The following is a 72089-nucleotide window of genomic DNA, read 5'->3' as shown; positions in this document are numbered from 1 at the left end:
CTAAATACTTACCTGTAAAATAAACCCTAATATAGCTACAATATAAATTATAATTACATTGTAGCTATTTTAGGATTAATATTTATTTTACAGGCAACTTTGTAATTATTTTAACCAGGTACAATAGCTATTAAATAGTTAAGAACTATTTAATAGTTACCTAGTTAAAATAATTACAAAATTACCTGTAAAATAAATCCTAACCTAAGTTACAATTAAACCTAACACTATACTATCATTAAATTAATTAAATAAAATACCTACAATTACCTACAATTAAACCTAACACTACACTATCAATACATTAATTAAATACAATATCTACAAATAACTACAATGAAATAAACTATCTAAAGTACAAAAAATAAAAAAGAACTAAGTTACAAAAAATAAAAAAATATCTACAAACATAAGAAAAATATTACAACAATTTTAAACTAATTACACCTACTCTAAGCCCCCTAATAAAACAACAAAGCCCCCCAAAATAAAAAATGCCCTACCCTATTCTAAATTACTAAAGTTAAAAGCTCTTTTACCTTACCAGCCCTGAACAGGGCCCTTTGCGGGGCATGCCCCAAGAAGTTCAGCTCTTTTGCCTGTAAAAAAAACATACAATAACCCCCCCCCCAAACATTACAACCCACCACCCACATACCCCTAATCTAACCCAAACCCCCCTTAAATAAACCTAACACTAAGCCCCTGAAGATCATCCTACCTTGTCTTCACCTCACCAGGTATCACCGATCCGTCCTGGCTCCAAAATCTTCATCCAACCCAAGCGGGGGTTGGCGATCCATCATCCGGTGGCTGAAGAGGTCCAGAAGAGGCTCCAAAGTCTTCATCCTATCCGGGAAGAAGAGGCGATCCGGACCGGCAACCATCTTGATCCAAGCGGCATCTTCTATCTTCATCCGATGACGACCAGCTCCATCCTGAAGACCTCCACCGCGGACCCATCTTCTTCCGGCGACGTCCAACTGAAGAATGACGGTTCCTTTAAGGGACGTCATCCAAGATGGCGTCCCTCGAATTCCGATTGGCTGATAGGATTCTATCAGCCAATCGGAATTAAGGTAGGAATATTCTGATTGGCTGATGGAATCAGCCAATCAGAATCAAGTTCAATCCGATTGACTGATCCAATCAGCCAATCAGATTGAGCTCGCATTCTATTGGCTGTTCCAACGTTGGAGGCGACGTTGAGGGGGGCAGATTAGGGGTTAATAAATATAATACAGGGGTCGGCGGTGTTAGGGGGAGCAGATTAGGGGTACATAAGGATAACGTAGGTGGCGGTCGGCAGATTAGAAAAAAATTTATTCGAGTGTCGGCGATGTGGGGGGACCTCGGTTTAGGGGTGCATAGGTAGTGTATGGGTGTTAGTGTACTTTAGAGCACAGTAGTTAAGAGCTTTATAAACCGGCATTAGCCCAGAAAGCTCTTAACTACTGACTTTTTTCCTGCGGCTGGAGTTTTGTCGTTAGATGTCTAACGCCCACTTCAGAAACGACTCTAAATACCGGAGTTAGAAAGATCCCATTGAAAAGATAGGATACGCAATTTACGTAAGGGGATCTGCGGTATGGAAAAGTCATGGATGAAAAGTGAGCGTTAGACCCTATTTTGAGTGACTCCAAATACCGGCGGTAGCCTAAAACCAGCGTTAGGAGCCTCTAACGCTGGTTTTCACGGCTAACGCCAAACTCCAAATCTAGGTCTAAATTACGAAAAATAACAAACAAAATTATCGAAAATAAAAGCAATTACACCTAATCTAATAGCCCTATAAAAATAAAAAAGCCCTCCAAAATACAAAAACCTAACCTACAATAAACTACCAATAGCCCTTAAAAGGGCCTTTTGTAGGGCATTGCCCTAAAGAAATCAGCTTTTTTAGCTGTAAAAAAATACACAGACCCTCCAACAGTAAACCCCCCCACCTAAGCAACCCCCCAAAATAAAAAAAACATAACTCTAACAAAAACCTAAGCTACCCATTGCCCTGAAAAGGGCATTTGTATGGGCATTGCCCTTAAAAGGGCATTCAGCTCTTTTAAAAAAAAAGCCCATACCCTAATCTAAAAAAAAAAAAAAAAACACCCAAAAAAAGTTTAAAAAAACCTAACACTAACCCCCGACGATCCACTTACAGTTTCTGAAGTCCGGACATCCAAGACAGCAAGGTCTTCATCCATCCAGGCAGCATCTTCTAGCTTCATCCAGACGGCATCTTCTATCTCACAAACTTTTCCACTCAACTGAATCCTCTGCTCTCCGACATTTCATCCCTCTCTTGCCCAAACCTTGTGGCTTTACAGTATAATTCGGCATTAAAATCAACACTTGACAAAGCTGCACCCTCCACTGTTCCCCATACATCAATCACTCTATGGCAACCGTGGCACACCAAACAGACCAGATATCTTCAGCGATGTTCACAGGCTGCTGAACGGCAGTGGAGGAAATCACACACCTGTGCTGATTTCTGGCATTATAAATTCATCCTTAAGTCCTACAACTCTGCGCTCAGCCTAGCCAAACAAGTCTATTTCTCCTCCCTTGTGTCATCTCATGCATCCAACCACAGAAAGCTGTTGTGTCAACCTTTAACTCCCTTATACGTCTGCCTGCACCCCTGCCCACTACAAACCTAACTGCTCATATTATTGCTGATCACTTCAAAAATAAAATTGACACCATTAGAAAAGATATCTGCACCTCACATCCCTCAAACCCAGCAATCCTACCCACCCCTTCTATTAACAAAACTCTATGCTACTTCCCTCCTGTAACAGAGGAAGAAGTCTCTGTACTCCTATCCTTGGCTCATCTCACAACCTGCCCACTTGACCCTATTCCTTCACGACTTCTTCCCTCTCTCTCTGCTTTACTAATCCCTTCCCTAACTCATCTCTTTAACCAATCTCTCACCGCTGGCACATTTCCTGATACATTCAAGCATGCTTCAATCATTCTAATCCTAAAAAAGCCCTCACTTGACCCCTCCATGCCTTCTAACTATAGACCGTTCTTCTTACTTCCCTTTGCTTCAAAATTATTGGAACAACTGGTCTATAATCAGCTAACTCAATTTCTCACAACTAACTGCATTCTTGATCCACTACAATCTGGTTTCTGCCCTAAACACTCAACAGAAACCGCTCTTGCTAAAGTAACAAATGACCTGTTATCAGCTAAAGCAAAAGGCCACTACTCCTTACTAATTCTTCTTGACCTATCTGCTGCTTTTGACACAGTTGACCATCCTCTCCTCCTAAAAATACTACATTCATTTGGCATCCAAGACACAGCCCTCTCCTGGTTTGCCTCATATGTCTCAAACCGCTCGTTTTCAGTTTCCTTTAACAACATATCTTGTGACCCTATGCCTCTCTCAGTTGGAGTACCGCAATGCTCTGTCTTGGGCCCCTGCTTTTCTCTCTCTATACATCCTCCCTTGGAAAACTTATAGCCTCCTTTGGATTCCAGTACCACCTATATGCTGATGATACCCACATTTTTCCTCTCCTGATATCTCTCCCTCTTTACTCAACCAGATTCCCAACTGCCTCTATGCAATTTACTCTTGGATGTCTACACACTACCTCCAACTCCAAAACTGAGTTGCTTCTTATTCCCCCCTCTTCGAGACATCCAACACCTGAAATTTCTCTGATGGTTGGAGACTCTATTCTTAACACCTAACCCCAGGTCTGCTGTCTTGGGGTCACACTAGACTCAGAACTCACATTCAACCCACATATACAAGCACTTACCAAATCCTGCCGTTCACACCTATGCAACATTTCCAGAATTCGTCCTTTCCTTACTCAAAAAACTACAAAAATACTTATTTATTCCCTCATTTTGTCACGCATTGATTATTGCAATCTACTCCTAAATGGCCTTCCAAAACACTGCCTCCAATCTATTATGAATGCTTCTGCTAGACTCATCCACCTAAGTCGCTGATCTACATCAGCTACTCCACTCTGCCAATCTCTACACTGGCTCCCCATACACTCCAGAATACAATTTAAAGTATTAACCCTAACCCTAACTTACAAAGCACTCAACAGTCTAACTCGCAACTATATTTCCTCTCTCATCATGAAATACTACGCATCCCGTCCTCTTCGATCAACCTCTGACCTACGTCTCTCCACTCCTGTTATCTCTACGTCCCACTCCCGCCTCCAAGACTTTGTGCTGCTCCTGTCCTCTGGAACTCTCTACCCAGCTCCATAAAACTGTCTCCAACCTTGTATAGCTTCAGACGCTCCTTGAAAACCCACCTATTCAGAGAGGCAGATAGTAAGCCTCCTTTATCCCTCATCCAAACTAAACTAATACATGAACTGCCTGACTCACTGCTGCAACTACAACCGATGTGACAAGCTACCCCAGCCTTATGTCTCTGCACCCTAAACCTGTAGACTGTGAGCTCTCCGGAGCAGGGCCCTCTTCCTCCTGTACTAGATTTGTTTAGTTTTGTTATGTTATGTATTTTATCACAAATCCTTGTCATTGTATACCCCTATCATTGTACCCAGCGCTACGGAATTTGGCAGCGCTATACAAATAAATTATAATAATAATAATAATACCCAATTGATTAAGGACCTGAACAAAGCTACAGTAAAATAGTAAGAGTCATCTGTACCATATTTCTCCACATTTGTAAGGTATATAAGTATGTGTAGGTATGGGAAATGTATGGGGTGCAGAAGGGGTGGTGAAGAGAGGCCTCTCTACTTATATCATCAATACTCGGCATGGGAATCTGTGGCACAACAAACAAAAAGCATGGGAATGTTAAATGCAAACATTTTAATTTACCACTAAGAGTACTGATACCATTAATAAGATAATTGATACCATCAATAGAGTCTAAACCAGTGCATCAGAAGAGCCGTGCAAAATGCTTTGCTTTTAATGGGGTTTTCAGAACTGAACCTATTTAAAAAAAAAAAAAAAAGTTTCAACTCTAATACTTTTCATGGAGAAAATCCAATAGCAGAATTCAAATCCATCAAATAAACAAAAACTTTTAAGCATATCTCACTAGTTTTTTTTGCCTTTTCTATTTCTTGACATCTTCAAAATACATTTTGGCTTTCTTCAAATTAAACATCTTTGCTTACTCAGTACACGTTATTAAAACCGCGATTGTGGGTATTTATGTTTTTCCATTTTTTTTTATTTTCAAGCATGGGCAATTCTATTTGTAAGAAACATTGTTCTTTTCATTACGCTCTTTTATCTTAAAACGTATTTCAAGGGTCACTAAACTCCTGGGCACACATACAGTAGCTCACTACTCATTATTCTACTCACTTCTGTCCTTAGCTCTCTTCAAAGTAGTTCTATTTTAACACCTTATAGTGAAGCTCCGCCTCTTTGTACTGGGTGCTGCCATCTTGGAGCACAGATATTCTCACACCCTGTGTCAGAAGCAGTGGGCATTTATAGATCAGTAAGGTTGCCGACATTTTGGCAACTATATTCTCTGCCTCAGGTTAGAGTGTACAATCATAATCTAAATCTAAAATAGTCTAAATGCATTTATTTTTTTCGCTATGTATAACTGAAGATTTATTGGTTTCAGGTCCAATTTGCAATTAGGGTTAATTGTGGATTGAGTGTCGCAGTTATGGTTAAAGGGACATAAAAAAATAAATTTCTTTCATAATTCAAATATATGAATTTACAATTTTAAACAACCTACCAATTTACTTTTATTACCTGCTTTGTTCTTTTGGTATGTTTTGTTGATTGAGCAGCAGTGCACTGAACACATTTATGACAACAGGTAAATATGTGTAACCATCAATCAGCAACTAGATTTCAGCAGTGTATTGCTGCTGCTGAACCTACCTAAGTATGCTTTTCATAAAGACTATACAGAAAATTAGACAAATTAGATAAGAGAAGTAAATTGGAAAGTTATTTAACCCCTAATGAATTTCAGAAGAAAACTTGCCCAAAAGACCGAAAAATTATTAGCATTTTTGCTATCACTCCATTTAAACAGAAATAGAGCCTCAGTTTTTTTTTATTTACCTAGCAAAACTATATATTTTCGTTTAGAAGACAACCCACAGTATTTATCTAGGCCCATATTGGTATATCTCAGGCCATAGTTTTTTCGCCAAATGTGACAAAATATTAAAAAAATTGTTACGTTTTTTTACAAACTTTTAGGTTCTTACTGAAATTATTTACATACCACTTTTGCAGTCATAACATAAATGGTTGTAAAAGCTTGCATCTGTGATCTGCTATTTATGGTAAGGCTGTCAGCTCTCCTATTCTATGGCTGTGGTCTTAGATGTCAGAGCTGACAGCTGGGACCGTAGCATGAGGGAGAAGGTTGGACATAGCTGCTACATCAACAGGGTACGCTGGGCAAAGTAACTTGTAACATAGTAGCTACGTCAATGGAGCTTAAGGGGTTTAAATGACATCCTTTTTCTGAATCAGAAAAGTTTAATTGTGACTTTACTGTCTCTTTGAGTGCAGACAGGATGCATGGGGTTGAAGACAAGTTAACTGTGGTACAGGGGTTATGATTTCGGTATATTTTGTTTAGGGTCACATTTCATACAGGACAATAACATGCACAGTATAGGTGTGATACCAGTGTTATTGCAACAGCAGTCTGAAGCGTTTTGCCAAGCTTATCATTGCAATATTATTTTATGACTGAAATAATCATCTGTCAATAAATAATATGGACTTGATTATAGTCCTATTGCTGAAATGGCTGACACAGATTTTTATTCCTATAGCAGACTGTAATAGATAGTTATCACTATAGCTCAGGCTTATGGAGACTCTGGAGGATGCAATAATATTCAGGTAATTGCCACTAAACCGGTTCTCTAACCAATTGATCTTTAGCTACCTTAGGCCTAGTTATCATTGAGGTGGTAAAGTTTGGAAACTGGTGGTAACAGAATAAAATCTCCCTAGACTTTAATGGAGATAAAGGGTTTCAATTACAAGTTTCCAAACTTTACCACCTCAATGGAAACAAGCCCTTATATGCTCTCGTTCCAATCCATTTGAATTTCTGTGTAAAAACTTTGTATTAAAGCTCAGGTGATTTTTTTCTAAACTATCCCAATAAATTAGAAAAGCTATCTTTTAAATTAGAGTTTAACGAAAGCAGAAGATACTCAGCCAAAGCTAAAGTAAAACAGGACGGCTAATTGATTCAGTAGTGATAATAACTGCCTAATGTGTTTAAAATCATTTTCCCCTTAGCCAATAATATCAATTAATGGTGTGTGCAAATAGCAATTTCCTATCATATTTAGTAATTTTATCATTAACTGTGCAATAATTAATTAACTGAATTTTTATCATTTAAAAGTGGGATTTCAGCAATATTCTTTTCCATTTTTATAATTTGATTATTTTTTATTAAAATGGGAACATAAAAAACATGCAAACAGCCCAAACTGTAAGCTAAATGTGTTTACAATAAATGAAGGATGTTTTAAAGGGGTATAATAGCTCAAAAAGAAAATACTCTTATGCTTGTGTCTTACTATAGGGTCACTCATAATCCTGTAGAAAAACTCATCAAATTATATCTACAAAATCTCTGTAGACTTAAATGGTGAATTTTGTAGAAAAATCATTAGATAAAGGTATGCAATCTACCCCTTTATATTTAACCCTTGCAAAGGGAACATATAGTTAAAGAGAGATGAAACCCACATTTCAGATAGAACATAAAATTTAAAACAACTTTCCAATTTACTTCTACTATCAATTTTCTTGTGCTTGGTATTCTTTATTGAAGAATCAGCAATGCACTACTGGGAGCTAGCTGAATACATTGGTAAGCCAGTGACAAGAGGCATATATGTGCAGCCACCAATCAACAACTTGCTCCCAGCTCCTAACCCTACCTAGATATGCTTTTCAACAAAGGATTCCAAGAGAACAAAGCAAATTAGATAATAGCCGTAATTGAAAAGTTGTTTAAAATTGCATGCTCTATTTGAATCATGAGAAAATGTGGGGTTTTATGTCCCTTTAAAGTCAGCTCTAGGAGAGGCGGTGCCTGGCCGAGCTCTAAGATGGAGGTGTAGGTTAAGAGCTATGTGCAGCCATAAGCAAAAAGGTGGCATATTAAGCGCACAGATGTGGATAATTAACAACAATTAGGGGAAATAAGAACACTACCCTAGAGACATACTTTTATAAACCGGGTTGATTCCGGTGGGTGCAATACAATACGGATTGTGAGCGTCTGGCCGCAGCTTAATGGAGTGACGCACATAACAATCCCGTGGCACTTGAGATTAAGTGAATCCTTCTGACAAGCGATCGCGGGGATCTCTTTCTGCTCACCTCCGGACATCCTTGAAGATCGACTATGAAGAAGGAAAGGAGGTTAGAAGCCAACACTCTGTGAAATATTACAAAGAGGTCCCCGCCCCGACATCGCTCCGCCATCAACACGTGAGTAGGCCGCAACTAAGTAAGATGCTGGGCCTGGGCTCCTGTACTTAGAGGATCATCATGGGGTTACAGGAGGCTGCAGAAACCAAGGGGAATGTGTAATACACCCTAACCATATTTAACTTGAATTCGGTATAAAACGGATCACACCAATGCAATACGCAGAAACTACCTACTATAGGCACAGCAGAGGAAGTTTTCTGGCTATCTGGCACGCCTTGGGGGAATCTAGAGATAAACGGCACATATTTCTAATTCTTAGACTATAAATCTCGACATCCAAAGTGCAGGGTCCGCAAACTAACAAGGTTGGGTAGCTATATTTTGACACCTGACTTTCCATTAAACTGCAAATTTACAAAGGGGGGCCCCTTTTATGCCAATTCTGCACAATAATAATCAAAAGAACCCAACAATAAAATAAACAAAAAGTATATGGGTAAGATATACTGATTGTAGTATATAAGGTCTGGTCTGTAGCTCAATTTCTGGCGTAAAACAGATTCACAACATATAACATAAATATGTCCACAAGAAAAGCAAATAAAGCAGACAAGCTTTCTAAAACCGTTCCCATGGACTCTTTCTTCCAATCATCGAAAGTAAATAAACCTCCAGAAAACATGGAGACAGATAACGAAGAAGACACGAACATGGATTCCAATATAACAACTCCGGCAGACCAAATCCCTGCAACAAAAGCTGATCTGCAGCTTCTGGTCTCCAATCAGGACATAGATGCGAACTTTGAAAAACTCTGGAGCAAGATAGATAACCTCCATTCCAGAGTGACCGCCAGTTTAAAAGAAATAAAAAATGACATTACTGAAATAGGCAATCGAGTGGACACTCTGGAAACCAGCCAGGAAGAGATATCAGAAGACATCTCCACACTATCCCAATCTATCTCCTCCCAACAGCAAGAGATCCTGGAACTCCAGGAAAAGATGGAAGACATAGAAAAAAGGTCTAGAAGGTGCAACCTGAAACTCAAAGGAGTCCCAGAGTCAATTTTAAACAAAGATCTAAATTCATATCTCCAACAACTGTTGCATACAATCACAGGAGACTCGACAGATTATTCTTACCTGATAGAGAGAGCCCACAGGGCCCTTAGAGCTAGACCCAGAGATGACTTACCACCCAGAGATGTCATTGTTCGTCTGCTATGATTCCCCGAGAAAGAAAAAATTCTACAAGCAGCACGTCAAAACCCCACATTTAAATTTCAGGGAAATGTGGTCCAATTTTACCAAGATCTCTGCATACGCACCTTACAATGCTGTAATATACTCACAACTCTACTACGAAAACACCAAATGCCATATCGTTGGAGTTTCCCCTTAGCCCTGATTATTATGAAAGATGGAAATACAACGGTCATCAAATCACTAGAGGACGTCCCCATGGCATGTAAATCCCTGGGTTTGGAGTTGCCAGATTTCCCGGCTACTACGGCATTTACGAAGGAGACAGACTTCAGAAATAAGAATCTTATCCTCAAAAAGTAAATGGTCAAGGATTACAAGGGGGAAAAAGGCTAAAACATGAAGTGACAGCTTATCCACATAACCCAGGCTGCGTAGCCAATTTCAGATTGTACATCATCTGCTCTATGTGGACCTCAGCAGAGGAGACACCTTGGAATTACAGGGACTTTCACAGCACCCACTCACGAAGTGTATGGACACATTGAGTGTATCTATGGACATTTCCATGCATATCCTTTTTCTTATTACCTATAAGTCCATGTACTCCTAGAAAATAAATGATAGAATTGTCTCTCTATCCACTCTCTGGATGCTACTGTCCACCGTATCTAGCCGATCTTCGGTTTTTATCTAGTATGTTCAACTGCACACTCTACCCTATCTCTCTTCTTTACCTTTTACCTCTGAATCAACCCATCTCCCTTCCTTTACTCCCTTATCTTCCTTTCTTTCTAATCTTATTACCCTAATTCTCTTGGTGTCTTATCCAAGATCCTTAATATCAATTGATAATGTTTAAAATTGTTTATATGTTTTTGTTTAGGTATATTAGTTTGTTAATAAGTCACTATGTATACCTCAAAGTACATCTAATCATGAGTCACGTAACATTGGTAATTAAGATACTTTCCCGTCTCTGGGACTTAAGTGACTCCCACTGTATATATGCTACAGTTTACACAACATGTAGACCCTCCATCGCTCCCCTGCTGTGGTCTTTTTAGTGCAGAGGAACCAATTAGCACCCATATCATGTCATAGAGTAGATCCTTACAAACCTATTACAAGATGACCCTTCCCACTGTCAACTTACTCTCACATAATGTGAGAGGCCTACACTCTGCTATCAAGAGACGCACAGCCTTAACTCAATACAGAGATTTGCATGCCAACATAATATTTCTCCAGGAGACGCACTTTGTTAGTTCCTCCATTCCCAAATATTGGACACGAGATTATACACAACACTATCATGCCACATCAAATTCAAAGAAACAGGGAGTATCAATTCTGATACACCACTCCCTGTTGTTTGTACACGGGAAACAATAGCTGATAAAGAGGGAAGGTATATTCTAGTCCAGGGCCAGCTGCAGGGAGTGGATGTGGTGCTATGTAATATTTATGCTCCAAACGAGAAACAGAATAGCTTCTTTAAACACATCTCACATCTACTAACCAACTGGTCCAAAATGCGTGTTATCTTGGCAGGAGATTTTAATTTAGACATCCAAAACCTTATTTATAAATCTCCCAACACACTTTCTAAAAAAGTTATGAGACTCAGATCCATGGCTAAAACCACTACAGACCTCCTAAGCCCACATTCCCTTATTGATACTTAGAAAACATTGTACGGCATAACCTCAGAAACCACTTTTTATTCTACAGCCCATAAATCATACTCCAAATTAGATTATATATTTATTAGTCAGATATTACAACCGGTTCTTAGGTCAGCCAACATCCACACATGCGTATGGTCGAACCATTCCATAACTCAGGTGCAATTAGGGGAACTGCGGGATCCAAATAGATTACAAACATGGACCTATGATCCTTCTTGTTTAAAAAACCTGCAAGCTAAAAATAATCTACTCAGGACATTAGGAGAATACTGGAACATTAACCTAGACACAACCTCTAATCCCATATCAGTCTGGGCTGCACATAAATCAGTAGTTCGGGGCCTACTCATCAAAGAAAAATCCATATATAAAAAGAAAATCAAGACACATGTATCACAGTTGTACACTGAGATAGAGGAATTAGAGCGTTCACACAAATTGACTCTCTCCAACACAACTCTTCACTCACTACAACTTAAAAGACAAACACTAGCAAAGTATCTAAACGAGAACTCTATTAAGACGATACATAGACTGAAAACAAATTATTTTCTTTACTCGAATAAACCAGACAAATACTTGGCCAAAAAATTAGAGACTCCCAACCAGCTTCTTCAATCCCTCTCTTACAGAACATGATGGGCCATTTAACCTCCCATACGCAGGAGATTGTAGATACGTTTGCAAACTACTATGGAAGTCTCTATGATGGCAATAAAGTAAGCTATGGAAACTCCACCCAACAAATGCAACAAAACTTCCTACAAACTGCTAAATTAGGTAAAATTACAGAAAGAGACTGAGAGATATTAAATGCAAAAGTAACCCAGGGATAAATTATAGCAGTTCTTAGAGATCTCAAGCTGGGAAAGGCACCGGGACCAGATGGGTTTCCTGGTGAGTACTATAAACTGTTTAAATCAGCTTTAGTCCCCCATTTGGTTAAATTTGCTAACCATATCATGGACGGCCATGAAATCCCAATAGAATTACTCCAAGCCAAGATAGTTGTACTACCAAAACCAGGGAAGAACCCCAAATACTGCCCCAGTTACAGACCCATATCCCTTATAAATCAGGATGTAAAAATAGTGACAAAAATATTGGCCAACAGACTCAAACAAATAATCCCGAAGATAGTGCACCCGGACCAAGTGGGCTTTATTACAGGGAGGGAGGCTCCTGACAACGTACAGAGAATGACAGCGGTGGTGGACCATCTGACAGACAATGGAGTGCCTTCTCTGCTTCTGTCACTGGATGCAGAGAAGGCATTCGACAGAGTGGACTGGCAATATATGTGGACGGTACTGGAGAAAATAGGGTTCCATGGACCCTTTCTCACAGCAATTCGAAATGTTTACTCCAACCCCACAGCACGAATTAGAGCAATTGGACACCAATCCAAAACAATCCAAATTTGAAACAGAACCAGACAGGGGTGTCCCCTCTCACCACTCCTGTTTGCATTATGCATTGAACCGCTAGCAGCTACTATTAGGAACAACCCAGACATTACAGGACTGCAGGTTGGGAGGTTCACACATAATATAACCCTGTTTGCAGACAATGTCTTACTGACAACAACTAAACCACTCCTGACTCTTCCTAACCTGTATAACACCATCCATGAATTCTCCTCTATCTCAGGGTATAAAATTAATCTATACAAGTGTGAGGCCCTCCCTATTGGGCTCCCAAAACACACAATTAAACTTATTGAAGCCAACTTTGAGTTTAGATGGGCTAACAACAGTATAAAATACCTAGGAATAAATATAACACCCCACTCCACCAACCTATACAAACACAACTATATCCTGCTATTTAAGAAAATTCGCTCAGATCTTAATAGATGGCAGACATATAACTTCTCCTGGTATGGAAGACTAACCTCCATTAAAATGAATGTTCTGCCAAGGCTGCTATATTTATTCAGAGTTCTACCAATCAAGGTCAACAAACAGGGCCGTGAATCACTTCAATCGGCAATGCACAGCTTTCTTAGGGATAGGAAACAGGCTAGGATCCCTTCCCAGGTTCTAACATGACACAGACAGTTGGGAGGGGTTGGGTTACCCAATTTAATTGACTACTACCGGGCTTCTAGGCTAGCTCAAATCTCCCTATGTGGCAGGAGAGACAGAAACATTCTCTGGCCGGTTCTAGAGTCTGAGATGGGGAAATTCAGCTCCCGAGAGGACATCATATGGAATTTTGAGTTTAGGGGGGAAGGGACAACAAGATACTCCCCAACTACTAGACTATCAATACAGGAATGGCACTCTGCTCTTAGGACCCCCAATATCTTCTCTGCAAATTCTCTGAAAAAAACATTAAAATATTTGATAGCCACGGATTATAGACTGCTAATAAGCAAATGGGAAAATAAGGGACTCTATAGGGTTGCGGATCTTGTTAAAAATGAGTCACATCTCATATTCACAATTGAGCCAAAAAATAGAGCCGCTGCCACTACAGTGGTTTCTATACTTACAAATCACATCAGCTATTCTCGCCTACATATCCAACACATCCAACCACAAATATAGAAAGACTGTGTAGCACCTCCAGCAGACCTAAACACACAATATCACAGATTTATCTTAACTTGCAGACAGCTAAACTTAAATCCAAATCTCCTTTAGTACTCAGATGGGAGGCAGATCTGGGGATGGAAAGAGAACAAGAAAATTGGGACAGGTTGTTTTATGACTCAAACTCAAAAAAATTACGTTTTTGTGTGGGATTTCCATAGCGCTGGTATTACAGGTTGTGCAGTCCACTTAAAATGCTTGCCTATACCGACACAATCCATACCGCTATCTGAAAGCAGTAGTTATGGATTTTGTGTAACAAAAATGTTTTACAAAACTCATAACTAAAGTGTTACAAAGTACACTAACACCCATAAACTACCTATTAATCCCTAAACCGAGGCCCTCCCGCATCGCAAACACTATATTAAACTTATTAACCCCTAATCTACCACCCACCCACATTGCGGCTATTAAATAAACCTATTAACCACTAATCTGCTGCCCACCCACATCACCAGCATTATTTAAATATATTAACCCCTAGCCCTCCGCTCCCCGACAACGCCGCCACTATAATAAAGTTATTAAACACTATTCTGCCGCTCCCCAACATCGCCGCCACTAAATAAAGTTATTAACCCCTAAACCTCCGGCCTCCCACATCTCCACCACTAAATAAACCTATTAACCCCTAAACCGCCGGCCCCCCCACATTGCCCCCCACATTGCAAAACACTAAATTAAACCTAACACCCCTCTAACTTTAAATTAAAATTACAATGTAACTATATTTAAATAAATAAAACTTACCTTTGAAATAAAAATTAACCTAACATTAAACTATAAATTAACCTAACATAACTATTCTAATAAAATAAAAAAACTACCAATTAAAGTATCTAAATTACAAATTTAAAAAAACATAACACTACAAAAAAAATAATCTAAATTACAACTAAAAAATACAGATTGTACGAAAAATTAAAAAAAATCTAAGTTTACCAAAAATAATAAACACTGAAATCATGAAAAATAAAAAACACTAAGATTACAAAAAAACCCAGAAACTATAAAAAATTAAAACAATTACACCTAATCTAATAGCCCTATAAATATAAAAAGCCCCCAAAATAAACACACACCCTAGCCTACAATAAACTAACAATAGCCCTTAAAGGGGCCTTTTGTAGGACATTGCCCTAAAAAAATCAGATCTTTTATCTGTAAAAAAAATACAAAGTCCCCCCAACAGTAAAACCCACCACCCAACCAACCCCCTAAAATAAAAAACCTAACTCTAAAAAAACCTAAGCTACCCATTACACCTAAAGGGGCATTTGTATGAGCATTGCCCTTAAAAGGGTATTTAGCTCTTTTGCATTGCTCTTAAAAGGGTATTTAGCTCTTTTTCAAGTGTCCATCCCTAATCTAAACAAAAAAAAAACTAACACTAACCCCAGAAGGGCTATTGGTAGTTTATTGTAGGCTAGTGGGTGTTTTTATTGGGGGGGGGTCTTTTTATTTTTATAGGGCTATTAGATTAGGTGTAATTATTTTTATTTTTGATCATTTAGTTTATTTTTTTTTGTAATCTTAGTGTTTTTTATTTTTCGGAATTTTGGTGTCTATTACTTTTGGTAAACTTAGATTTATTATTATTATTATTATTATTATACTTTATTTATGGAGCGCCAACATATTCTGCAGCGCTGTCCATGGATACAATTTATTTAAATAAAACAATTATATAAAACTTGTAAGAGACAGGACAAAATTTACAAACACATACAGGAGGAATTGAGGGCCCTATTCCCGTGGGAATTTACAATCTAGAAGATTTTTTAAATATTTAGTAAGATTTGTTGTTTTTTTTAGTTGTAATTTAGATTTTTTAATTTTTCTCGTAGTGTTAGGTTTTTTAAATTTGTAATTTAGATATTTTAATTGGTAGTTTATTTCATTTTATTGGAATAGTTAATTTATAGTTAAATGTTAGGCTTATTTTTATTTCACAGGTAAGTTTTTATGTATTTAAATAGAGGTGTATTGTAATTTTAATTTAAAGTTAGGGGGCTGTTAGATTTAGGGGTTAATAGTTTAATTTAGTGTTTTGCAAAGTTGGGGCCGGCGGTTTAGGGGTTATTAGGTTTATTTAGTGGCTTTATTATAGTGGAGGTGATGTCGGGGTGCTTGGGAATAGGGTTTATTAACTTTATTATAGTGGCGGCTTTGTCAGGGAGCGGCGGAATAGGGGTTAATAACTTTATTATAGTGGCGGCAATGTCGGGGAGCAGTGGAATAGGGATTAATAACTTTTATTAGTGGCAGCGATGTCGGAAGCAGCAGATTAGAGGTTAATAACTTTATTTAGGTGTCAGCGATGTCGGGGGCAGCAGATTAGGGGTGTTTAGACTTGGCGTTTATGTTAGGGTGTTAGGTTTAAACATAACTTTTTTTCCCTATAGACATCAATAGGGTTGCGTTACGGCGATTGCCATTCCGCACTTTAGGTGTTAGTTTTATTTCTAACACTTTCTCCCCATTGATGTCTAGGGGGGAAAGTTTGCATGAGCACGTCAAAGCAGCCCTTGGCTTTTGTGCGGTATGGAGTTTAACAGCACCATATCGCACGCACATGGAGGCCTTTCAGAAACTCGTAATGGCAGCGCTATGGAGAGTGAAATAAAGCAACTTTTGTTGCGTTCGTTTCGCACCCTGTTTAACGCAAAACTCGCAATCTAGGTGATAGTTATTAGAAGTGTAACTGTACTGTTAAATGTATTTTGATGTGTTTCGTGCAACTTTTTGTCTCACGTAACAATTAACCAGAGTTCTGAAGTCACGCTAACTCGATAAGAGTTAAATTAGATTGCGCTCAAGCAAAGCGTTTACTTTCAACTCGTTATACGCTTGCTATTTCTATTGCATGCAAAAAGTGGGAAAATCCAATATCATCAGTCTATGAGGCCTATTTATCAAGCCGTCAACTGCAAATATGCTGGAATTCTGCAGCATAATTGTGGCAAGCCTGATTCGACCTAGTTATCAAAGCCTACGGACCGACAAAAGTTGAAATTTGAAATAAAAAACAATTACACCTAATATAATAGCCCTATCAAAATAAAATAGACCCCCCAAAATTAAAAAAAAAACCTAGCCTACACTAAACTACCAATGGCCCTTAAAAGGGCCTTTTGCGGAGCATTGCCCCAAAGAAATCAGCTCTTTTACCTGTAAAAAAAAATACAAACACCCCCCAACAGTAAAACCCATCACCCACACAACCAACCCACCCAAATAAAACCCTATCTAAAAAACCTAAGCTCCCCATTGCCCTGCTAAACCGCCGCACTCCCGCATTGCAAACACTAGTTAAATATTATTAACCCCTAATCTGCCGCCCCTAACATACATCGCCGCCACCTACCTACATTTATTAACCCCTAATCTGCCGTCCTCAACGTCGCCGCCACTATACTAAATTTATTAACCCCTAACCCTAAGTCTAACCCTAACCCTAACAACCGCTAACTTTAATGTAATTAAAATAAATCTAAATAAAACCTACTATTAATAACTAAATAATTCCTATTTAAAACTAAATACTTACCTGTAAAATAAACCCTAAGATAGCTACAATATAACTAATAGTTACATTGTAGCTATCTTAGGCCTAGATTTAGAGTTGGGCGGTAGCCGTCAAAACCAGCGTTAGAGGCTCCTAACGCTGGGTTTTACCGCCCGCTGGTATTTGGAGTCAGTCAGGAAAGGGTCTAATGCTCACTTTGCAGCCGCAACTTTTCCATACCGCAGATCCCCCTACGCCATTTGCGTATCCTATCTTTTCAATGGGATCTTTCTAACGCCGGTATTTAGAGTCATGGCTGAAGTGAGCGTTAGAAATCTAACGACAAAACTCCAGCCGCAGAAAAAAGTCAGTAGTTAAGAGCTTTCTGGGCTAACGCCGGTTTATAAAGCTCTTAACTACTGTGCTCTAAAGTACACTAACACCCATAAACTACCTATGTACCCCTAAACCAAGGCCCCCCACATAGCCGCCACTCTATTAAAATTTTTTAACCCCTAATCTGCCGACCGCAGACCGCTGCCACCTACGTTATCCCTATGAACCCCTAATCTGCTGCCCCTTACACCGCCGACCCCTATATTATATTTATTAACCCCTAATATGCCGCCCCCAACGTCGCCACTACCTACCTACACTTATTAACCCCTAATCTGCCGACCGGACCGCACCGCTACTATAATAAATGTATTAACCCCTAATCCGCCTCACTCCCGCCTCAATAACCCTATAATAAATAGTATTAACCCCTAATCTGCTCTCCCTAACATCGCCGACACCTAACTTCAAGTATTAACCCCTAATCTGCCGACCGGAGCTCACCGCTACTCTAATAAATTTTTGAACCCCTAAAGCTAATTCTAACGCTAACCCTAACACCCCCCTAAGTTAAATATAATTTTATTCTAACCAAATAAATTAACTCTTATTAAATAAATTATTCCTATTTAAATCTAAATACTTACCTGTAAAATAAACCCTAATATAGCTACAATATAAATAATAATTATATTGTAGCTATTTTAGGATTAATATTTATTTTACAGGCAACTTTGTATTTATTTTAACCAGGTACAATAGCTATTAAATAGTTAATAACTATTTAATAGTTACCTAGTTAAAATAATTACAAAATTACCTGTAAAATAAATCCTAACCTAAGTTACAATTAAACCTAACACTACACTATCAATAAATAAATTAAATAAACTACCTACAATTATCTACAATTAAACCTAACACTACACTATCAATAAATTAATTAAATACAATACCTACAAATAAATACAATTAAATAAACTAACTAAAGTACAAAAAATAAAAAAGAACTAAGTTACAAAAAATAAAAAAATATTTACAAACATTAGTAAAATATTACAACAATTTTAAACTAATTACACCTACTCTAAGCCCCCTAATAAAATAACAAAGCCCCCAAAATAAAAAAATGCCCTACCCTATTCTAAAATTAAAATAGAAAAGCTCTTTTACCTTACCAGCCCTGAAAAGGGCCCTTTGCGGGGCATAGTGTAGTGTTAGGTTTAATTGTAGATAATTGTAGGTAGTTTATTTAATTTATTTATTGATAGTGTAGTGTTAGGTTTAATTGTAACTTAGGTTAGGATTTATTTTACAGGTAATTTTGTAATTATTTTAACTAGGTAACTATTAAATAGTTATTAACTATTTAATAGCTATTGTACCTGGTTAAAATAAATACAAAGTTGCCTGTAAAATAAATATTAATCCTAAAATAGCTACAATATAATTATTATTTATATTGTAGCTATATTAGGGTTTATTTTACAGGTAAGTATTTAGATTTAAATAGGAATAATTTATTTAATAAGAGTTAATTTATTTGGTTAGAATAAAATTATATTTAACTTAGGGGGGTGTTAGGGTTAGCGTTAGAATTAGCTTTAGGGGTTAAAAAATTTATTAGAGTAGCGGTGAGCTCCGGTCGGCAGATTAGGGGTTAATACTTGAAGTTAGGTGTCGGCGATGTTAGGGAGAGCAGATTAGGGGTTAATACTATTTATTATAGGAATATTGAGGTGGGAGTGAGGCGGATTAGGGGTTAATACATTTATTATAGTAGCGGTGCGGTCCGGTTGGCAGATTAGGGGTTAATAAGTGTAGGTAGGTAGCGGCGAAGTTGGGGGCGGCATATTAGGGGTTAATAAATATAATATAGGGGTCGGGGGTGTTAGGGGCAGCAGATTAGGGGTACATAGGTATAATGTAGGTTGCGGCGGTGTACGGAGCGACAGATTAGGGGTTAATAATAATATGCAGGGGTCAGCGATAGCGGGGGGCGGCAGATTAGGGGTTAATAAGTGTAAGGTTAGGGGTATTTAGACTCGGGGTACATGTTAGGGTGTTAGGTGCAGACGTAGGAAGTGTTTCCCCATAGGAAACAATGTAGCTGCGTTAGGAGCTGAACACGGCTTTTTTGCAGGTGTTAGGTTTTTTTCAGCTCAAACAGCCCCATTGTTTCCTATGGGGGAATCGCGCACGAGCACGTTTTTGAAGCTGGCCGCGTCCGTAAGCACCGCTGGAATTTAGAGTTGCAGTGGCGGTAAATATGCTCTACGCTCCCTTTTTGGAGCCTAACGCAGCCCTTCTGTGAACTCTAAATACCAGCGGTATTTAAAAGGTGCGGGAGAAATAAATTACATAAATTAAATACAATTAACTAAATTACAAAAAAACAAACACTAAATTACACAAAATAAAAAAAGAAATTATCAGATATTTAAACTAATTACACCTAATCTAATAGCCCTATCAAAATAAAAAAGCTTCCCCCAAAATAAAAAAAAACCTGCCTTAAAGGGGCCTTTTTCCCCATTGCCCTGAAAAGGGCATTTAGCTCTTTTTCCACCCAAAACTCTAATCTAAAAATAAAACCCACCCAATAAACCCTTAAAAAAAAACTAACACTAACCCCCGAAGATCCATTTACAGTTTTTGAACATCCATCCTCAACGAAGCAGCAGAAGTCTTCATCCAACCAGGCAGAAGTCATCATCCAAACAGGCAGAAGTCTTCATCCAGACGGCATCGTCTATCTTTATCTATCTGGAGCGGGTCCATCTTCAAGACATCTGGCGCGGAGCATCCTCTTCAATCGATATCTTCTTCTGAATGAGGTTTCCCTTTAAATGGAAACCTCAAGGTTGAAAAAATCCTATTGGCTGTTGCGATCAGCCAATAGGATTGAGCTTTCATCCTATTGGCTGTTCTACTCAGCCAATAGAATGCAAGCTCAATCCTATTGGCTGATTGGATCAGCCAATAGGATGAAAGATCAATCCTATTGGCTGATTGTAACAGCAATAGGATTTTTTTCAACCTTAATTCCGATTGGCTGATAGAAATCTATCAGCCAATCGGAATCTAAGGGACGCCATCTTGTATGACGTCATTAAAGGGAAACCTCATTCGGAAAAAGACGTTGATTGAAGAGGATGCTCCGCACCGGATGTCTTGAAGATGGACCCGCTCCGCGCCGGATGGATGAAGATAGAAGATGCCGTCTGGATGAAGACTTCTGCCCGGTTGGATGAAGACTTCTGCCGCTTTGTTGAGGACTTCTGCCGGCTTCGTTGAGGATGGATGTCGGGTCTTCAAAAACTGTAAGTGGATCTTCGGGGGTTAGTGTTAGGCTTTTTTAAGGGTTTGTTGGGTGGGTTTTATTTTTAGATTAGGGATTTGGGCGGAAAAAGAGCTAAATTCCCTTTTAAGGGCAATGCCCATCCAAATACCATTTTCAGGGCAATGGGGAGCTTAGGTTTTTTAGGTAGGATTTTATTTGGGGGGTTGGTTGTGTGGGTGGTGGGTTTTACTGTGGGGGGGTGTTTGTATATTTTTTTAACGTAAAAGAGCTGATTTCTTTGGGGCAATGCCCCGCAAAAGGCCATTTTAAAGGCTATTGGTAGTTTAGTTAAGGCTAGGGTTTTTTTTATTTTGGGGGGGCTTTTTTATTTTAATAGGGCTATTAGGTTAAGGCGTAATTAGTTTAAATATTTGTTAATTTCTTTTTTTATTTTGTGTAATTTAGTGGGGTTTTTTTTGTAATTTAGTTAATTGTATTTAATTTATGTAATTTATTTAATTGTAGTGTAAGGTTAGGTGTTAGTCTAAGACAGGTTAGGTTTTATTTTACAGGTAAATTTGTAATTATTTTAGCTAGGTAGTTAGTAAATAGTTAATAACTATTTAGTAACTATTCTACCTAGTTAAAATAAATAAACTGTAAACTAAAAATAAAACCTAAGCTAGATACAATGTAACTATTAGTTATATTTTAGCTAGCTTAGGCCTAGATTTAGAGTTTGGCGGTAGCCGTCAAAACCAGCGTTAGAGGCTCCTAACGCTGGTTTTAGGCTACCACCTGTATTTGTAGTCAGTCAGGAAAGGGTCTAAAGCTCACTTTTCAGCCGCGACTTTTCCATACCGCAGATCCCCTTACGTCAATTGCATATCCTATCTTTTCAATGGGATCTTTCTAACTCCGGTATTTAGAGTCGTGGCTGAAGTGAGCGTTAGAAATCTAACGACAAAATTCCAGCCGCAGAAAAAAGTCAGTAGTTAAGAGCTTTCTGGTCTAACGCCGGTTTATAAAGCTCCTAACTACTGTACTCTAAAGTACACTAACACCCATAAACTACCTATGTACCCCTAAACCGAGGTCCCCCCACATCGCCGCCACTCGATTAACATTTTTTAACCCCTAATCTGCCGACCGCCACCTACGTTATACTTAAGTACCCCTAATCTGCTGCCCCTAAAACCGCCGACCCCTATATTATATTTTTAACCCCTAACCTGCCCCCCACAACGTCGCCGCCAGCTACCTACAATAATTAACCCCTAATCTGCCGACCGCAAAGCGCCGCTATTTACGTTATCCTTATGTACCCCTAATCTGCTGCCCCTAACATCGCCGACCCCTATATTATATTTATTAACCCCTAACCTGCCCCCCTCAATGTCGCCTCCACCTGCCTACACTTATTAACCCCTAATCTGACGAGCGGATCTCACCGCTACTATAATAAAGTTATTAACCCCTAATCCGCCTCACTCCCGCCTCAATAACCCTATAATAAATAGTATTAACCCCTAATCTGCCCTCCCTAACATCGGCGACACCTAACTTCAAGTATTAACCCCTAATCTGCCGATCGGAGCTCACCGCTACTCTAATAAATTTTTTAACCCCTAAAGCTAATTTTAACCCTAACACCCCCCTAAGTTAAATATAATTTTATTCTAACAAAATAAATTAACTTTTATTAAATAAATTATTCCTATTTAAAGCTAAATACTTACCTGTAAAATAAACCCTAATATAGCTACAACATAAATTATAATTATATTAAAGCTATTTTAGGATTAATATTTATTTTACAGGCAGCTTTGTATTTATTTTAACCAGGTACAATAGCTATTAAATAGTTAAGAACTATTTAATAGCTAAAATAGTTAAAATAATTACAAAATTATCTGTAAAATAAATCCTAACCTAAGTTACAATTAAACCTAACACTACACTATCAATAAATAAATTAAATAAACTACCTACAATTATCTACAATTAAACCTAACACTACACTATCAATAAATTAATTAAATACAATACCTACAATTATCTACAATTAAACCTAACACTACACTATCAATAAATTATTTAAATAAAATATCTACAAATAAATACAATTAAATAAACTAACTAAAGTACAAAAAATAAAAAAGAACTAAGTTACAAAAAATAAAAAAAATATTTACAAACATTAGAAAAATATTACAATTTTAAACTAATTACACCTACTCTAAGCCCCCTAATAAAATAACAAAGCCCCCAAAATAAAAAATGCCCTACCCTATTCTAAATTAAAAAAAGTTCAAAGCTCTTTTACTTTACCAGCCCTGAACAGGGCCCTTTGCGGGGCATGCCCCAAAGAATTCAGCTCTTTTGCCTGTAAAAAAAACACATACAATACCCCCCCCAACATTACAACCCACCACCCACATACCCCTAATCTAACCCAAACCCCCCTTAAATAAACCTAACACTAAGCCCCTGAAGATCTTCCTACCTTATCTTCACCATACCAGGTTCACCGATCGGTCCTCGGAAGTGTTGATCCAAGCCCAAGCGGGGGGCTGAAGAGTGACGTCCATCCTCGGGCTGAAGTCTGGATCCAAGCGGTGGCTGAAGAAATCCATCATCGGGCTGAAGTCGGAAGTCCATCATCGGGATGAAGTCTTCTATCAAGCCGCATCTTCAATCTTCTTTCTTCTGGAGCGGAGCGAAGCCATTTTCTTTCCAACCGACGCGAAACATCCTCTTCAACCGACGCCTACTCGCCGCATGACGGTTCCTTTAAATGACGTCATCCAAGATGGCGTCCCTCGAATTCCGATTGGCTGAAAGGATTCTATCAGCCAATCGTAATTAAGGTAGGAATATTCTGATTGGCTGATGGAATCAGCCAATCAGAATCAAGTTCAATCCGATTGGCTGATCCAATCAGCCAATCAGATTGAGCTTGCATTCTATTGGCTGTTCCGATCAGCCAATAGAATGCAAGCTCAATCTGATTTTAGTATAGTGGCAGCGACGTTGGGGGCAGCAGATTTGTGGTTAGTAAGTGTAGGTAGGTTGCAGCGACATTGGGGGCGGGAGATTAGGGGTTAATAACATTATGTAGGTGTCGGCGATGTTGCAGGCAGCAGATTAGGGGTTAATAAGTATAATGTAGGTGTCAGCGATGTCAGAGGTGGCAGATTAGGGGTTAATAAGTGCAAGATTAGGGGCGTTTAGACTCAGGGTTCATGTTAGGGTGTTAGGTGTAAACATACATTTTGTTTCCCCATAGGAATCAATGGGGCTGCGTTACGCTGCTTTTTTGCAGGTGTTAGACTTTTTTTCAGCAGGCTCTCCCTATTGATGTCTATGGGGAAACTCATGAGCACGTAAAACCATCTTACCACAGCTTTCAGCAGCGCTGGTATTGGAGTGCGGTAGGGAGCTCAATTTTGCTCTATGCTCACTTTTTGCCTGCTAACGCCGGGTTTTTATAAACCCATAATACCAGCACTGTAGGGAAGTGATCGGTGACAATAACTAGCAAGTTAGTACCGCACCGCTCATAATGCAAACTAGCCGTTAGTGTTTTTTATTTTTTGTAACTTACTGTTTTTTATTTTTTGTAATTTAGTAATTTTTAATTGTAGATTTAAATAATTTGAGTAGGGTTAGATTTTTAAATATGTAATATAGTTAATATAGTTAATTTAATTTGTAGTTTAATGTAATTTTAGTATAATAGTTAGGGTAGGTTAATTAATAGTTTAATATAGTTTAATGTAATTGTAGGATTATAGTTAGGGTAGGTTAATTAATAGTTTAATATAGTTTAATTTAATTCTAAAGGTAAGTTTAAATTTATTATAAGATAGGGATGAGGTAATTATAATGTAAAGTTAGTGGGTTGTTAGGTTTAGGGGTTAATATCTTAATTTAGTTTATGGCGATGTGGAGGGCTGGTGGTTTAGGGGTTAATAGGTTTAGTTAGTGGTAGTGATGTGGGAGGTAAGGGGTTTAGGGGTTAATACATTTATTTAATGGCAGTAGGGTCCGAGAGCGGCGGGATAGGGGTTAATACATTTATTTCGTTGCGGAGGGGTCCGGGAGCGGCGGGATAGGGGTTAATAGCTTTATTAAAGTTGCGGTGGGCTCCGGGAGCGGTGGGATAGGGGTTAAACATTTTAGTATAGTGGTGGTGTTTAGTGACAGGGTATAAATAAAGTTGGTAAAAGCCGAATAGCAGCGAGATTGATGACTGTTAGTTAACAACAGTCCGCTGCTCATCACACTGTACTTGGTGCGCGGCTTTTTGCAGGCTTTTTTGATAAATATGGAAATCGTATTCAGCTCCGCGGTCGCGATGTTAGGCAAGCGTATTGGTCCCGGCAAATGCAGCATAGTTGACGGCTTGATAATTCAGCCTCTATCAGTCTTTTATCCATTCTTAAAATGACATTGTGGGGCATATTTATCAAGCCCCGTACCGAGATTGATGCCTCTTGTTTCCGTTGAGCCTTCAGGTTTGCCGGAAAAAAAGTAATAAAGCAGCGGTCTAAAGACTCCATAACTTGTCCGCCTGCTCTGAGACTGCGGACAGAAATCAACCCGATTGAATATGATCGGGTTGATTGACACACCTTACTAGCAGCCGATTGGCCGTGAATCTGCAGGGGGCGGTATTGCACCAGCAGTTCACAAGAACTGCTGGTGCAATGATAAATGCAGACAGCGTATGTGGTTGGGATTTATCAATGTGTGGCGGACATGATACGCTACATCGTATCATGTCTGCTCGCACTTACATAAATATACCCCTAAACCTCAACATTTTCTTTCATGATTCAGATAGAACATACAACTTTAAAGAACTTTCAAATTTACTTCTATTATCACATTTTCTTAGTTTTGTGTTATCCTTTGTTCAAAAGCAGGGCTGTAAGCTCAGGAGTGTACACGTGTCTTCAGCACTATATGGCAGCAGTTTCGCAAAAATGTTATACATTAGCAGGAGCACTAGATGGCAGCACTATTGTCTGTCATTTAATGCTTCAGGCAGGAGCACGCTACCTATCTAGGTATCTCTTCAACAAAGAATAGTCACAAGAACAAAGCAAATTTGATAGAAGTAAATTGGAAACTTTTTTTAACATCGTATTATCTATCTGAAAATATGTTTCCTGTCTTTTTAAATGAATTGACTTCATAGAACAAAGGAAAGGTTGGAGAGCGTGGAAGGACTGTTAGTGAAATAAATCAAGTGACGCAAATCAATAACCTGATAACCATTTCTGCTCCATCACAAGATTTAGGTTGATAAAATCTTAAACTGTGCATATAATCCAGCGCATTGGCAATACAATGGATCGTACTGAAGAGTTAAGTTACTTTATATCATAGGTCGCCACCTTTGCCACAAGTAACCTTTGCCGCAAGTCAGTTTGTGAAATTTCTGCCCCGGGCAACTGTAAGTGCTATTATTGTGACATTGAAGCATCAACACTACAGTTATGAAGTGGTAGACAATGAAAACTCACAGAGCAGGGTTGCCGAGTGCTGAGGTTCGTAGCATTCAAAAATCACCTATAATCTGTTGCATCACTCACTACAAATACTGAGTGTCAGAGGCTTTATGAAATGGGTTTACATGGCCAAGCAGCCTCACGTCAATATGCTCAATGCCAAGCGTCGACTGGAGTGGTGTACTGGAGCAATTTCCCACACATTTTATACTCTGCAGTTGGTATATCAAGTCACTAGAAACACATCAACCTCTTAAAGGGACAGTCTAGGCCAAAATAAACTTTCATGATTCAGATGGAGCATGTAATTTTAAATAATTTTCCAATTTACTTTTATCACCAATTTTGCTTTGTTCTTTTGGTATTCTTAGTTGAAAGCTTAACCTAGGAGGTTCATATGCTAATTCCTTAGACCTTGAAGCCCACCTCTTTCAGATTGCATTTTAACAGTTTTTCATCACTAGAGGGTGCTAGTTCACATATTTCATATAGATAACACTGTGCTCGTGCACGTGAAGTAATCTGGGAGCAGGCACTGATTGGCTAGACTGCAAGTCTGTCAAAAGAACTGAAAAAAGGGGCAGTTTGCAGAGGCTTAGATACAAGATAATCACAGAGGTTAAAAGTATATTATTATAACTGTGTTGGTTATGCAAAACTGGGAAATGGGTAATAAAGGGATTATCTATCTTTTAAATCAATAGAAATTCTGGTGTAGACTGTCCCTTTAACGACTATGACGCCCCCTGTACATCGCTGGTCGTTATGTTTTATTAAGCCGGTAATAGCGCGGGTCTCGCCGCCAGCAAGACCGCATTATTACAACCTCCATCGAGCAGGCCTCCTATAATAGCAAAGTCTTGCCACTGGCTGCAAGAGCCCCATTGAAAGACCAGCAATGTACCTTGGTAGTTAAGGAGTTAAAGGAATATAAACAGTCTATTTCATTTTTGTAATAAAAAAGCGGTGGTAGGTTATACTTAAAAGAAATCATTGTAATATTTTATTATTCATCATTTTAAAATAATTTTACCTTTAATATCTTTTTTTTTTAACTTGAAGGGTCCATTATTTCCTGTCGCAACCCCACATTGAGGCTGTGGTGTCTACTGGAAGGCCAACGAGCAGCTTTTTCTTTGAAGAGTTTCTAGAAGACGTGCCCTAGCTGTAGTCAGTTTACTACCCATGCTCAGTAGAGGGTTTTTTTTACAGCAAAAATCATACAACAGTAGAACTTAAAGGGACATTCGGTCAAAATTTAAATACACTTATATGAATTACATCTTTGAATAGAAATATATTTGCAATATACATGTATTGGCAAAAAATTATTCTAGTAAAAGTTATCACTGTTTTAGTGTGAACATTTCTCTCTACACGTGCACCTGCATTTTAAATACTGTAGCTGCTCAGAGAGCCAGAGGGGCTTGTATTATGTCAGTAATTAAAGATGGTACAAGTACCTGAGGTTCTCTGAGCAAGTGCTGCGTTTAAAATGCTGGTGCACGGTGCATACTTAAATACACAGCTGTAGCCATTATTAGAAGCATTTTTGCTAATACATGTATATTACAAAAATGCTTCTATGCAAAAACTGAAATGCATCCACAGGGATTCCAAAAGGCGTTCTCTTCATGCACATCGCTGCCAGTAGGCTCATGACGAGCCCTTCTTATAATGCCGATCAAGGATTCATGGAAGTGCCGGTAACGTCACCATGTATGTATATGATGACCTCGCAAAGGTGTCAGAACCAGGAAGTTCACTGTAGCTGCAAGAGAGCTACAAACCTCCATGATCCCTCATTTGAAAGAGAATCCCGTGCTCTTTCAAATGATGGTGGTCTTGGAGCAGGACCCCACAAGCAATATTTTAAAAATAAAAAACACATAAATAGGTATAGATATATACAGATATGTATAGGAATATCTATTTCTAAATACATCGAACATATTCTGCTATGTGCAGAACACTGGAATGTGAACTATTTACAGTAAATACACAGTATAACACTTTATTAAATATGAATATTGCATAAATATGTTTTTACATGTTTTCATCTACTTGACTGTAAAGGACTCCAATGCACTTCTATATATGTCTATATATATCTATACATGTATACATATGTATTTATGTGTTTATATGTGCATATACAGGTATGTCTGTAAATACATATATACACATATAAATACATATGTACACACACAATTATATATATATATATATATATATATATATATAAATATATATAATATATATATATAATATATATAATATATATATAATATATATATATATACTGTATATATATATATATATATATATATATATATATAAAGAAGAAGTCCTGACTGACTGACTCATCAACGCCCAGCTCAAACTGTTTAACCTAGGAACGCAAAATTTGGAAGGTACATTTGTGTTTTTATTACGTAGACACCCACTAAGGAAGGATTTTTGGATAGGGGGTGCAAAAGGGAGGTGAATTTATTTTTTATGAGGATACCTATATTTTAAAAATCGAATATGTTACAGATGTGAAAATTGGTATTTAGATTCTCCTTTAGAAATAAAGAAACGTGTTTTACCATTTCCTGAAAATCCACTTATAGGGGCAAAAAGGGATGTGTGATTTATGAGGATACAAAAAAGAAACTTTAATGTGTGAAAACACACAAAAAAGTATCAGAACTGAGAAGCTCAAAAAGCTTAATATATGTAGTATCCGGCTTTCAAATGGTTAAAAAAAAAGGTATTTAATGATAAAAGACAGAAATAAATAGGATTAAGAACATATCCACATAAAAATGGGTAAATACAATAAATCAATGTATACACACATATAGCTCAGCATACATATAAGAGGCAATGATAGAAATAACAGCAGCAGAGTCCAATGGACAAATAGTGAACAGTATGGTATTCGGAAATCCAAGGACTCCTGATGCAAAGCAGCCACAAGGAAAGAGTGATCCGGAGGTCCTGTAGTGAGACAGGGAATCCTTGTCACAAAGTATGAAAGTACAGGCAAATAAGGTGTTACTCAGTACTTACACCGGGTTAGGTGATATCGTCCTCATTCGTATCGAAAGCGTCTTTAGCTATTACAGGAGCTTAGTGTGTGGCTTCCAAATTAAGCCAATCGCAGGGCACGAAGCAGTTTAAGGAAGTTCAGCAAAGTTCAGCAAATAGGACCGCTTGTATCAATTGCGGTTGCGGTCTTCACTATAGTGAGTGTGCTGACTACGGAAGCCCAGACTGGCCAAAAAACAGTAACACGTTTTGGCAAACATACCTATATTTCAACAATGGAAGATGTTACAGAAGTGAAAAATCTCCTTTTAAAAATAAAGAAACAAGTGTTTTACCATTTCCCGAAAATCCACTTAAGGGGGGTGAAGGGGGGATTTATGAGGATACCTATATCTCAAAAACCAGAGATCTTACAGATATGAAAATTGGTATTTAGATTTTCCTTTAAAAATAAAGAAACACGTGTGTTACCTTTTCCTGATAATCCACTTAAGGGGGTGAAAGGGAGTGGAATTTATGAGGATACCTGTATCTCAAAAACCAATGTTGTAGATGTGAAAATTGGTATTTAGATTCTCCTTTCAAAATAAAGAAACATGTGTTTTACTATTTCCTGTAAATCCACTTAAGATGGGTGAAAAAGGGGGGGGGGGCTGATTTATGAGAATACATTTATCTTAAAAACCAAAGATTTTACAGACGTGAAAACTGAATTTGCATTCCACTTTAAAAATAAAGATTCAATTAAGTAAGTGTAAACAGAATTATAACATATTTTTGATGTGCTGGACAGACGTCCCCCCCAAAACTTAGCTGATTGGTGCCCATATACGAGAAACACTGAGAATTAACAAAAACTCTCAAAGTTTATGTCAGTGAGTGTGCAACCCGAACAGGCATGCACGTGAGGGCACACGTCGTTGCGAGTGGTCGCGTTTTTTGCTATTTTTTTACAAATCACAAAATCCACGAGAGCGAAGCCGCGGGCAACAGCAAGTATAGAATTTCAGGCAACACTTGTCAGGTTAGCGCACCTCCCTTTAGTTTTATTACAGCTACTTTCAGCTGTTTCGCTGGATTATGCATGTCGGATTAAGCACACGTTAGTCTTCGGCTATGAGAGGTTGTTGCGAGCTAAATTCCTTATAGCTATTAGTTTATTTTGCGCACATTTTCTTCATACTCATAAGTATTTTCTGCCCTTTGGATGTAGTGTTATTTAGAAGGGGGTACGTGATTTCCATTCTTCAAAAAGCTTTTTTTTTTTTTATTTCTTTTTATTGAGGTAGCAATGGCACATTGTTACAAGCACGGTATTCAGGCATACCAAAGGTATCATAAAAGTTTACAGTGCAGTGAACATTTTTTTCATAGAGTAACGATACATTACAATCTTATTGACTGAACTTGTCTGCTCCTCATTTTGTATTTAAGCCTCTATGTGTCCCCAATGTACGGGTTGATTTCCGGCGACGTCTGTCCGCCTGCTCAGAGCAGGTGGACAGGTTATGGAGCAGCGGTCTTTGTGACCGCTGCTTCATAACTGCTGTTTCTGGCAAGCCTGCAGGCTCGCCAGAAACACGGGGCATCAAGCTCCATTCGGAGCTTGATAAATATGCCCCAATGTATCTCTATTATCATAAACCAATGGATAGGCTCGTGGGGTCTAATGAACCAATGATAGGAGAGGCTGTATATGTTTAATTCTGTAAGAGAGGGTAAACTTGGGTGTCCCAGCCACGGACAACCCTGTCACCTAAAAAAAACCTGCTTCCTATTCTTTGGAATAAAATAATTAGATTACAATAAATGACCGCTAGTGCCATCTTTAAGTATGTTGCTGTGCTAAGCTAAATGATCTTCCCCTACTTTAGAAATTGCAATAAATGACAAGTACTTTAGCTAAGGAAATAAATAGCTTACTATAGAAAAATAAGGGGCTTGTTATAAATTTAGTGAATTTCAGCAGATAACCATGGGCTTAGCATTTATCTTTATGTGCCTAAGAGGGCTAGAGAAAAAATATTATTATTTTAAATAATATTTACATTTGTGAATATGCATATAAAAGCAAGGAAAAAGTACAACATCAGATTTTTGTGCTGTGGGATAGTATAGCAGAGGGAGTTCTCAAAGGTGTTAGGCACTCTTGGTGGGTATAGCAGGCCTAAAATCACCTCCTTCCATGCACTCCTTTTATCCAATGCCTGCTCTAATTGACCGTACCAGTCTAAGTACATTTCGCATACCAGACCAGAGATCACAGGGGGAATAATGGCACGTAGCCCGGTACATCTGCAGGATCTGTCGTTGCTCCCAGCAGGACTGCTGTGACAAGCGTAAAAAGCCCCACATGTTGCTAAGTTGTGCGGACCTCACACATGGGTCCTTTGCAAAACCATCACATCCCTGAGAATTACAATAGTTGGTGATGTTGGAGAGGAGCGTACTTGAAAATGCGTGAGCACTATAATGCTCTGTGGCACCTGCTTCTATGTATGATCGGCCATATTGTATTCCACTCCGTGTGTGTAATCTGCATGTAGCGGAAGAGGGAGAGTGAAACTCTGTCTTAAGGCTTGTACCTGTTGATGTTAGTGGCGAGGAGCACGCTTGGAGAGCTGTAGATGCTATGTTGCTCTGTGACTCCTGTGCTTCTTTGCGCTCCTCCGCGGTGTTGTCGCCACGTGTGTGCTGCTTGAATTGTATCGATAAGGGCATCAAGCCTCTCACACATCTTCCTCCCATGCTCCTCCAGTAGATCTCTGAAAACGATAAAGGATATTTGTGTATCCATGTTGGCAAGCACTATAACACGTATTAGGCGTTATGATACGGCAGAGGCCTGGAGGTTTATTAGGTGCTTTTAAGTGCTGCAGTGATTATTCTGCTGGGTGTGTTGATATTCCAAAATGGCGCTCCAGTGTGTGATGGGCAGCTCCGAGACAGCTATTCAGCTCAGTATTGATCATACAGCTACCGATTGTTTTTCAGCATGTCCTAGGCTTCTCCTTGTGATATTACCCTTTAGTTAAGACATTTATTTTTAGGGTTATTATTGCCAATAGGGCTTTCTTGTGTGCTGTATACACGGAGCTCCCAGATCTTGCGACCATCTAAGTTGCTGGGCAGCTCCGCCTCCCTTTCAAAAAGCTTTTTAATGGTGTTATAGTGTTTATTGCATTGCTTTGTCATATGCTATAATGGGGCTGTTGGATTCTGTCCCTAAATCTACCTGAGAAACTGTCCCCTGAACACCTTTATACCATTATTATGTGTGCTTATTGTAAAAAAAAGCTGAGGTACCTTCTCCAGCTCATTTATGTGACTCATGTTTAGAATTATTAAAGTAAGCAGACCAACCTAATGCTTTTTCATTTGGCATTAATGCACCTTCTGTTTGCTCTTTACAGGAAAACATTGATAATGTTTAAGAGCATGCAATTTTAAGAAACTTTCTAATTTACTCCTATTATCATTTTTTCTTCGTTCTCTTGCTATCTTTATTTGAAAAAGAAGGCATCTAAGATAAGGAGCCAGACAATTTTTGGTTCAGATCCTGGACAGCACTTATTTATTGGTGCTGTCCAATCAACAAGGACAACCCAGGTTATTCACCAAAAATGGGCTGGCATCTAAACTTACATTCTTGTTTTTCAAATAAAGATACCAAAAAAAAGGAATAAAATTTGATAATAGGAGTAAATTAGAACGTTGCTTAAAATTGCATGCTTTATCTGAATCACGAAAGAAAAAATTTGGGTCCAGTGTCCCTTTAATATTTTCTCTTTTTTGTTTAAAGTTGAACATATGCTTTCTCTTTTAAAAGAAGTTTTAATTACTTTAGAGGTTAAAGATCCTAAAGTTTCTGATAAGCCTTGTAATCGTTTAAATTCAGTTTTTTAAACTGTTAATCTCCTTGAGGTTTCCCTATTCCTGATGCTGTCTTTGACATGATTTCTAGGGAATGGTCTAAGCCGGGTAATTAATTTACTCTTTCTGCAAGGTTTGAAAACGTATATCCTTTACCTGCTGCTAATGTTGATTTGTGGGAAACTGTTCCCAAGGTGGAAGACAGTACATTCATAGAAAGGCATTTTAACAAGCTGGGAATTTGCTCAGAACAGCTATTTCTATTGCTAATGTGGCTGCTGCTTCAACTTCCTGGTTGTCTAGTCTTTTGGTTGTCTAGTCTTTTAGTACAGTTTACTCAAAAGTGCCATTTTTTTCATTTGTGATGCTGTATTTCATATTATGAATATTAATGTCAAAAGCATGTGTTTGGCAGCCCTTGTCACGAGAGTCTTATTTCTGGTCTACTGATATGGTATCAAAAGCCAGATTATTATCGCTTTCCTTTCAGGTAAAGAAGTTGTTTAGTTCTGATTTATATTCTACAGTTACTGGAGGTAAAGGGGGCTTTCTTCCTCAAGTCAAAAAGTCCAGAGGAAAATCTAAAGCTTCAAATAGTTTTTGTTCCTTTCATCAGAATAAGGAACAAACGGTTGACTCTTCTGCTCAGAAGCAAGGCACCTCAGTCTGAAGACCTAGTGCTAACTGGAACAAGTCAAAGCAGGATAATAAAGAAATCTATCACTACTACTAAAACTGCAGGAAGGTGCACCCTACAAACCAGAGGTTCCGTTAGGTGGCAGGTTAAGCATATTTTAGGAGGTTTGGTTTCAGTCAGTTCCAGATCCCTGGAAGAGATTTTCTGTTCAATGTTCCTAGGAATCCTGTAAAAGCTCAAACTTTTTTCCAGTGTGTCTCAGATCTGGAAGCTATGGGAGTGATTCTACTGGTTCCTTTACAGGAACAGGGAGTGAGATTTTATTCAGATCTCTTCATTGTGCCAAAGTAGGAAGGTACCTTCAGACCATCTCTGAACAAGTTTGCAAGGATTACATAATTCCAAATGGGATTATACTGCATTTTGTTCAGCAAGGTCAGTTTATATCCACAATAAATTTAAAGGATACTTATCTTCATGTTCCAATTCACAGAGAACATTTCTAGTTTCTGAGGTGTGTCTTTCTGGACAAGCATTTTCAGATTGTTGTTATACCATTCTGGCTACAGCTCCAAGAATATTCACAAAGGTTCTAGGTGCCTTTTTATTTGTAATCAAAACTCAGGGTATTGCTGTGTTTCCATTCCTGGATAACATCTTGGTTAAATCTCCATCTTTTTCCTTTAGCAGAATTTCACACCAACCAACTCTTGTTTATTAAACAACATGGTTGGAGGATCAATTTTCCAAAAATCTTTCCTCAAACAAAGGTAACTTTTTGGTTGTTTTCAAATAGATTCAGTCTCCATGAGTCTTTCTCGAGCAGAGAAGGGTAAGATTGGTGTCAGCCTGTATATGGTCTTATGATTGCATGTGTATGCTTCATGAATGGTGCAGAGAATATACTCAGCTGTCTCAAAATATATTTTTGAATCCCAAAACAAGTCAGTCTCTGACTTGGTGACTGGATCATCTTTATTATTTAGGGGGTGTCAGGGTTTTTTCCCTAATCTGTCTGTCATGTGCTGCTGGCAGCCATTTTACTCACCTCTCTTGCTGACCCTGGTGCATACTGTGTGATGCTGCTCATCTCCTGCACTTCCTTTTATAGCCAGACTGGTGTCATCATCCGCGTGAGACAGAATGCAGTCTCAGAATTGTGATGTCATCACTTATTATTTAAAGGGCCTCTGTTCAGTATGCTTTGCCCTTGCGTTTTCTTAGACCTGTTTGTGAGAGCTCCTGTGTATTACCTGGCTGTCTGATGTCCCTCCTGGTTCCTGATCCCTGGCTTGTTCCTGACTCTGCTGTTCTCCTTGTTCCTGATTCCGGCTTGTCTGATTATTCGCTTTGGCTCCTGACCTGGCTCGTCTGACTACCAGTTCTGGTTTTGATTCCTGGCTTGTTATTTGACTTGCGGACTTTTTATTATTTTTTGCTATTAATAAAGGTGTTGCTTAAAATTAATAAAGGAACAAGCCAGGGATCAGGAACCAGGAAGGACGCCAGGCAGCCAGGTAAAACACAGGAGCTCTCATAAACAGGTCTGAGACAACGCAAGGGCAAAGCATACTGAACAGAGGCCCTTTAAATAATAAGTGATGACATCACAATTCTGAGACCGCATCCTGTCTCACATGGATGATGCACAACAGTCTGGCCATAAAAGGAAGTGCAGGCAATGAGCAGCATCCCCCACAATGCACCAAGTCAGGAAGAGAGGTGAGTAAAATGGCTGCCAGCAGCACATGGCAAACACAACAGGGAAAAAACCCTGACAGTACCCTCCCCTCAACGACCCCTCCCCCGCGAGAGGACAAAAGGCTTATTGGGGAAACGGGCATGGAAGGCAGGGAGGAGGGCAGGAGCATGAACATCAGAGGAGGGAACCCAAGAACGCTCCTCCGGACCGTAGCCCCTCCAGTGAAACAAATACTGTACATGGCCCCTGGACATACGAGAGTCAATAATGCTGCTGACCTCATACTCCTCATGGTTGTCAACAAAGATAGGACGGGGATGAGGCAACACAGTGGTAAACCGAAGACAAACCAATGGTTTCAAGAGGGAGACATGAAAAACATTGGAGATGCGCATAGCAGGAGGAAGGTCAAGAGCGTAAGCCACAGGATTAACCCGTCGGAGTATTCAAAAAGGACCAACATAACGGGGAGCCAATTTATTGGAAGGCACACAAAGGTTCAAGTTGCGGGAGGACAGCCAAACTCTCTCACCAACCTGGTAGGAAGGTGCGGGGAGACGTCTACGATCCTGGAACTTTTGGCGCTGCATAGAACGATGAAGGCAATCCTTAATCTGCACCCACGTGGAACGGAGTTGCCGGAGATGCTTCTCCAAAGCCAGAATACCCTGAGACATGAATGAATCGGGCAACAAGGATGGTTGAAACCCATAATTCGCCATGAACGGGGATAACTTGGAGGAATCATTAATAGCACTATTACGAGCAAACTCTGCCCAAGGTAACAGTTCAGACCAATTATTGTGGTGATCTGAGACATAGCAATGGAGGAACTGTTCCAGAGCTTGATTAGACCGTTCCGCAGCCCCATTGGATTGAGGGTGATATGCCGAGGAGAAGGAAAGCTGGATCCCCATTTGAGCACAAAAGGAACGCCAAAATCTGGAGAAAAACTGGCAACCCCGGTCCAACACTATCTCCTTGGGTAACCCATGTAAACGGAAGACCTCCCGGGCAAAAATTGAAGCAAGCTCCTCAACGGTAGGTAGCTTCATCAAGGGAAAGCAATGTGACATTTTAGAAAAACGGTCAACCACCATAAGGATAACAGTATTGCCATTGGAAACAGGGAGCTCGACAATGAAGTCCATGAAAAGATGTGTCCAAGGACGCTCACCATTAGCAATAGGTTGAAGAAGACCCACAGGAAGACGTCAAGGAGTCTTATTCTGTGCACAAACTGAGCAGGAGGCAACATACGCAGCAACATCAGAACGAAGACCCGGCCACCAGAATTGTCGAGTGACAGACCAAATCATTTGGTTCTTGCCTGGGTGACCTGCGGCTTTAGGATAGTGGTAAGTGTGCAAAAGTTTAGTTCAAAGATTCTCAGGAACAAAACACTTACCACTAGGTTTCTCAGGAGGTGAATTGGTTTGTGCAGCCAGGATCTCCCCCCCCCCCCAAGGGAGAAATCAAATTAGTATGTATGGTAGCCAAAATATGGTCAGGAGGTATAACAGGAGTAGGTACAGACTCCTCCTTGGACAGAGGCAAAAAATTGTCGAGAGAGTGCATCAGCCCTAACATTCTTACTACCAGGCAGGTAGGAGACCACATAATTAAACCGAGACAAAAATAGTGCCCATCTGGCCTGTTGGGGCGACAAACGCTTTGCTTCAGATAGATAAGTTAAATTCTTGTGGTCAGTAAGAATGAGCACTGGCACACTAGTACCCTCGAGAAGATGCCTCCATTCCTTAAGTGCCAAAATTATAACCAGTAATTCCCTGTCGCCAATTTCATAATTCTGGTGGCCAGCTCTTCGTTCTCATGTTGCTGCATATATGGTGCCTCCTGCTCAGTTTGTGCACAGAATAAGATTCTTCGACGTCTTCATGTGGGTCTTCTTCAACCTATTACTAATGGTGAGCGTCCTTGGACACATCTTTCCATCGACTTCATTGTCGAGCTCCCTGTTTCCAATGGCAATACTGTTATCCTCATGGTGGTTGACCATTTTTCTAAAATGTCACATTGCATTCCCTTGAAAAAGTTGCCTACCACTCAGGAGCTATCTTCAATTTTTGCCCGGGAAGTCTACGCTCTTGACCTTCCTCCTACAATTCACATCTCCAGTGTTTTTCATGTCTCCCTCTTGAAACCATTGGTTTGTAATCAGTTTACCACTGTGTTGCCTCGTCCCTGCCCTATCTTTGTTGACAACCATGAGGAGTATGAGGTCAGCAGCATTATTGGCACTCTTATGTCCAGGGGCCGCGTACAGTATTTGGTTCACTGGAGGGGCTATGGTCTGGAGGAGCGTTCATAAGTTCCCTCCTCTGATGTTCATGCTCCAGCCCACCTCCGTGCCTTCCATGCCCGTTTCCCCAATAAGCCTTTTGTCCACCCGTGGGGGAGGGGTCATTGAGGGGAGGGTACTGTCAGGGTTTTTTCCCTGATCTGTTTGCCATGTGCTGCTGGCAGCCATTTTACGCACCTCTCTTGCTGACCCTGGTGCATACTGTGTGATGCTGCTCATTTCCTGCACTTCCTTTTTTGGCCAGACTGGTGTTATCATTCGTGTGAGACAGGATGCAGTCTCAGAAATGTGATGTCATCACTTATTATTTAAAGGGCCTCTGTTCAGTATGCTTTGCCCTTGCGTTTTCTCAGACCTGTTTGTGAGAGCTCCTGTGTATTACCTGGCTGTTTGACGTCCCTCCTGGTTCCTGATCCCTGGCTTGTTCCTGACTCTGCTGTTCTCCTTGTTCCTGATTCCGACTCGTCTGACTATTCCCTTTGGCTCTGACTACCAGTTCTGGTTTTGATTCCTAGCTTGTTATTTGACTTGTGGACTTTTAATTTTTTTTGCTATTAATAAAGGTGTGATTATTTTTGCACTTCTTGTCACAGTCTGATTCCTGGCACCCTGACAGGGTGCTTCTTTTGCTCATCTTACCTGGAGTGTGATCACTACAGATGCAAATCTCTATGGTTGGGTTGCTGTTTGGGGGTCTTTGAGAGCACAGGGAGTTTGGGATTACCTATAAATGTTCTATACCTTTCAGGGCTCTTCAAACTTGGCCTCTGCTGAAAAGAGTCTCATCTACATTTTCAGACAGACAATGTCACAGCAGTGACTTATGTCAACCATTAGGGAGGAACTCACAGTTCCCTAGCCATGAGGGAGGTGTCTTAAATTCTCTCTTGGGCATAAATCAATGCATATCTAGTCTCTGAGATTCATATTCCAGGGGTGAAAAATTAGGAAGCAGACTGTCTAAGACGTCAATCTCTACATCCATGGAAGTGGTCTTTTCACCAGGATGCATTCAATCAAGTTGTAGTCTTTTGGGTCTCCCAGAGATAGATCTGTTGGCCTCTCGTTTGAACAACAAACCTCAAAGGTACTTTGTAAGGTCCAGGGATCCTGAAGCAGAGTTAGTGTATGCTCTGGTAGTTCCTTGGTCATTTCCTTATATTAAACTGACTTCTTCGACCCACTGCAATCTGGATTTCGCCCCCTATACTCCACAGAGACAGCAATTGTTAAGGTTACCAACAACCTACTTACAACAAAATCCAAAGGCCACTTCTCTCTATTTATCCTCCTTGATCTGTCTGCAGTCTTTGATAATGTCAACCACCCTCTTTTGCTCCAAACCATTCCGTCAGCATCTGAGACACAGCTCTCTTGTGGTTCTCTTTCTATCTGTCTAACCGTATCTTTAGTGTAGACTTCTCTGGGGCATCCTCTGCCCCGTTACCTCTTTCTGTTGGGGTACCACAAGGCTCTGTCTTCAGTTCCCTTCTCTTCTCAATCTGCACATCCTCATTAGGTTCCTTAATAAACTCCCATGGGTTTCATTATCATTTGTATGCCAATGACACCCAAATCTACCTCTCTGCACCAGAACTATCTCCTTCCTTGCTAACCCGTATCACTAACTGTCTCTCTCATATCTCATCTTGGATGTCCTCTCACTACCTCAAGCTAAATCTCTCCAAAACTGAGCTCCTTATTTTCCCCCCTTTTTCCAAAATCTCCACCCCCCATTTCTCTAACTGTTGATAACTGCATCATTACCCCAACCCCACATGCCGATGTCTTGAGGTCACACTTGATTCAGATGTATCTTTCACTTCTCACATTCAGTCCTTGGCTAAAGCCTGCTGCTTCCACCTTAAAACATTGCTAAAATTAGACATTTCCTTACACAAGACACAACTAAGATTGTAATCCTCTCTCTCATCCTTTCCCGCCTCGACTATTGCAACTCCATCCTCTCTGGTTTCCCTAGCTGCTGCCTATCTCCTTTACAATCCATAATGAACGCCTCTGCCAGGCTCATCTTCCTTACTCATCGCTCTTTTAATCTGCTGCACCTCTCTACCAATCCCTTCACTGGCTTCCTCTTGCCTCCAGGATTAAACACAAAATTCTCACTCTGACACACAAAGCCCTCAACTGCACTGCTCCCCCCTATATCTCAGACCTTGTCTCCAGATACTCTCCCTCCCGTCCCCTTCACTCTGCTCATGATCTCCTCCTCTCCTCCTCTCTTGTTACATCCTCACATTCCCGTCTACAAGATTTTTCCAGACTGGCTACCATCTTATGGAACTCTCTGCCTCGCTCCACAAGACTGTCCCCTAGTTTTGAAAGCTTTAAGCGCTCCCTGAAGACTCAGGGATGCATACAACCTACACTAACTTTCATATCTCCACTGCTATCCCCTTAAACCCCATAGCATGTAAGCCTATGCGCCCAGCTGTTTGTAGTTCACATTCATAAGAGCCGACTACAACAGTGCAACTCTCGGCAGGGCCCTGTACCCACTTGACACCTGTAAAGGTTATTTTGTATACCAACTATGTTCATAGCGCTGCAGAATCTGTTGGCGCTCTACAAATACCTGATAATGATAATAATAAAATAATTTCAGCTTGCTTATCTGTTTCCTCCTCTGGTACTTCTACTCAAAGTGATTTCCAAGATATGCCAAGAGAAATCTTCAGTAATCCTGATTGCCCCAGTTTAGCTTCACAGGATTTGGTATGCAGATCTGCCTCTGGGGTCAGCTTCTGTCTCAAGGTTCATTTTTCCATCCAGATCTCAAGTCTCCAAACTTAATGGCATAGAAGTTGAATGTTTAGTACTTAGACATAGGGATTTCTCTGATTCTGTGATTGAAACCTTAATTCAGGCTTGTAAGTCTGTAACTAGGAGAATCTATCATAAGGTCTGGAAGGCCTTTATTTCTCGGTGTGTAGAGAATGCCTAGGATTTTGCTAAGGTAAAGAACTTTAGCAAGAAAGTTCTTTACCTTAGCATAAGGCACACTAAATATAATACACATTAGATTCTTGAGTGTAAACATCCATACAACAAGGTTACAGGTCTTGTTTAGGCAGCTTGTTAAATTATGCCAATTTATTTGGATTATTTATATATTTGCACTTTGTGAACCTTATGTCTATATTAGGATGGTTGCTAAATATCTTGGTATATTTTCTTAGATCCTCATTTTTCTTGATCAGGTTAATGCTTTATTAAGTGATTTATTATATGTGTAAATTCGGTATTTACATGGTTAATAGGGGTGTGTTACACACCAACCAATAACCATGAAGTTTGTAACCTTTTTAAACAGACACCAACCTGTGTCTAATTAGTTTTATGAGTACGGCACTGGGCCGAAACGCGTAAAACCTATTACTACTGTGTGACCCATGTTGACTTTTTAAATGGAATAATAAAGCTGTTTTCTTTTATACATATCTGGATGTTGGGACCGCTTCTTCTCTATTTTTTCACAAGTCTTAATAGGATTACAAGGAATCCTGTACATGGTACCCTTCATCTACAAGCACGTACAGGCAACCCCCGGCGGACCCATTGATTCATTCGTTACAGAGCTCCAGCTAAGCAGTAGGTACGAGCATTGCATTGGATTGGTCAATTGTTCATCACGTGACCCCGCATCTGGATCGCTATTGGTAGATTGGATTCAACTGTCAGAAACCCCAGAGGAAAATCGAAACCGGCTTGGAAAAAAGCTGCCTGACTGGAGTCACTGCAGGAGCAGTACGTTGTCGGCGGCGGCCGTAAGTTTCCGTTCCTGCTGAGTACCGAATTACGAGTAGTTGGAGCATCTGATAGCTTCATTTCCGCGTAATGTGAAACTTTTGATTCATAAGGGTTACTTGGAGGCAGGGCATTGAAATATTACATTAATGCTACTAAGGACTAGACAAACTTCTAGTTTGTTCATTCACTTTTCTGGTCCTAGGAAAGGTCAGAAGGTTTCTGCTGTTTATTTGGCCTCTTAGTTGAAACTTTTGATTTATAAGGGTTACTTGGAGGCAGCTCAGCATCCACCGCAGGGGATTACTGCTCATTCATTGGGGTTGTGCATTTAATAATAAAAGGCTAGATTACGAGTTGTGCGTTAAGGTAAAAAAGCAGCGTTAACAGGTCCTAATGCTGCTTTTTTACGCCCGCTGGTATTACGAGACTTGCAGGTATAGGTATACTGCACACTTTTTTGGCCTTACCGCAAACCAACTTACGTAAATTTCGTAAAGCCTTTTTTCTATGGGATTTCCATAGTGCTGGTATTACGAGTTTGTCCTGGGAGGCCAAAAAGTGAGCGGTACACCCTCTACCGACAAGATTCCTAATGTATTTTAAAGTCAGTAGTTATGAGTTTTACGCTACAAAGCTGTAGCATAAAACTCATAACTAAAGTGCTACAAAGTACACTAATACCCATAAACTACCTATTAATCCCTAATCCGAGGCCCTTCTGCATCGCAAACACTATATTATTAACCCCTAATCTGCCGCCCACCCACATTGCGGTTATTAAATAAACCTTTTAACCACTAATCTGCTGCCCACCCACATCACCAACACTGTTAAAATATATTAACATTGCCGCCACTAGAATAAACATATTAACCCCTAAACCGCCGCACTCCCACCTTGCAAACACTAGTTAAATATTATTAACCCCTAATCTGCTGTCCCCAACATCGCCGCCACCTACATTATACTTATTAACCCCTAATCTTCCGCTCCGGACATTACCACCACCTACATTATATTTATTAACCCCTAATCTGCTGCCCCCAACATTGCCGGCACCTACCTACATTTATTAACCCCTAATCTGCCGTCCCCAATGTTGTTGCCACTATTATAAATTTATTAACCCTTTAAACCTAAGTCTAACCCTAACACCCACTAACTTAAATATAATTTAAATAAATCTAAATAAAGTTAATATCATTAACTAAATTATTCCTATTTAAAACTAAATACTTACCTATAAAATAAACCCTAAGCTAGCTACAATATAACTAATAGTTACATTGAGCTAGCTTAGGGTTTATTTTTATTTTACAGGCAAGTTTGTATTTATTTTAACTAGGTAGAATAGTTACTAAATAGTTATTAACTATTTAATAACTACCTAGCTAAAATAAATACAATTTTATCTGTTAAACAAATTCTAACCTAAGTTACACAAACACCTAACAATACACTACAATTAAATAACTTACCTAAATTAAATACAATTAAATAAATTAAATACAATTAGCTAAATTACAACAAAAAACAAAACACTAAATTACAGAAAATAAAAAACAAATTACAAGATATTTAAACTAATTACACCTAATCTAAGAGCCCTATAAAATAATAAACCCCCCTAGCCTAAACTAAACTATCAATAGCCCTTAAAAGAAATCAGCTCTTTTACTTGTAAATAAAAAATACAAATACCCCCCAACAGTAAAACCCACCACCCACACAACCAACCCCCCCAAATAAAAGCCTAACTAAAAAAACCTAAGCTCCCCATTGCCCTGAAAAGGGCATTTGTATGGGCATTGCTCTTAAAAGGGCATTTAGCTCTATTGCTGCCCAAAGCCCTAACCTAAAAATAAAACCCACCCAATACACCCTTAAAAAAATCCTAACACTAACCCCCGAAGATTCACTTACCGGGAGAAGTCTTCATCCAAGCGGTAAGATGTCCTCAACAAAGCCAGCAGAAGTGGTCCTCCAGACGGGAAGAAGTGGTCCGCCAGACGGGCAGAAGTCTTCATCCAGACGGCATCTTTTTTCTTCATCCTTCCGACGCGGAGCGGCTCCATCTTCAAGACATCCGGCGCGGAGCATCCTCTTCATCGACGGCTTTTTCGGAATGAATGTTTCTTTAAGTGACGTCATCCAAGATGGCGTCCCTTAGATTCCGATTGGCTGATAGAATTCTATCAGCCAATCGGAATTAAGGTAGAAAAAATCCTTTTGGCTGATGCAATCAGCCAATAGGATTGAGCTGGCATTCTATTGGCTGTTCCAATCAGTCAATAGAATGCGAGCTCAATCCTATTGGCTGATTGGATCAGCCAATAAGATTGAAGTTCAATCCTATTGGCTGATTGCATTGATTAATTGGAACACACAATTGGTTTGGTGAGCCCATTAGGCCTTGAACTTCATAGAGAGGCACATCCAATCATGAGAAAAGGTATTTAAGGTGGCCAATTGCAAGTTGTTGTTCTGTTTGACTCTCCTCTGAAGAGTGGCAACATGGGGGCCTCAAAACAACTCTCAAATGACCTGAAAACAAAGATTGTTCAACATTATGGTTAGGGGAAGGCTACAAAAAGCTATCGCAGAGATTTAAGCTGTCAGTGTCCACTGTGAGGAACATAGTGAGGAAATGGAATACCACAGGCACAGTTCTTGTTAAGGACAGAAGTGGCAGGCCAAGTAAAATATTGGAACGGCAAAGGATGGTAAAAACGGTCAAAAACAGCCCACAGACCACCTTCAAAGATCTACAACATCATCTTGCTGAAGATGGTGTCACTGTGCATCGTTCAACAATTCAGTAGACTTTGCACAAGGAGAAGCTGTATGGGAGAGTGATACAGAAGAAGCCTTTTCTGCACACATGCCACAAACGCACATTTGGACAAGCCAGCTTCATTTTTGAAGAAGGTGCTGTGGACTGATGAAACAAAGATTGAGTTATTTGTTCATAACAAGGGGCGTTATGCAGCAAAAGAACACATCGTTCCAAGACAAACACTTGCTACCCACAATAAAATTTGGTGGATGATGTATCATGCTGTGGGGCTGTGTGGCCAGTGCCGGTACTGGGAATCTTGTTAAAGTTGAGGGTCACATGGATTCCACTCGATATCAGCAGATACTTGAGAATAATGTTGAGGAATTAGTCACAAAGTTGAAGTTGCACCGAGGCTGGATATTTTAAGAAGACAACAACCAAAAACACTGCTCAAAATCTATCTGGCATTTATGCAGAGGAACAAGTACAATGTTCTGGAATGGCCATCCCAATCCCCAGACCTGAATATCATTGAAAATCTGTGGGGTTATTTAAAGCGAGCTGGCCATGCTCAGCAACCATCAAACCTAACTGAACTGGAGATGTTTTGCAAGGATGAATGATCCAAAATACCTTCATCCAGAATCCAGATACTCATTACAGGCTATAGGAAGCATCTAGAGGCTGTTATTTCTGCTAAAGGATGCTCTACTAAATATTGATGCAATATTTCTGTTGGGGTGCCCAAATGTATGCACCTGTCTAATTTCTTTTTGATGCCTACTGCACATTTTCTGTTAATCCAATAAACCTCATTTCACTACTGAAATATTACTGTGTCCTTCAGTTATTTGATAGATCAAAATGAAATTGCTGATCCAAACACCTAATTGTTTATAAATGAAAATCATGGAAATTGTCATTGGTGCCTAAACTTTTGCATACAACTGTGTGTGTGTGTGTGTATGTATATATGTATGTGTGTGTATATATATATATATATATATATATATATATATATATATATATTTATATATATATATATATATAGTATATATTATAGTATATATTATACAGTACTGTGCAAAAGTCTTAGGCCACCATTAGATTTGTTGGTTTAGTTTTAATGACCATACATATTTATTTTTTAGTCTCTTTATTAAGATACAAACAGAAAATGTTGGAAATATGTACACAAAATATAAAAAAACTAAATTTTCAGAACAAAATGGCTTCTTCAGGCAAAAGTCAGTATTTAGCATGACCTCCCTTGACACTAAGCACATCTTTAACTCTTTTGGGTAAACTGTCCTGAAGTAATCTTCTGGTATATTATACCAGGCTTCTTTCAGCACTTCACAGAGTTCTTCTTTAGATTTAGGTTGTCTTTTATTTTGTTCTCTATCCATGTGATCCCATACTGCCTTTATAATATTTCAGTCTGGGCTCTGTGGAGGTCAATCCATGACTGTCAGAGTTTTATCAGCTGTTTTATCAGCATATTCTCCAAATATGATTTCACTGCATTATCGTTATCATGCTGAAAAATAAAACCATTCCCAATCGGGCACTTTCTAGAAGGAATGGCATGATGATGTCTGTACTGTTCAGCATTCATGATCCCATCAATTCAGATAATATCGCCAACACCACTGGCAGAAATGCAGCCCTAAACCAGGACAGACCCTCCACCATGTTTCACTGAAGGCAGCAAGCACTCATTCTTCCATCTCTCTACAACTCTTCTTCTCACATATTGTCAATGACCGGACATCTTCCGGTCTCTCTCGAAGCAACTCTGAGAAACTTCTCATCGGATTTTGAAAGTTTTCCTGGCCTTCCCTTTTTTTTTCCTTCACCGCTCCTGATTCTTCAAATTTCTTTATTATAGCTTGAATACCACAACTTGAGTATTCAGTTTGTTTGTTGATTTTCCTTTGACAGTGGCCTTGCTGATGTAAAAGTATGATTTTATGTCTGTCAAATTCTGTGATTTTTGCCATTTTGAATGGAATGATGTGATTTCAAAGTTGGTTTTATTAGCAAGCTTCCAATGAATTAAACTTATACCACATGGGTATGTAATACTCAAGCATGTCTTGCACAAACATGGTGTAATAGACCTTTTTCGCAGCAGTCATTTTGACATGAAATAGTAGGACAAATACATGTGTTAGCAATTACATTAATTAGAGCTCCATACATTTAGACTTATGAGAGCCAGGTTCCTGCTATTGCTCAAGTGTAAGGGGAGGTCACACTAAATACTTGTCACTTTAGCATATAGAAGTTTTTTCTGATTTTTTTTCTGTTTTTTAATACTGCATACCAATATCTAATGGTGGCCTAAGACTTTGGCACAGTACTATATATATATATATATATATATATATATATATATATATATATATATATATATATATATATATATATATATTAATGTAAATATTTGCATAGGAAATTAGCACATCTAGGCAAGATTCCCCGCTTGCTTTTTCCCAGAAATACTTAATATACAATGTTACCAATGCACAAGAGAATTCTGGGTAAGATATGCAAATTAGATATGCAAATTCTCAGTTTTTTTGCTTCAAAATACTGTTTTAACACAGCGATTCTTTTAACAGGATTATTGCAGCAAACCAGAAATCACACACTAGACAGCCTGTTTTGTTCTTTTTGGAACTCATCAGTAGGAGATAGATTTCTGGTTGCTGCATTGGTAAAGCTATTTTCATGGTTAAACCAAAATTCATTAAAATTACTGGGGGAGATAAAAAACTGAAATTAAAATCCTCCATGTCTCAAAAATAAAATCAATGTAAATATTTGCATAGGAAATTAGCACATCTAGGCAAGATTCCCCTCTTGCTTTTTTCCCAGAAATACTTAATATACAATGTTACCAATGCACAAGAGAATTCTGGGTAAGATATGCAAATTAGATATGCAAATTCTCAGTTTTTTTGCTTCAAAATACTGTTTTAACACAGCGATCCTTTTAACAGGATCTCTTGTGCATTGGTAACATAATTTTAATGAATTATATATATATATATATATATATATATATATATATATAGTAAAACACACAAGTAGTATCAAACAGGTTAAAAATACACCATACATGTAATGTTAATCACTGTCTTTTCCATATGTTAAATATAGTCACTTTGTTATGAGAAGGTGAAGACAATCCAAAAACCTTTTGCAGCCTGAATCCCTTAAAAGCTCAGAGGTGACCCAGCAGGAAGTCTCAGCAGAAATCTATGGAAACAGAAGAAGGGAAGGGGCGCACAAAGAATCCAGACCTGGGTGTAGTAGGTTCAGATTCCACAAATATCAGCTACTAAAATGTCAAATTTGTACTCACTTGTTGGAACCTCAAACTATATGAGGTATGGAAAATGCAAGGAGGCTATTATCAGCCCTAATCAGAGTAGACGTTCTGTCCTGTGTACTTCAGCCCTTCCACAAAAACTCCCAGGTCCTTGATTGGTGTTAACAAGCACAGCTTTATGTTGATTGTTCTATGAATGGGTTTTAGGGATTTAGGGCGTTATAACTTTTTGTACACTTGCAGAGAGCAAGATTCAGTGGGATTAAAAGTGGGATTAAAAGTAATTTATTTTCACATAAAGCACCATATACACAAGTACAAATATACACTAGAGTTAAATTGTACAAATAAATAAAATAAAATAATAAAATATCTAAAAACCGCTTCAGTGTTTGCTGGCACGAGTCAATCTATTGCTGTAAACAGAAGCTTAACCGAAAACAGCTATTTAACTATGTTGCTAGTATACTGAAGCATGTGTGAGTCGGGGGCGGAGCCTGATGCATTTCGCAACTCGATTGGTTGCTTCTTCAGAGGTAGGTATACACCCCCCTACTTCCCTGTTATATGCATCACTGCTCTAACCTGATTGAATGTCCGTTCTCCATTTTGTTTAAGGGCAAAAACTTTCCCATCCAGGTACTAATAAAAATCCTCTGTTATTGCTGCGTTTAATTTATAGCAAGTTCTAGAGGCATGTTTGAACAGAAAGTATGAAAAGGTCTACATTGGTTCTTATAGCAATATATTTAACCTTATATAGCAGAATATTATGAAACCTTCCCTGTCAGGAGGATTACACTTCAAAACGAGTGTTACTTCTTTATATAAATAAAAGTATGAATGAAACCCTGTAGTAAGTTCCCATGAACCAACTGCACCGAAAAAGGGTGAGAAGGAAACAACACTCAAAAAACCTGCAAATAGACACAATTGCTCTCTGCACCAATTAAAATATACAATTTGTATCAATCTTTTTATCTTGAACAAACTGAAGGCAGATTCAATCAGATAAAGTATATATCAAGCACTCTGTAAAACCCATTCATAGAACAATCAGCATAAAGCTGAACAATCAACATAAAGCTGTGCTTGTTAGCACCAATCAAGGACCTGGGAGTTTTTGTGGAAGGGCTGAAGTACACAGGACAGAAGGTCTACTCCGATATTAACAGCATCTAAGGAGATCATCAGGGCTGATAATAGCCTCCATGCATTTTCCATACCTCATATAGTTTGAGGTCCCAACAAGTGAGTACAAATTTGGCATTTAAGTAGCTGATATTTGTGGAATCTGAACCTAATACACCCAAATCCGGATTCTTTGTGCGTCCCTTCCCTTCTTATATATATATATATATATATATATATATATATATATATATATATATATATATATACAGGGAGTGCAGAATTATTAGGCAAGTTGTATTTTTGAGGATTAATTTTATTATTGAACAACAACCATGTTCTCAATGAACCCAAAAAACTCATTAATATCAAAGCTGAATAGTTTTGGAAGTAGTTTTTAGTTTGTTTTTAGTTATAGCTATTTTAGGGGGATATCTGTGTGTGCAGGTGACTATTACTGTGCATAATTATTAGGCAACTTAACAAAAAACAAATATATACCCATTTCAATTATTTATTTTTACCAGTGAAACCAATATAACATCTCAACATTCACAAATATACATTTCTGACATTCAAAAACAAAACAAAAACAAATCAGTGACCAATATAGCCACCTTTCTTTGCAAAGACACTCAAAAGCCTGCCATCCATGGATTCTGTCAGTGTTTTGATCTGTTCACCATCAACATTGCGTGCAGCAGCAACCACAGCCTCCCAGACACTGTTCAGAGAGGTGTACTGATTTCCCTCCTTGTAAATCTCACATTTGATGATGGACCACAGGTTCTCAATGGGGTTCAGATCAGGTGAACAAGGAGGCCATGTCATTAGATTTTCTTCTTTTATACCCTTTCTTGCCAGCCACGCTGTGGAGTACTTGGACGCGTGTGATGGAGCATTGTCCTGCATGAAAATCATGTTTTTTCTTGAAGGATGCAGACTTCTTCCTGTACCACTGCTTGAAGAAGGTGTCTTCCAGAAACTGGCAGTAGGACTGGGAGTTGAGCTTGACTCCATCCTCAACCCGAAAAGGCCCCACAAGCTCATCTTTGATGATACCAGCCCAAACCAGTACTCCACCTCCACCTTGCTGGTGTCTGAGTCGGACTGGAGCTCTCTGCCCTTTACCAATCCAGCCACGGGCCCATCCATCTGGCCCATCAAGACTCACTCTCATTTCATCAGTCCATAAAACCTTAGAAAAATCAGTCTTGAGATATTTCTTGGCCCAGTCTTGACGTTTCAGCTTGTGTGTCTTGTTCAGTGGTGGTCGTCTTTCAGCCTTTCTTACCTTGGCCATGTCTCTGAGTATTGCACACCTTGTGCTTTTGGGCACTCCAGTGATGTTGCAGCTCTGAAATATGGCCAAACTGGTGGCAAGTGGCATCTTGGCAGCTGCACGCTTGACTTTTCTCAGTTCATGGGCAGTTATTTTGTGCCTTGGTTTTTCCACACGCTTCTGGCGACCCTGTTGACTATTTTGAATGAAACGCTTGATTGTTCGATTATCACGCTTCAGAAGCTTTGCAATTTTAAGAGTGCTGCATCCCTCTGCAAGATATCTCACTATTTTTTACTTTTCTGAGCCTGTCAAGTCCTTCTTTTGACCCATTTTGCCAAAGGAAAGGAAGTTGCCTAATAATTATGCACACCTGATATAGGGTGTTGATGTCATTAGACCACACCCCTTCTCATTACAGAGATGCACATCACCTAATATGCTTAATTGGTAGTAGGCTTTCGAGCCTATACAGCTTGGAGTAAGACAACATGCATAAAGAGGATGATGTGGTCAAAATACTCATTTGCCTAATAATTCTGCACTCCCTGTATATATATATATATATATATAGGTAGCCCTCTTTTTACGCCGGGGTTAGGTTCCAGAAGGAATGGTTGCAAATTGAAACTGTTGTAAATTTGTAAATTGAAACCCATTTTATAATGTAAGTCAATGGGAAGTGAGAGAGTTTGGTTCCAGGCCCCTACACCTAATACATTATTTTTAAAGCTATGAAATGAAGACTTTAAATGCTAAACAGCATTAAAAACCTAATAGAATAATCACACAACACAGAATATATAATTAAACTAAGTTAAATAAACAAAAACATTTGCTAAACAGCATTATAAACCTAATAAAATAATCATACAACACAGACTTAACTTGCATTTTTCTTCAAACAGTTCTTTCTATTCATTCCAATCTGAACTGATTTATAGACAGGAATATCTTGTTCCTTTGAAATCTGCTCGATAGCTCAGGTCTGGTTAAACTGATTAATTTCAGCTTGCTTGGCTTTGCTGCAACACAAGCGACAGCTCCACCTACTGGCTATTTTAATAAATGCACTGCTTCTTAATGCTTTTCAATAGCAGTCACATGACTGGAAAAAAAAGGTTATTATTCGGAAACAGTGTAAATTGAACCGTTGTAAAACGAGGGCCACCTGTACTGTATATATATATTTATATATATAGTCCTAAAGCCCGTTCACACGGGCTATTTTTTGCAGTACAGCGGTCCCACCCCTTGCTCTCTCTCACTCCCCCTCTCTTTTGCTCTCTCTCCCTCTCTTTTGCTCTCTCTCCCCCCTCTCTTTTGTGCTCTCTCCCCCTCTCCTTTGCACTCTCTCTCGCTCCACCTCTCTTTTACTCTCTTTACCCCCTCTCTTTGGCTCTATTTCCCCCCTCTCTTTTTCTCTCTCTCTCTCCCCCCTCTCTTTTGCTCTCTCTCCCCTCTCTTTTGCTCTTTCCCCTCTCTTTTGCTCCCTCTCTCCCCCCTCTCTTTTGCTTTCTCTCCCCCCTCTCTTTTGCTCTCTCCCCCTTCTCTTTTGTGCTCACTCTCTCCCCCTCTCTTTTGCTCTCTCTCCTACCTCACTTTTGCACTCACTCTCTCCCCCTCTCTTTTGCGCTCTCTCCCCCCCCTCTCTTTTGCGCTCTCTCTCTCTCCCCTTCTATTTTGCACTCTCTCTCCCTCCTCTCTTTTGCGCTATCTCTCTCCCCCCTCTCTTTTGCACTCTCTTTTCCCCCCTCTCTTTTGCGCTCTCTCTCTCCACCCTCTCTTTTGTTCTGTCTCTCTCCCCTCTCTTTTGTTCTATCTCTCCATCCCTCTCTTTTGCAATCTCCCCCTCTCTTTCTATTTCTCTCCCCTCTATCACGCACGTGACCGCACCGAGACACGCCCCCTGCCACGCCCGATCAGGCCCATTTCTGCATATATATATATATATATAAATTATCTTACAAAAGTGAGTACACCCCTCACATTTTTGTAAATATTTTAATATATCTTTTCATGTGACAACACTGAAGAAATGACACGTTGTTCCAATGTAAAGTAGTGAGTGTAAAGCCTGAATAACAGTGTAAATCTGCTGTCCCCTCAAAATAGTACACCCCTAAGTGTAAATGTCCAAATTGGGCCTAATTAGCCATTTTCCCTCCCCGTTGTCATGTGACTCGTTAGTGTTACAAGGTCTCAAGTGTGAATGGGGAGTAGGTGTGTTATATTTGGTGTTATCGCTCTCACACTCTCTCATACTGGTCACTGGAAGTTCAACATGGCACCTCATGGCAAAGAACTCTCTGAGGATCTGAAAAAAAGAATTGTTGCTCTACATAAAGATGGCCTAGGCTATAAGAAGATTGCCAAGACCCTGAAACTGATCTGCAGCATGGTGGGCAAGACCACACAGCGGTTTCACAGGACAGGTTGAACTCGCCATGGTCGACCAAAGAAGTTGAGTGCACATGCTCAGCGTCATATCCAGAGGTTGTCTTTGGGACGTATGAGTGCTGCCAGCATTGCTGCAGAGGTTGAAGGGGTGGGGGGTCATCCTGTCAGTGCTCAGACCATATGCCTCACACTGCATCAAATTGGTCGGCATGGCTGTAATCCCAGAAGGAAGCCTCTTCTAAAGATGATGCACAAGAAAGCCCGCAAACAATTTGCTGAAGACAAGCAGACTAAGGACATGGATTACTGGAACCATGTCCTGTGGTCCGATGAAACCACTTATTTGGTTCAGATGGTGTAAGGCATGTGTGGCTGCAACCAGGTGAGGAGTACAAAAACAAGTGTGTCTTGCCTACAGTCAAGCATGGCGGTGGGAGTGTCATGGTCTGGGCCTGCATGAGTGCTGTCGGCACTGGGGAGCTACAGTTCATTGAGGGAACCATGAATGCCAACATGTACTGTGACATACTGAAGCAGAGCATGATCCCCTCCCTTCAGAGACTGGGCCGCAGGGCAGTATTCCAACATGATAACGACCCCAAACACACCTCTAAGATGACCACTATCTTGCTAAAGAAGCTGAGGGTAAAGGTGATGGACTGGCCAAGCATGTTTCCAAACCTAAACTCTATTGAGCATCTGTGGGGCATCCTCAAACGGAATGTGGGAGAGTGCAAGGTCTCTAACATCCACCAGCTCCGTGATGTCATCATGGAGGAGTGGAAGAGGACTCCAGAGGCAACCTGTGAAGCTCTGGTAAACTCCATGCCCAAGAGGGGTAAGGCAGTGCTGGAAAATAATGGTGGCCACACAAAATATTGATACTTTGGGCCCAATTTCGACATTTTCACTTAGGGGTGTAATCACTTTTGTTGTCAATGGTTTAGACAATAATGGCTGTGTGTTGAGTTATTTTGAGGGGACAGCGAATTTGCAATGTTATACAGGCTGTACACTCACTACCTTACATTGTAGCAAAGTGTCATTTCTTCAGTGTAGTCACATGAAAAGATATCGTAAAATATTTACAAAAATGTGAGGGGTGTACTCACTTTTGTGAGATACTGTATATATAAATTCCTATGTTCTTCACTTAGAAAAACATATTCTTTTTATTTTTAAAAATATATTTTATATATATATATATATACATATATATATATATATATATATATATATATATATATAGTATATGTGTGTGTTAATATAGATACATACAATAGATATGATTTTTTTTGTAAAATATATATCATATATATATATATATATATATATATATATATATATATACATTTATATCTATATATATATATATATATATATATATATATATATATATATATATATATATATATATATTTATATATTTAACATTTTGGGCTATTCTCTGTTCATGGAAATTATTTTTTCTATTTTTTTATTTATTTATTGTTTTGTGTGTATATATATATATATATATATATATATATATATATATATATATATATATATATATACAGTATATATATATATTTCTTGACAAGTATGTTAGAAATGTTACAAAACAAGAAGACAAAATCAATATATGTTTTATTATTATTATTTTTATTATTATTATTATTATTACTTTTAACATTATTATTATGAAGACTGTCTGGAGTGGAAAAAATATCACTATATTTTATTAGTAAGGTTAAAACTAGTTAGTCCATTCAGTATTAAATATAGGAAAACATCTAATATTTTACTAGTATGAATAAGATGTTTTCATAATTTGTATTGTTGTTGTTATTACTATAATTACATAACTAATAATGTTTAAGGATGGCGCTGATCCGTAGAGCATGTGAAAGAATGCAGATTTTATCTGGATGAGTCTTCACACTCTGCAGCTCTCTAGCAAGGTATACGAAGCCCAGTACAGAGCTCTCCTCCCCCAGTCTCTGGCCCTGTGTCTCAGTGACTCAGTGCTGGGCTGACTCACAGGTGGGGGAGCGGAGAGCGGTAACCTTGGCAAATACAGAACTGCTGCACTCACACGAGCCTGCTCAGCCTGATAATCAGCAGCAGCAGCAGCAGCCCACCTCCACTCCACCCGCGGGATCTACTCCCACACCAAACACCTTCATCAATGCCTGTAATAAAGGTCTCACACTGAGTGACTGGCTTCCCCCGCTGCCTCCCCCACACACTGCTCTCTTACTATAAAGACCCCCATCCCACACTTTCAAGGTCATTTTCTAGTGAATAGAGCCTCTCCCAAACAAATATACCTACACTCACTCCAGGGAGATCAAGCTCAGATCTATCTGTGTAAACACAGACATAATGCAAGGACACATGTTGGCCTTTTCAAACACCCACTTCACCACTGGTAAAGCACATGCTGCTCCCAGCAAGTAAGCATTACCATTGGGACAACAGAAAAGAAATAACTATTATGTTTGTAAACTTTCCAGCTAAAGAAATTTGCCAAAAACATATCTGCAGGTGAACTAAAAAAGTTACTAAAATGACTTGTTCCCTCTTTAATTTGTTTAGGATAATGTTTCTATTTTGTATTACTTTATGTATGAGAGATAATCTATTATGATTTGCTTACATTTAATGGGTGCCCCCTCTTTAAACTACAAACTATTAATTGAGCTAACATAAGTAAATGGATTGCTGCCAGATTATGTGCACAAAAGTCTCTGCTGCACACACATTAGTAAAATAAACTTTATTGTTACCAAAATGGTTTGCCCAAAAGCACAACGCTCCAGGCCATGCAGAAATATTGCCAGCTGTAAGTTGTGATGCCTTTTAGTACACCAATATACTGAGAAATATACTGACAATGTTATATTACATTCTTGGCACTAGAGGTCTGTTATTTTATGCTGTTCATTGTTCATTTTTATTTCTAGTCCTATTATGCTTCAAAGTGTTAAAGCATAGCGTGGATTTGTTTTAATAAATATGTTTTAAAAAGTGTTGTTAACCTATATACGCCCAGAGGAGAAGCTATTGGATTAGAGGCGCTTAAAAGAGAAAATGATTGGTTTGACATTTCCCAAGAAAATATGTAAACCATAGACAAGATTATTACTCCATCTACAGCAGTATTTTCATTACATGAATTCATTTTGTCTCTAATATTTCAACTGAATGATCTATCCTTTCTAAATAAAATAAATTAGGACTTTTCCACAGTGGTGTATTTCGTTTTTTGTTTTGTTTTTTAATTTTAATTTTTATTTGAGGTTTATTTAAAGGCATACAACTTCACAGAAAGAAAAACCAAATAAATTCCTATGTCACATGAAATAAGACTTCAGTTTTACCGAAGGTACAAGCATTAAAATAAAAGAACACAAAACTGATATGCTATGTACTATATGAACACTATATAGGTAGTATGCCTATCACCTAGAAACCTTCTAAATGACATAATAGGCCACTCTTGAACCTCCATAAGAAAAAGAAAATACCAAAGCAAAAGAAGGTAATTATAAACATAGGAGACCACTCGTGGATCTCAATGGCAAACCTAATTTTTATAGTGTTTTATAACAAACATTGGACTATAGAGATGTCATTATATGAAGTAAATAAGTAATTATTAGTTCATTAATATGGGGACAGTTTAGTGTGGATCTTGCAAGAGTCACTCACGGACCTTAAAGAACTAAAAAGCCTGAGTAGTATTTACATGCAAGGAAATATAAATATGACTTACTTATTAGTGGTAGCTACAAAGAGGGTATATAGAAGCCTAGTCTAATACATAGTAATTGTCAACTTTAGGAGCAGGATAAATATTATGAGTAGTAGAAAACCCCATTGTGTACAACAGTGAGTCATGGGTTGCACCAGACCCCACAGTACTATATAGCCTAAGTGATATTCACTCATATGGAAATGTAATTATGGAGTATTAATGAGTGATATTTATAAGTAGAGTGAATAAAAACCCAGTCTGATAATTTATGTATATATAATAGTTCACGATTCTGGGGACAGAGAAAAATAGCAGTAGTGGAGTTTAGTTACGCAGTCTATCATATGAGCGTGATACCATCCCGGCCGCAGACAGCACCCCACCCCCCTACATCTATACACCACATTCTGGCTATAAAGACTGTAATGCAGCTCAATTGGTCAGAGACATATTGGGTATATCAATATAGTGCACTATGGGGGCAAACCTTTTAAGCAAGATAGTGCATAAGTCTGTTGATAAATAGCTTGTATATGTTGTATCCCTGTAGGGCCACTCACACTGAACTATGATTAACTAAAAAGGGGGAAGTTATGGAGAAACTGTTTTGGGTGAGGCTGTGAGAATTTTACCTGTATAGATTGTTTATGGAGGTATCAAAACACTTAAGAAACAAAACATACACAGATATTTAGAAGCAAATTTTGTTTAGCTATGCACCTCATAGAGTAGAGAAAAAAAAAACTTGCAAAATAACTGCAATAGGAAGTCCATGAGATTGAAAGCCTCAAATTAGTTTTTCATGAAACCACTACGAGAAACAAATTATTTTAAAACCCAAGTGTTTTCAGATAACTTTCTTCCCCATGAGGAGCCTAAAACAAACATATATATGTCCCAACACTTAGTGCGATGCTTCAATTAAGGCTTCCCAGCAAGCGTCCGCCACGTGTTGTGAGTTCAACCATACAATATACTATGTTTCAACATTTTAAACAGAAATAGTAAAGTTACCCCTAAAACTCCTAAGGGTCCGATTAACATGAGCACAGACTAACTTTGACATTTGGTAAATTTTAAGAGAAATAAGCCTCTAGCACACTCCAATGCGTAAGGCACACAAAAGCTCAATGGGGTTACACGTAAGAGAAATTGTTTTGCAAGCTGGGGACCTCTCTAAGTCCACTGCAGTCATGGTCTCCCCAAGGTTTAGTAGGCAGCTGAGCTTGGTCGGATCCGTTAATGTCAGAGTCCCCTCAGGAAATAGAAGGCAGCTGAGCTTGGTCGGATCCGCTAGTAACATGGACTCCCCAGGATTCAGTAGGCAGCTAAGCTTTGTCAGATCCGCTGCTAACATGGACTCCCCAGGGTTTAGTAAGCAGCTGAGCTTGGTTGCATCTAGGGTAGAGGTAGTAGCACTGTCCGGTCCTGCATCCCAACCCGTACACAGGCCTACCTCTTCGACACCACCACTCGTCGACTCAGAGTACACAGGCGATCCAGCACCACTGCAGAGGGTAGGTACCTCAATGTTTCTCTGCCTCCCTGGGTAACATCCATCTTCCGGTTTTTGAGGGGTTAGCTGATTGCAGTCACCTGTAGGGAATATGTCCTGGAATACTATTAGAAGTAAGCTTTCTAGACTCTGTTTCATCTCCTGGATGTGTCGATCAAGATGAGACTGCAAGCGCATTTCCCAAACATCCAGCACCTCCATGTTAGTGACAATACCAAAAGGTTTCAGCAAATTAGTAAGAGCGTGGAATAATATTGCTCCGGATCACATTGCTGTTCTATTTCAGGCAGTATGAAGGTAGATTGTCATTAGTCCGTGAGTAAAGCTAGTATGCTTATATTTCAGCATAAAATGCTGCGTAACGACAAGGCCGCCAAGCACCTCGCCGGGGGTAAAATAGAGGCCGTAACCTCATAAATGGTACTGGGTCCTTCTGATGGTAGTAGCTGTGTCCATAAGCTTAGGCTCCTTAGATGCAGGATCATTAGTAGGTCTTAGATCAGACTATGTCAGAGAGGATGAGCCATCAAGAAGGTCACATTTTATAAAAAAACAGTCAGAAGGTTGGAGCAGCATGTAGATGTGCGACTAGTCATGGCCGCTACCCGAAAGGACCCCGTATTTCGTTTTTGTATTGACCTAGAGACTGAGAAATCTCCTGCTACCTAAACCCACCACAATAATTTGAGTTCATATTTTGCTCAAATATTTCTAACAACTGGAGGCCAAGGGACATGTAACCAAAGACATACAGGGATCAACAAATATACCCCAACCCGCCTCCTAAGATCCAACAATGACCTGCTTCTTGCGTCCTCTACCATCACCTCCTCTCATGCTAGATTACAGGACTTCTCTCATGCAGCACCAACCCTCTGGAACGCACTTCCTAGAGCTGTCAGACTTTCCCCCAACCTCTCCTCCTTTAAACATTCCCTAAAGACCCTTTTGTTCAGGGAAGCTTATCATTAACAAACTAACTTCACTTACCCAACAAGGTACCCTCATCTATCGCCTCACTAAAATCATTTTCACCTTTGCAGTCCCCACCTCCTGTTTCCCATCCTCCCACCCATCTAGATTGTAAGTTCCCATGGGAATAGGGCCCTCAATCCCCCCTGTATTTGTCTGTAAAATTGTGTCTCTTATTGTATTGTTTCTCCGTTGTACTTTTATCCTTGTACCCATGGGCAGCGCTGTGGAATCTGTTGGCGCTTTATAAATAAAGAATAATAATAATAATTGATTTGTAATAAAAGGAAAAAAGTCAGCATTTGAAGAGCATAGGAATGGGTATGTACCAAGCAGTAAATCAATATCTCAATGTACGCCTTAACACCTGCTGCCCTAGCCACAGAACCAGTTGGCCTAAAACAAACTACGCTATGCTTTGGTGAAATTTAAATCTATCCATTTTGCTAATCCTGAGATTGTTTCTATAAAGATAGATAGATCAGACAGGCAGACAGACAGACAAACAGACAGATAGATAGATAGATAGATAGATAGATAGATAGATAGATAGATTAGATAGACAAATAGATGGATAGATAGATAGATAGGTAGATAGATTAGATAGACAAATGGATGGATAGATTGATAGATTGATAGATTAAACAGACAGATAGATAGATAGATAGATAGATCAATTAGATAGATAGATAGATAGATAGATAGATAGATAGATAGATAGATAGATACGAACACACAAATACACTTTTAATCCTAATTGTATTAAATAATTGTGTTTTCTTTTCTAAGGTGGCATAGAAATTGCATAAGCTCTATATAACATATGTCACAAGCAAACCAAATTTACAGCGCTTATTTTATCCAAGCTCACTAAGATTCTACTTGTTGGTCTGTAAAACGAAATCCTCATACTTTTTAACTTTGTCCTCTGGCTGTCAATGAAGAATATGTATTGTTTGCAAGAGAAATGATAAAATTAAACTAATAAAATATATATTTTTGTTCTAATTCTTTCAAAAAAACAAACGGCTAGATTACGAGTTTTTGTCTGTAAGGCTTGCGGTGCTAACAAGCATTTTTCTCTCACCGCTCACTTAAGACAACGCTGGTATTACAGGTTTTTACAAACCCAATGTTAGCCACAGAAAAGTGAGCGTAGAGCAAAATTTAGCGCCACAACTCACCTCAATACCAGCGCTGCTTACGGTAGCGGTGAGCTGGAAAAACGTGCTTGTGCACGATTTCCCCATAGGTATCAATGGGGCAGAATCGGCTGAAAAAAAACCTAACACCTGCAAAAAATCAGCGTTCAGCTCCTAACGTAGCCCCAATGATACCTATGGGGAAATACTTTTTATGTCTACACCTAACACCCTAACATGAACCCCGAGTCTAAACACCCCTAATCTTACACTTATTGACCCTCAATCAGCCAATAGGATTGAGCTTGCATTCTATTGGCTGATTGGAACAGCCAATAGAATGCAAGTTCAATCCTATTGGCTGATTGGATCAGCCAATAGGATTTTTTCTACCTTAATTCAAGGGACGGCAACTTGGATGACGTCATTTAAAGGTACCTTCATTCTTCAGTTGGATGTCGTTGGAAGAGGATGCTCCGCGTCGGCTGGCTTGAAGATGGACCCGCTCTGCTCCGGATGGATGAAGATAGAAGATGCCGCCTGGAGGTCCTCTTCTGCCCGGATTGGATGAAGACTTCTGGCCGTCTGGAGGATCACTTGTGCCCAGTTGGGTGAAGACATCTCAAGGTAGGGTGATCTTCAAGGGGTTAGTGTTAGGTTTAATTAAGGGGGGATTGGGTTGGTTTTAGAGTAGGGTTAGGTGTGTGGGTGGTGGGTTTTAATGTTGGGGGGTTATTGTATTTTTTTTTACAGGTAAAAGAGCTGATTACTTTGGGGCAATGCGCCGCAAAAGGCCCTTTTAAGGGCTATATGTAATTTAGTATAGGGTAGGGATTTTTTTTATTTTGGGGGGCTTTTTTATTTTATTAGGGGGATTAGATTAGGTGTAATTAGTTTAAAATTCTTGTAATTATTTTATTATTTTCTGTAATTTAGTGTTTTTTTAGTGTTTTTTTCGTACTTTAGTTTATTTTATTTAATTGTAATTAATTGTAGTTAGTTTAGGTAATTAATTTAATTATAGTGTAGTGTTAGGTGTAATTGTAACTTAGGTTAGGGTTTATTTTACAGGTAAATTTGTATTTATTTTAGCTATTTAATAACTATTGTTCCTAGTTAAAATAAATACAAACTTGCCTGCAAAATAAAAATAAACCCTAAGATGGCTACAATGTAACTATTAGTTATATTTTAGCTAGCATAGGGTTTATTTTATAGGTAAGTATTTAGTTTTAAATATTAATAATTTATTTAATTGTAGTAATTTTATTTTGTTTTATTTAAATAATATTTAAGTTTGGGGGGGTTAGGTTTAGGGTTAGACTTAGGTTTAGGGGTTAATACATTTAATATAGTGTCGGCAACATTGGGGGCGGCAGATTAGGGGTTAATAAATGTAGGTAGGTGTCGGCGATGTTAGGGATGGCAGATTATGGGTTAATAAAATGTAACTAGTGTTTGCGAGGCGGGATTTAGCCGGTTTAGGGGTTTATATATTTATTATATTTATTTAAGTGGCGGCGATGTCCAGTCGCAGATTAGGGGTTAAAAACTTTATTTAAGTGTTTGCGATGTGTGGGGCCTCGGTTTAGGGGTTAATAGGTAGTTTATGGGTGTTAGTGTACTTTATAGCACTTTAGTTAAGAGTTTTATGTTACGGCATAACATAAAACTCTTATCTACTGACTTTTAAATGTGGTAGGAGTCTTGACAGGAGAGGATGTACTGCTCACTTTTTCCAAGACTCGTAATACCGACGTTAGGAAAATCCCATTGAAAAGATAGGATACGCAATTGACATAAGGGGATTTGCGATATGCTCGAGTCACGGAAAAAAAGTGAGCGGTACACCTGTACCTGCCAGACTCGTAATACCAGCGGGCGTTAAAAAGCAGTTTTGGGACCTCTCAACACTGCTTTTTAACCCTAACGCAAGACTTTGTTTTTTAAAAACTGTATGTCAAACGATAGTAAAATGCACAATGGTATTTTATTACTGCACTATTTCATGCCTCTAATCCCATAGCTGGGGTTAAAAAGTGATTCCCTGGGGAAGTGTATTACATGTTTGGTTTTTTTAGGTCTACGACTTCGTACCCAGTGGTTAGATTCAGCTGCTCTTAAAATTTCTCAGATGTGCAGGAATGGGGGTGGCTGCAGCTGCTACATCTTGTACCCAGCAGTTAATAATAAAAGCAGTATGTACTATTATATACAGTATTTAAGTATTCAAAATACAATTCCACTTTTTTACATTTAATTTGATGTGCAACAGTGCCAAACAAACCCTCACTTCAGGGTATCATTAAATAATCTTTCTTTGTAGCTGGACAAACAAAAACTTACATAATGCAAAAGGTTGAGCAAGAACCAAGTTATTGCAGTACAATTTAGAATACAATGTAGCGCCAAACCTGAACAGTAGACGGCTGTGGCGAACTTACTCATTTTCTTTAAATACGTACACTTGTACTGGTGCTAAAGGGACAGTCTACTCCAGAATTTGTATTGTTTAAGAAGATGGATAATGCATAACAACACTGTTGTATTAATACACAATTTTCCGCTGTGATTACCTTGTATCTAAGCCTCTGCAGACTGCTCACTTTTTGCATTTTTTTAACAGACTTGCATATTAGCCAATCATTATAAATAACACCATGGGAGTGAGCACAATGTTTTATATATATATATATAGCAAACATGGACTAGCGTTGTCTAGATGTGAAATACTGTCAAAATGCCTTCAAGGGCTTAGAAAGTAACATATGTGCCTACCTAGCTTTAGCTTTAACCAAAGAATACCAAGAGAACAAAGAAAATTAGATTATAAAAGTAAATTGGAAAGTTGCATGCCCTTGTTCTGTCAGATCAGCGAATTCATCAGACTAGCAAACGGAAGTGACGTTCCATCAGCTGTCTGATTAAAAACCCATACCACGCATGTGCTCCTCAGCGTAGTCACATTCCAAAGAGACTACATCACATTCGCTGTTCTGATAGAACACCGGTATAGGAAAAAGGAGAATGACAGCTGAAACGTTCCGGTATAGGGACAATCACCCTCCCGTATAGGTGCAGAGCAGCAGTGACTAAAAAATACTATTATCACTATTTAAAAAACACCAGCTCTATTTTGCTGTCTACAACGATCTTCCCGTGAAGTTTTAGGAACCGCTTTCCCCTAAAAGCACAGCTGGGACGAGTGTGAGAACAGCAGCAAAGGGACTGAAGCATTTGCTATTAAATCCGAAAACGTGTGCGTATTATTCCCTGAGTGTTAGGGGAAAGTGGTTCCTAAAACTTCACAGGCGATAATGTTTCCGCTGCCACTCCCCTTTATCCTAGAACGGTGTTCTATCTATTGGAATGCAACTACAATGAGGAGTGCACTTCCTTTCGCTACTCTTATGAATTTGCTGGTCTGATAGAACACCCTATCTGAATCATGAAAGTTTAATTTTGACTAGACTATCCCTTTAAGTAAAACATTACTGTCATAGATCCCATTTTAAATCACACTATTTGTTTATTATCACACAACTGTTTAAAACCATAAATATAAATATGCTCATATGCAAGTCCTTCAAAAGAACTGAAATAAGGTGGCAGTTTGCAGAGGCTTAGATACAAAGTAATAACAGAGGTAAAAAGTGTATTATTATAACAGTGCAAAACTGGGGTATGGGTAATAAAGGGATTATCTATCTTTGTAAACATTAAAAATTCTGGTGTTGACTGTCCCTTTAACTTACTGTTTGCAATATGAGCAATGACTTCCTGCCAATCCTGCACTATCCATTAAAAGTATAAAGTGCCCTAAAAAAATGCTGCCAAATTACAGGGATAGTTAAACCAAAATTAAACTTTCTTAATTAAGATAGAGAATTTGATTTGATTTTAAACAACTTTCCTATTTACTTCTGTTATCCAATTTGCATTGTCCTCTTGATATTCTTTGTTGAAGAGTAAAGCTAGCTAGGCTGATAGGAGCACAGGAGCGTGCATGTGTCTATAGCAGTCTCTGGCAGCAGTGTTTACAACTATATATAACATTGGTATAAACAATGTTACAAACATAAGCTCACCTAGGATTACTCTTTAATAAATGATACCAAGAGAACTAAGCAAAATTGATAACAGAAGTAAATTGGAAAGTTGTTTCAAATTTCTTGTTTGTCCAGTTCTTTTCAGTTTAAATTTTTACTTTACTGTCCCTTTAAGATTCTCTGGTTAATCATTTTTACCATCCACATGTAATACCACATTATGCACTATTCTTAGTGCAAGGCTGAGCACAAGATAACACACCCTGCATTATCAATTGTGCTCCACTTGTAATCTAAACCATATATGGCAAACAAAAAAATAATAATTTCAAATACCAGACTTTCTTTTCTGACTGGAATGTCCCTTTAATACCTTCACTAAAATGAAAAAGACATGAGACACTTTGAGACTGAAATATAAAATGTTAAACAGTATACATTCATTATTTATTTTGCTTGATTTTACTGTAAAATGCCTTGTTTTTATGTATAAATTCTACTTGTGCCACATTCCAGAGGAAGGCCAATAAGAAAATTCTTTAACCTAGATTTTCTTTTTTTTTCTTTCTTTTTTTTAACAAATATTTTTATTGAAGAAACAAATATACATATACAGAAGAAATATATTCTGACCACACTACATAGAAAAACAGCATAAAAATCAATTTTCAGACAAAGGTACCCTAGGTAATCAACATCAATACATTATAAATATTAAAAAACAAGATTTATTGCAACAACTATTTTCATTAAGAAGAAAAAACACAATTAAACTTAAACCCGTCTTAAACACGTGCACTGTGAGCTTTAAGTGCCAGCCATAAAGGAAGAAAAAAAGTGAGATGACCCAATATACAATATATACAATATAGAATTCTATCAGCCAATCGGAATTAAGGTAGAAAAAATCCTATTGGCTGATGCAATCAGCCAATAGGATTGAGCTTGCATTCTATTGGCTGTTCCAATCAGATTGCACCAGCCAATAGGATTTTTTCTACCTTAATTCCGATTGGCTGATAGAATTCTATCAGCCAATTGGAATTGAAGGGACGTCATCTTGGATGACATCATTTAAAGGAACCTTCATTCAGTCTTAGCCGTCGTCAGAAGAGGATGCTCCGCATCGGATGTTTTGAAGACGGACCCGCTCCACGCCGGATGGATGAAGATAGAAGATGCCATCTGGATGAAGACTTCTGCCCGTCTGGAGGACCACTTCGCCCGGCTTGGATGAAGACATCTCCCGGCTTTGTTGAGGACTTCGGCCCAGTTGGATGAAGACTTCTCCCGGTAAGGTGATCTTCAAGGGGTTAGTGTTAGGTTTTTTTAAGGGGGTATTAGAGTAGGGTTGGTTGTGTGGGTGGTGGGTTTTAATGTTGGGGGGGATTTGCACTTTTTTTTACAGGTAAAAGAGCTGATTACTTTGGGGCAATGCCCCGCAAAAGACCCTTTTAAGGGCTATTTGTAATTTAGTGTAGAGTAGGGCTTTTTTTATTTTGGGGGGGCTTTTTTATTTTGTTAGGGGGATTAGATTAGGTGTAATTAGTTTAAAAATCTTGTAATTTGTTTATTATTTTTTGTAATTTAGTGTTTTGTTTTTTTGTACTTTAGATAATTTAATTTAATTGTATTTAATTGTATTTAATTTAGGGAAATAATTTAATTGTAGTGTAGTGTTAGGTGTAATTGTAACTTAGGTTAGGTTTTATTTTACAGGTACTTTTGTATTTATTTTAGCTAGGTGGTTATTAAATAGTTAATAACTATTTAATAACTATTGTAAGATACAAATGAAACCTGCTCAACGGAGCGCCCCTGGGGTATGTAAAAACAAATCCTGAGAATATGATAGGCACTAATAGAGCGAGGGTTTATGTGAAAAAATATATAAATGATATCCTAGGCGGCAAGCAAATATTCCCAGTGCGTCTGCACACGCACAAAATAGCAACAGTCCATCCAATGTAGGGAAAAATAAGCGCTCCAAGCCCACAGATATATAAAAGTTCAATTTTATTCCAAACTTGTTAAAATCATACAAGATAGATTAAAAAGTGGTAAGCACAGTAGTGCAAAAACAGGTTGTAGAACAGGTGCAAAAAACAGCAAACGTTTCGTGCTCCATGCACTTGGTCACTGCTAATTGATGCACCTGTTCTACAACCTGTTTTTGCACTACTGTGCTTACCACTTTTTAATCTATCTTGTATGATTTTAACAAGTTTGGAATAAAATTGAACTTTTATATATCTGTGGGCTTGGAGCGCTTATTTTTCCCTACATTGGATGGACTAATAACTATTGTACCTAGTTAAAATAAATACAAACTTGCCTGTAAAATAAAAATAAAACCTAAGATAGCTACAATGTAACTATTAGTTATATTGTAGCTATCTTAGGGTTTATTTTACAGGTAAGCATTTAGTTTTAAATAGGAATAATTTAGTTAGGTATAGTAATTTTATTTATATTTCTTTTAATTATATTTAAGTTAGGGGGTGTTAGGTTTAGGGTTAGACTTAGGTTTAGAGGTTAATAACTTTAATATAGTGGCATCGATGTTAGGGCCGGCAGATTAGGGGTTAATAATATTTAACTAATGTTTGCTAGGCGGGAGTGCGGCGGTTTAGGGGTTAATATGTTTATTATAGTGGCGGCGACGTTGGAGGCAGCAGATTAGGGGTTAATAAATGTAGGTAGGTGGTGGCGACATTGGGGGCGGCAGATTAGGGGTTAATAAATATAATGTAGGTGTCGGTGATGTTGGGGGCAGCAGATTAGGGGTTCATAAGTATAATGTAGGAGGCGGTGTCCGGAGCGGCAGATTAGGGGTTAATAATATAATGTAGGTTGCGGCGATGTCAGGGGCGGCAGATTAGGGGTTAATAAGTGTAAGATTAGGGGTGTTTAGACTCAGGGTTCATGTTAGGGTGTTAGGTGTAGACATAAAATGTATTTCCCCATAGGAATCAATGGGGCTGCATTAAGGAGTTTTACGCTGCTTTTTGGCAGGTGTTAGACTTTTTTTCAGCCGGCTCTCCTCGTTGATTCCTATGGGGAAATCGTGCACGAGCACGTTACACCAGCTCACCGCTAACATAAGCAGTGCTGGTATTGGAGTGCGGTAAGGAGCAAAATTTTGCTCAACGCTCACTTCTTGTCTGGTTTGTAAAAACCCGTAATACCAGCGCTCTCTGTAAGTGAGCGGTGAGCATAAACTGCTTGTTAGCACCGCATAGCCTCTAACGCAAAATTCGTAATCTAGCTGTATGAGATTGTAACATTAAGGCCCAACATTGTAGCACAAAAATATAAGCACTATTGAGTGCTAACACCGCTCATTTAAATCAATACCACTCATACTTTTTTAATATAATATTTTATTGAGGTTCAAGAAAAACAGAATATACAAACAATATAAAAAATAAGCCTTTAGCAGTGCAAGTAAATATATCTGATGACCGCTGCTTCATAAATACGGACTGCAAGTTCTCTTGTGAGAACCTGCAATCATAGGCAGGAGAAGGGCTTGATAAATTGACCCCCTAAAGGTAGAGATAATGACATAGGGGTATATTTATGATTGTGCGAGCGGACATGATCCGATATAGCGGATCATGTCCGCTGCACATCGATAAATGCCGACAGCATATGCTCTTAGCATTTATCATTGCACTAGCAGTTCTTGTGAACTGCTGGTGCAATACCGCCCCCTGCAGGGGGTGTCAAACAAAAATGAATGTAGCTCGCTCTGGTGTAGAAGCAGGAGCGAGCTACGTTAATTTTAATGGCGCGACCGGGCACACTGTGACTAGACAGTATTGCCACAATGCACTGTGGAAAAACCAGACCCGCTCAGTAGAGCAAGGAGAGGCGTTATGGAAAGAGGAGCTTTTACATAAAATTTCTCTGCAATACTTTAGTGTATAAATCTGCCGGTAAGCTAATGTTGTATAATTCTGCACTATGTGCAGAATTATATAACATTAGTTTGTAACTTTACTGCCCCTTTAAGAGGATTATCTACTGGGCCAATGCATGCACATTATATTAGGTTGTGGAATTGCCCTGGTCACGGCTGTCTCCAATAAATGTGTCTAATTTACTAGTAATGTTTGAAAGCAAGTCTGTAAAGGCTTCACTCTGCCGCAGCGTAAGGCTTCGAAAATCATCTTTCAGAATACCGCTCTTATTCTTGTGCTCATATTTCAAGTTTAAAGTTTTTTGTTAGTGCTCAAGCAAAAGCCTCTGGTGCGCTAACATGTGGAGGTTGGATAGCACAGTCAAGATAAATGCCTCATCTCTTTGATTTTTATGGGGCATGTTACAAATCTGGCGTTCGCTCGAGCGGTAACCTGAAGGTGCTCTATGGAGAATGTGCGCTACAAAATAGATGAAATATCTTTGTTCTTCACTCAAAAGAGTATTATTTTTGGCAATATATATATTTTATAAAGAAAGATATGAAGAACAAACCTGATATGGTATATGATAAATATTATATTAAAGATATATATTAAAAAAAATATTATCCCCTGCTGATTTTGTACATTTGCCCACTGACAAAAGAAATGATCAGTCTATAATTTTAATGGTAGGTTTATTTGAACAGTGAGAGACAGAATAACAACAGAAAAATGCATTTCAAAAAAGTTATAAATTGATTTGCATTTTAATGAGTGAAATAAGTATTTGATCCCCTATCAACAAGCAAGATTTCTGTCTCCCATGTGTCTTTTATACAAACAATGAGCTCTTAAAGGGAGTGCTCCTAATCTCAGTTTTTTACCTGTAAAAAAGACACCTGTCCACAGAAGCAATCAATCAATCAGATTCCAAACTCTCCACCATGACCAAGAACAAAGAGTTGTCCAAGGATGTCAGGGACAAGATTGTAGACCTAGACAAGGCTGAAATGGGCTACAAGACCATCACCAAGCAGCTTGGTAAGAAGGTGACAACAGTTGGTGCGATTATTTGCAAATGGAAGAAACACAAAATAACTGACAATCTCCCTCGGTCTGGGGCTCCATGCAAGATCTCACCTTGTGGAGTTTCAATGATCATGAGAATGGTGAGGAATCAGCCCAGAACTACATGGGAGAATCTTGCCAATGATCTCAAGGCAGCTGGGACCATAGTCACCAAGAAAACAATTGGCAACACACTAGGCTGTGAAGGACTGAAATCCTGCAGCGCCCGCAAGGTCCCCCTGTTTAAAAAAGCATATGTACAGGCCCATCTGAAGTTTGCCAATGAACATCTCAATGATTCAAAGGAGAACTGGGATAAGTGTTCTGGTCAGATGAGACCAAAATCGAGCTCTTTGGAATCAACTCAACTCGCCGTCAAACATGGAGGCGGAAACATTATGCTTTGGGGGTGTTTTTCTGCTAAGGGGACAGGACAACTTCACTGCATCAACGGGACTATGGCCATGTACCATCAAATCTTGGGTGAGAACCTCCTTCCCTCAGCCAGGGAATTGAAATTGGGTTGTGGATGGGTATTCCAGCAGGACAATGACTCAAAACACATGGCCAAGGCAACAAAGGAGTGGCTTGAGAAGAAGCATATTAAGGTCCTGGAGTGGCCTAGCCAGTCTCCAGACCTTAATCCCATAGAAACTCTGTGGAGGGAGCTGAAGGTTCGAGTTGCCAAACATCAGCCTCAAAAACTTAATGACTTGGAGAGGATCTGCAAAGAGTAGTGGAACAAAATCCCTCCTGAGACGTGTGCAAAGCTGGTGGCCAACTACAAGAAACATCTGACCTCTGTGATTGCCAACAAGGGTTTTTCCACCAAGTACTAAGTCATGTTTTGCAAAGGGGTCAAATAAAATGCAAATCAATTTATAACTATTTTGAAATGTGTTTTTCTGGATTTTTTGGTTGTTATTCTGTCTCTCACTGTTCAAATAAACCTACCATTAAAATTATAGATTGATCATTTCTTTGTCAGTGCGCAAACGTACAAAATCAGCAATGGATCAAATATTTTTTCCCCTCACTGTATATATATTTGTGTGTGGATTTTTATGTGTGTATGTATATTTGTATGCACACACACAATCATACATACATACACACACACACATATTTACATATACACATACATACATATACACATACAAATTCTCATACATATCTAAATTACAAGGAGCCTGTTTCGCCTTTATTTGTAGCTCAGTGTTTTTGTTTAAAACCCCTTAAGGACCAGCGACGTACCCTGTATGTCGCTGGCCTTTTTTTGGGACTTGATTGTTTTATAGCGCGGCCTTGCCACCAGCGTAGAGACTGCTCTATTCCACAAATCCTGCTGGAGGGAGGGCATTTATAGCGTGTTCTTGCTAGACTTGTGCTATTATGTCCTGAAAAAACCCTTTACGACCAGTGACATACAGGGTACATTGTGGTCATTAAGGGGTTAAGGCATGCATTGTGTGGCTGTAGGTTAGGAACCCAGGGAGGAAGAGACCTTGATTTGGTCCTAGGCCTATCACCATTTGGTCAAAATCTATAACTAACTCATTCATTTTGCTGTGAACTTGCAAGAGAGTGACAGATTTTCTATGTGTTGTGTATGTGTGTATATATATATATATATATATATATATATCTTGCATCAGTTGCATGAACTCACTCATATCTGTTTCATAAGTTGCCCAGGTGGCTCCTCAAAATTATTGATAAAACATCAGGCACAAAGGAGGGCACTCACGGGTCTTTACATCATCCAAACTTTATCTTTATTTCATAAATCATATCAAATACAAGTCGACATTTCGGCTATTATTGTAAGCCTTTTTCATGATAGTCTTAGAGTATTTCAGATACACTAGCTAGGAATGGCGGCTTGAGACGCTGCATCCGAAATACTCTAAGACTGTCTTGAAAAAGGCTTACAATAATAGCCAAAATGTCAAAATGTCAATGATGTGATTTATGAAATAAAGATAAAGTTTCGATGATGTAAAGACCCGTGATTGCCCTCCTTTGTGCCTGATATATATAGAACTGAACCCCTTCTTCAGATCTGAAGAAGGGGCTCATTACACAGAAACGTCACATTAAAGCTTTGTATTTTGAAAAGACCAGTGAGTGCCGCCTCCCTCTCAGGTTCTACGGTGTGTGGAGTCTAGAGGACTATTGGAGTGAGTACATTTAAGCTGGACACCCTGGCAAGATGTCTCTTACACTGTGAGTGCTGTATTTATCCTTTTGGTAATATATATATATATATATATATATATATATATTTTTTTTTTTTTTTTTTTTGTTCTTACTTTTCCTTTAAGTAAAACTCTGCCCCAACCTCACCTGGCTATTTAACCTGACTCTTTAGTTCACTCATTGCTTGATTATAGCAAGTTAGCCTCCATGTGATTCCTGTGTCTACAGCTTACCAGCCTGTGTAATTGTGTAGCTATTTCACTCTTTATCTTATGATATTTTTGGTCTGGAAACTGTATCTGTATTTTTTCATATTAATCCACTGCCTCAAAGCTTCCAAGATATTCAAATTTATTTTTACTCTGCTGGCACCCAAATTATTTACTGATCTATTTAATTGCTAGGAGATTCTACCTATTCTGTTACCATATTCCTAATCCCTCATAGGAATTAATAGATCTTATATTTTGTCTTGCTTTAGATTTGCAGCATCACTTCCCTGCAAATTTAAAGCTACAGTACACGCTGAGTTTTATAATCCTTGCAGCTGTAATTAATGTATCACTGCTGCCACAGAATTCAGCAACAAACTTATTTCTAACATTATTTATCTAAGCAAGTAAAACTTATAGTAAGAGGCAAGTTAACTA

Source organism: Bombina bombina, chromosome 3 (assembly GCF_027579735.1).
Source record: "Bombina bombina isolate aBomBom1 chromosome 3, aBomBom1.pri, whole genome shotgun sequence".
Lineage (NCBI taxonomy): Eukaryota > Metazoa > Chordata > Amphibia > Anura > Bombinatoridae > Bombina > Bombina bombina.
Note: the sequence above shows the minus strand (reverse complement) of the source record.